Source organism: Lactuca sativa, chromosome 8 (assembly GCF_002870075.4).
Source record: "Lactuca sativa cultivar Salinas chromosome 8, Lsat_Salinas_v11, whole genome shotgun sequence".
Taxonomy (NCBI): Eukaryota; Viridiplantae; Streptophyta; class Magnoliopsida; order Asterales; family Asteraceae; genus Lactuca; species Lactuca sativa.
Window position 1 is genome coordinate 260,233,413 of NC_056630.2, and position 72,089 is coordinate 260,305,501.

Genomic DNA, 72,089 nt, shown 5'->3' on the forward strand with positions numbered 1-72,089 from the left:
TGTGTGAATCTTGTGTAAGGAATTTCATTCATATCATTAATACAATCAAGATTCATCATATTCTTCTTCTCCTTCTCTTCTATTTTATTTTGCATCATCCGTTTGATTGGGATTCCGCACCATCAAGCGGATTTGACTGATACACGGGCAGATTAGGGATTTACAATATTATTAACTTATAATATTATAAAGTATAAGGATTGAATTTTAACTGTTAAAATTCTAGGGGTTGGAACTAAAGTTTTTTTAAACAGACTTTACATGTTCCAAAACTTGAGGGCATGTTTTGTAACTTTCAAAACTTTTCATCTTTCATAACTTATGAGTTAATGAATTAATAAAATGAGAGACTTTTCATTTTATGTAACATATGTGTTTAATAATGGACTTTAAAAGTGTGACTTTTGGTAATCTATAACTTGAGGACAAACTACACATCAAGATCAAGAACTTAACTACCAAGCAAGTTACAAATAATTAATATGATCTTCTAAACTCTTAAGTTCATGAATGTGCATATCGACAATTTCAAGAATCATAAATAAACCATACAAAACTTGAAATATTGATATTGGCCATTGAAAATGGATTAGCATAACTATTACACCATATAAAACAAGTTTTATAACACCAAAACAGTTTAGGGTAATGTTTCTAGTCCATTTCCAGCAGCAAAACTCAAAAATCTACAATCAGGGGCTCCTACTCGTAGAGTGCAGAAACCTACTTGATGAGTAGGATGCATTATCACATGGACTCGTCGAGTCCCCCCATGGACTCGGCGAGTTCATTCAGCAGATAGAAAATTTTTTAGTTTTTCCAACAAGTTTGCATCAAGTATCAAGTAAACAAGGTTAGGCTTTGATACCACTGAAGGGTTTTGAGCATTCTAACACTCTTAAGGTGTACATGCAACCCTAGAAACCTCAGGTCTATGTTTTACTAAGATACATGCAAATTTAATTTCCAAGGTTATTAACCTAACTAGCATGGCATGGGGAAATTTTAAACAAAATAGCTAGTTGAGATACATACCTTTTGTTGTTAGGATTCCTTGACAACCTTGTGAGCCTAGCACCTCAAGTGTGATGCCTCAAATGTCTCACACAACACCACAATACTTGGAATAACCTTGAGAGAAGTACAATTACACTCTAAAAATCGGTTTGCCCTCTTACTTTCTTGTAGTAGCCAATTTTCCTAGACATGGGGCCTTTATATAGTTGTGACACAAGTAGGGTTACACCATGTAAACCCTAATTGTCATGGCTTTCCAAATGCCATGATCCATGGTTTTGTAACCAACATGGACTAACCATGGAGCACCTTATGGGCTTTAACCCAATCCATACAAACCATGGATCATTAGCCCAACTATATACGAATAGATGATTTACACAATCAACCCCATATATTTAATTAGTCTCTTTTTGATCGCTTAATTAATTCTAAATTAATTCTTGATCAATACTAATTAAATAATATTATTAATATATTAGAACTTATAATATATTAATAAACCTTAAGTGTTATTTCTCTCAGTCTATCCAAGTGTTGCAATGCCACGCAACCCAAATGGACCATGCTAACCGGGTCAAGTACATTCCAGGAATAGTTATGAACTTAGACACCTAATCCAACAACAATAACCCTGAACCGATCTCGACTAAAAACTATAACAACAATCGAACACTTGGAAACCTTTACGAGAGATACAACCCCTTACTAACTCACTAACAATTCATGGCATGCAAATGGCATATAGTAATTCTTGAAGATACAACCCAAACATAGCCATAGAATTAAACCAGAGATAATGCTTACCCAAACCGATCCTAGATTCCAAACAACATAAATACTGGCAAAACTGAAAAAAGAAAGCAAAAGATAACATACCCACAATGTCGCCTGCTGGAGTCCTAATCTCCCCTATCTAAAAGCGCAATGTCCATCTCCTATCTGTTGGGGCTCCTGTCCTACCCTCTCGTCCATCGATGATCCTCAAAGTAGCCGAAGCAGGCGCACTCACTGCTCCCCACCTCAACATTGGACATTCGGCCTTCTTGTGGCCCACTTACTTATAGTGAAAACATAACGGGCTTGTCCCATGAGGTCAATCCCTACTGACATGACCAACCCTGCCACACTTGTTGCAGCCTAAAGCCCTAGAACAACAAACCCCATCGTGAAGCTTCCCACACGTGTTGCACTGACCCCAACCCTGATGGCCTCTCAAATGTTGATCAGAAGTCTTGGGTCTCTTCCCGGGACCCTCCACCACCTACACCTGATTTGTCACCCTCTTCCCAGGTGCTCTAAATTGATCTACCGCTCTCAGGCTCAATAAATCATATCATTCAGGGTCTCACATCCTGATATACTTACAAAATCCCTGATGTTATCCTGCAACATATCATAACACCTTACCTTCTTCATATCCTCGTCTGATGCATACTGCAGAATCAATAAGGCCCTATCCCAGAACTTGACAGTGATCTTTGCCACAGTCTTAGTAGTCTGGTGGAGATCCAGAAACTCTCGTGCCAACCACTACATCTTAATCAATGGTGCAAACTCTGCCCGAAACCTGGTCGAAAATTCATCCCAAGGCATCACATTAATTGCATAATCACCAACCCTACGACCTACCTCATCCCAGAAATCCCGTACCCGATCCTTCAAAAGGTAGGAAACAAATACGACCTTCCATCCTATAGGGAAGAAACTTGTCCCGAACGTGTTAGCCTTATCCGCTAACCATCTCGTACTGGAAATGGGGTCCATCTCCCCAGAGAATGTGGGAAATCCACAAGCACAAAACTCACGGAAAGAAAGAGTGCAAGCTCCAACAATAGCTGAAACCTTAGCACGAAACGTGCCCAAGTGCTCATCCAAAATCCTCTCCTTGACTGAACCAAAGATCATAGGAGTCTACTCTAAAATACCACAGGTAATCTTCGACGGGATGAACTCCCACATTTGCTCGTTAATCGGCTCAGCACCTGCACCTAAATCAAAACCAGAACCTGAACCACCTTCCTAAGTGCTAATCACCACACTGGAATAAAATATGCCAAAGATCAGAACATTCCCATAAATCCTCCTCCTATAAGCTTCTTCGATTCTCCAAGACTCTACCCGATTCAAGTATGGACCATGTTCTTTCAGTAGTACGGGCCGAATACTACCTTCCACACCTATCCATACTTTCCTCAAGAATCATCCTGAATCCTCCAAGTCACCTATTCAACTGATGCACCAAAAAAACTCACTAAATCGCACCACAAAATCCACTAAAGCACATCCTAGGCTCTCCTAGGTTCCTGATCTCACCCATCCCTTTGCTGCTAAAGGACTTCTACCAATGTCAACTAGCTTCTTGATGAATAAAGTCAGAGATCAAATAATACTTCGAGTAAAAGGCTAAACCCTAGAACGATTGGACTCAAACAAGAGTTGTGCAATAGGGTCAAGTCCATCACTCTAAGATTATTTAACATGTGTTGCATGTGACTTGTCATATTCACTTAGCAGACAACTCACATCACTAAAAGTCCCACAAAGCACCGAGCAAACAAAATTCAGGCAACGAAAAATCTAACCAACATACACTACTCAAGCCATTCTATCCATTAATCTGGGATCAATACTAGCATGCTGTTGGATAAGGTGTCTAAGTCCATAACTATATTTGGTATATACTTGACCCGAGAGTAGCATGGTCTATTTAGGTTGCATGGCACCGGAACAATTTGTAAGGATTGACATTTGAGAAGAGGATATTGATGATTTATTAATATACAATAAGTTCTAATATATTAATATGAAATCATAATATATAATTAGTATTGATCAAGAATTAGTTTGGAATTAATTTTGTGATCAAAAGAGACTAATTAAATATAAGCTATTGATAATATAAGTTCTAATATATTAATATGAAATCATAATATTTAACTAGTATTGATCAAGATTTAATTTGGAATTAATTTTGTGATCAAAAGAGACTAATTAAATATAAGAGAATTATTAGGTAAATCATTCATTTTATGGTGTGGGTCAATGATCCATGATTCCTTATGTTGGGTTAAACCCATGTGACAACCCATGGATGATCTATAGAGGTTTAAACCCATGGAGCCTAAGGAATATGGAAGTTCATGCCCATTAAGGTTTACATGGTGTAACCCTATTTTTGCAACCCGTGATTTTATGTTTTAAATTGTAAATTGATTTCATTAAGCTATGAATTTCTATTTAAACTGTGAATTTATTATATTAAGCGATGAATTTTGTGTATTAAACTGTGAATTGATTATATTAAGTTGTGAAATTTGTGTATTAAACTATGAATTAACTATACTAAGAGTTTTAAGTTGATAATATGACTGTGAAATTATACTTTTGTGTATTAAACTATGAATTTATTCTATAAAGATGTAAACTTTTTGGATTCATGTCGTCACTAAAGATCACCACCGGCTATCCGTCGGAGACATGCTACTTTCAATCTGCACCCTTGGTTCGGCAAATAATCCAACGGATAGGGTTGGTTCCTGTGAATAAGAATTAGAGACGACGCTTTTAGAGGCAACACATCGCCGCTAAAGGTGTCGATCCGTTGACCAACCTTAGACCAAATACTGGCCCTACGATGCTTTCCTAATCCAACGGTTGGGAATCGCCAGAAAGCGCGCGTATGATTTCCTTCCAGCTTTTCGCCGCTAATGGCCCCTTGTCGCCGCTAATAGCCCCTTCCTTGTCGCCGTTAATGGTCCCTTCCTTTTTAGTTCTAGTTCGTCTTCCCCATACTCCATTTGCTCCCATTTGTTGAAAATACTCAAACGGTGATCGATCGTAGTTATCTCCGGTGACGACCACTTTTTTCCACCGGTGATTAGGCTCCAAACTCGACTCCCACCCCCGATTTGTCTCCAAAGCCGAGTCCCACCACCTCCTTAGCCGATTGCCGTCGATTGCTGCCAAATTTCCGACTGGAACTTCGATTTCCTATTCATATCTCCGGCGAGGTTTGTTTTCAAGACCAATTTCTCTTTCAATTCTTCTGTTAACACACATAAAAATCACCGATTAATTCTATTTCAAGTGTTTTTTTTTCTCGTTCCAGTCGAGACATCGACGATTGCAGCTTCACCACCACATTTACCTTTGTTTTTCCGGGAGGGAAGAGGTTAGTTTCATCTGTTTCAGTTCTTAATATTGATTGTATATAGATATTCATAATTCATGAAACTGTGAAATTTATTTTGACTTTGAAATTTGGAATGTGTGAAATTCATATGAAATGAAACTGTTAAATTGAATGTGTATGTAAAATTGATTGAATGTATGTGATTGAAACTTGTTAACTTTGTTAATTCATGGAAACTGTATATAAAATTGATGGAAACTGTATGACATGAAACTGTTAAATTGAATGTATATGATTTTGATTTTGACTTTGGTTATTTTGATTTTTTTCACTTGTTTGAATGTATGTCGAATGTTTAACTTGTTTGAATATATATGTAAAATTGATTGAAATTGTTAACTTTGTTTGAATGTATATGTAAAATTGATATGTTTGAATGTATGGAAACTATTGTATGCAAGAACATGGTAGTTTGATTAGTTTGATATGTTTCATTTGTTGATAATGTAAGAATTGATGAATTTATATGTAAATTGATATGTTTCACGTGTTGAGCATGTATGTTCATGTATGAGTTGATGAATTTATAAGTGAAGTTGATGTATATATATGTGAAACTATTGTATGTTTAGCGTGAGTTTATATGTAAAATTTAAGAATGTTCATATGATTATCAGAAATATATTTTATTCTACCTTAAAAAAATAAAATAAATACATCATAATAGATAATTTTTTTCTATAAGATAATAAAGAAATATTGGTCAAAAAGGTTTTTAAAAGAAAAAGAAAAATAATAAACTAATTAAATAAATAACAAATATATAATTACTAAGTTATAATTACTCAAAATAGAAAAAATTAAAATTGGTCAAAAAGGTTTTAAAAAGAAAAATAAAAAATTAAAATTGTTTAAAGTACTCAAAATAGAAAAATAAATCAAAATTGATAAATCAAAGTTATAATTACTAAGTTATAATTACTCAAAATAGAAAAAATTAAAATTGTTTAAAGTACTCAAAAAGGTTTTAAAGAAAATCTACTAAGTTATAATTACTTAAAATGGAAAAATAAAAACAAAAATAAGTTGATAAATCAAATTGGTCAAAAAGGTTTTAAAAAGAAAAAGAAGAAGAATAATAACAAACTAATTAAATAAATAACAAATATATAATATCGTTTAAAGTAAAATGTTATAATAAAAAAAATTAAAATTAAAACGCTAAATCTACTAAGTTATAATTACTCAAAATAGAAAAATAAAAATAAAAATAAGTTGATAAATCAAATTGGTCAAAAAGTTTTTAAAAAGAAAAAGAAGAAGAATAATAATAAACCATAATAAAATAATTAAATAAATAACAAATATATAATATCGTTTAAAGTAAAATGTTATAATAAAAAAATTAAAAATTAGAACGTTAAATCTACTAAGTTATAATTACTCAAAATAGAAAAATAAAAACAAAAATAACTTGATAAATCCAAATATGAAAAAAAAAAAAAGATGATATAAATAACAAATATATATACTATCGTTTAAAGTATCATGCTATAATAAAAAAAATAATTTTTTTAGTTTAAGCCTCTTCTTTTTAAATCATCAAAAGCCTAGAAATACTCGCCCGAAATTGATTTAGAAATTAATTTCGGGTTGTCCCCGTTTTGGGACTGCTTTTTAAATACCTTATCTCATTTAGGATGCATATGTGTATTACATGATTGATTGTTTAAGAAATATTCGGTTGTTATTTTCTCTTTGCTCCTCGGTATATAATTTTATATATACTTAGGAGCTAAAGGGAAATGATGCTGAATTTTTCTTCAACGATTAATCATGTAATACATGTTTGCATATGAGGTAAGATATTCAAAAAGTTGGTTTAGAAGCCTACCCTTGTGAATAATCTCCTGTTGTTTGGTTTTCTATTCCATCAGATTGAGCGGTTACTCTATCCTTATAAATATTCAATCCAAACTCTACTTCTTGTAGAGTAAACACTAAAACCTAACTTATGTTTCAGTTGCAACATGACTATTGATAAAACGTGGACTACTATTGAAAACAGTAACTCTACCTTGTTCCATCAAGGACTTGAATCTTTTCTCGAGAGGTCCAAACCACATGTCGATAACAAAGGTCAAATTAGATGCCCGTGTAACAAATGTAATGTCAATAAATTTATACTACTAGCCATAATGAAATTCCATATACTTCAACATGGTTTAGTCCACATTCTATTATATGGAAGTATCACGGCGAAAATACAACTCACCCGGTTGTCGAAGACATACCGCGTAGTAACGAGATGGCCGATGTTATTGATGATGTTATGGGGGTGTGATTGAAAATGATACCAACCGCAACAAAGTGAACCTAGATACAGACGGTAGAGGTGTTGATGATGGATTTCAAAAGCTGTTAGAGGAAGTCCAATTCAAATTATATCCAGGATGTTCGTTTTCGTCCCTTGACTATTTAGCAAAGCTGATGCATATCAAGGTGATCAACAAATGGACTAATAGTTCATTCGATCAGCTTCTTGAGTTGTTGCAAACTGCATTTCCTGAAGGAAACAGGGTCCCCCCGTCACATTACAAAGCAAAAAAGACACTTAAAAAGATCGGCTTAGGTTATGAGTCAATATACGTATGTAAAAATGACTGATTTCTTTTCTGGAAAGAACACGAGTTGTTGCAAAAATGTCCAATTTGTAATGAGAGTCGATGGGTTGATGAAAATACAAAGTGTAAGAAGGTGGCTCATAAGGTTTTATGATACTTTCTCGTGACCCCCAAACTAGAACGTTTGTATTGTTCAAGACACACAGCTAAAGATATGATTTGGCATAGTACTGGACAATCCAAAGATGGTACGATGATTCATCCCGTTGATGGTACTTCATGGAAAAAATTTTATATGAAGTATCCTGACTTCTCGAGGGAACCCCGAAACGTATGTTTAGCGCTTGCTGCTGATGGTTTTAATCCGTTTGGTAACATGTGTAATCCTCACAACACGTGGCCGGTCATACTTACCACTTACAATCTTGCACCATGGCTATGCATGAAAGAGTCATCTTTCATGTTGACCTTGTTGATTCCCGGCCCCAAAGCACCCGGGGAGGACTTGGATGTGTTCCTTAGGCCGTTGGTGGATGAATTGAAGCAGTTATGGAGTTTTGGATTATGTACTAAAGATGCAGCGACAAATACATTCTTCAATATGAAAGCGATGTTGTTATGGACAATAAACGACTTCCCGCTCATAGTAGTTTATCCGGTTGGAGCGGACAAGGGTACAAAGCTTGTCCGACTTGCAACGAAGACACTCCGTCATACCGAGTATCAAATAAAGTCGTATATGTTGGTCATCACTGGTTCTTAGATGCTGACCATCCATGGAGAAAAAATTTGGACTATAATGGCGAACATGAGACAAGAGGTCCTCCAAGACAGTTTAGTGAGGAAGAAATACAAGCACAACATGCTCGTCTATTGTCTCATCCACCGGGTAAAGTAGCTGCTCAACGAGCTGGTATTAAGAGAGATCGTGAGGATTTTGAGTTGAATTGGTCCAAAAAGATCATATTCTTTGAACTTGAGTATTGGTCTTCTTTGGAGCTGAAGCACAACTTCGATCTTATGCATGTTGAAAAAAATGTGGGTGAGAGTCTTGTGGGTACTTCTCTGATGAATCATAAGTCTAAAGACACATCAAACGCTCGGGCAGACTTGACAAAACTGAACATTAGGAAAAATCTATGGCTGAAAAAGAATGGAAACAAGTTCCATAAACCCCATCCACCTTACTCGTTCACGAAACCTGACCGCATTCGTTTTTGTAAGTTTATAAGAAATGTGAAACTGCCAGATGGGTTTGGATCTAACATCGGTAAGAAAGTGAATGAAACAATTACTAACATTATTGGGTTGAAATCTCATGATTATCACATTCTTATGCAACGTTTGTTACCCATTGGAGTTAAAGGTCTTTTGGGGAAAGGTGTTTATACACCAATAATAGAGCTTTGTATGTTTTTTAAGCAACTTTGCTCAAGAACATTGTCGGTGAAGGATATGAAAGAAGCGAAACCAACCATTATTAAAATATTGTGCAAATTAGAAGTGATCTATCCTCTTGTGTTTTTTGACATTATGGTTCATTTAGTTTTGCATTTACCTGATGAAGCTATTTCTGGAGGCCCAGTATGTATGAGATGGATGTATCCCTTTGAAAGGTATATGAAAAAACTAAAAAACTATTCCAGAAGCAAGGCGAGGCCGGGAGGTTCTATAGCTGAGGGTTATGTCGCTGAAGTGGCATTATCATTTTGTTTGATGTACCTTGAAGATGTTGAGACTCGATTCAATCGCCTTGAAAGAAACGAGGATGTTGTCATAGAAGAAACCAAGTTATGGGTGTTTCAGTCTAAGTGTCGACCGACTAGCGCAAGGAAAATAAAAAATCTCAGTCTAGAGGAGAGAAAACGTCTACATTGGTTTGTGCTTGATAATTGTGAGGAAGTCAGAAAGTATATTGCGTAAGTGTTCTTATCTTTTAACTCATTGTCTTTTTTTAATTTCTCATTTTTACTATATATATATATATATATATATATATATATATTTCATCAATGTAGTGAATTTAAATAATTACATCCTGAAAGTGATGAAAAAACCAAATTCCCTAAATGGTTCCTTCGTAAGGTCTATGATATGCAAAAACAAAAATCTCCAGAGTTTAATAGGAGTTATCAGCTCTTTCAATCGGTGTGCATGCGCATGCCTTTACTTACACCGCTTGCATAGTGAATGATGTTAGTTATATTGTACTTATGCGTGACGCCCAACGATCAACACAAAACTCGGGGGTTCTAACTGAGGGAGAGAATAAGAAGAAATATTATGGTCAGCTAGAAGAGATTATCGAGTTGCATTATTCTCATAAATATTCCACCGAACTTTTTCGTTGCAAGTGGTTCGATACTGCAGGAGTTAAATATGTTAATAATTTCACCAGTATCGACCCACAACGCGAATTAAGCAGCGAAGATCAACTCATATTTGTTATGCAAGCCAAGCAAGTATTTTACATCCAAGAACCTTCTCTAAGTGACGAAAATGACACCCAACGGTGGGTTGTTGAAAACGTTAATCATAGAAGAATTTGGGATCTACCGATGAATGATGTTGATCATGATCCCATTGAAAATGTTGACAATGATTCAACCGATGTCGTTCTTAGTAATGCTTCTTCTAATTTCACTCTCTCAAATTGACTTTAGTCAATACTTTCAAAATTCTCAATCGGTTAAAGATGTTATTGAAATTGACCCACCGACAGGTATCATCAATAATGTGTCTGATTGCGAGACTTATTATGATGAGGAAGATTATGATTATGATAGTTATGTATCGGCAGACACTGAAGTGCCTGGGGCGAGAATGAATAAAAAAATATTTTTACAATTAATTAGTAAAATAAGGTTTGTATTTGTTGTGTGTGTGTGGGTGTGTGTGTGTGTGTGTATATATATATATATATATATATATATATATATATATATATATATTCAGTTATAATTTTTCAGGATGTCATTTTTTTGGATTGCATTGCTCCATCTCATGGCTGCTGTAATGGGTCATGGAGGCGACGGTGGTGACGAGGCACCACATCCGTTCGGTGGAGGTTTTGGTGATCGCCAGAACGATGGTAATTAAGATTTATTCTAATTCATTGTATTCCACATTGTATGTATATAAAAAATTATTCTGACTAATATTTTTTTATGCAGTGGTGCCTCCGAAACGAAGAGGCATGGCGGTAAATAAAAAAATGCACAAACTCTATAAAGCTAACGGTAAACGGCCTCTTCAGATACTATTTGACGTAAATACTAACACGCCGATTGGGGAGGTGTACGAATGTTTCATTCGGGAGGTTGGGAGCTATATGTGGTGGGACATCGGTTTTGATACAGACCCATGGACAGAGGTTTCTGAAGCCGAAAGGGTTGGAATGTTGCAGTATCTTTCGGTAAATTATTTATAAAGTTATATATTTAATATTTTTTAATTTTGATTTATTTTTAATTTCTCTATTTTTTCTGTAGATATGGTTTGGTTTTGACGCGATTACAAATCATCCCATGGCTTCAACTTATTGGGCATCATTGAACAATCGGATATGTGCGCGGTATAGAGGCCGCAAAAATATTGCAAAAAACCGTTTTAATGATTTTGCAGGGAATGTGGAGGCAGCAAGGGCTCAAGCCCCTAGGGGTATGGATCAGCAGCATTGGAATGCTGCTATTGAGCATTTCTTAACAGAAAAACATCAAAAACGATCCGCTGGAAACAAAGAATGCCCGAAGAAGCAAGTAGTGAAGAATCGTGGAGGGACGTGCAGCTACGGTATTGTTTGTTTCAAGAAAGTAAGTTACAATAATGTTTATTCAGTTATAACATATTTTGTATTGTTTATTCAAATATAACATATTTTGTAATGTTAAACAGAATTTGAATAGACTTGAAGTATTTCATCGTGCGCATGTAAATAAAAGAGAGGAATTTGTTGATCCTTTGGTTGAAGAGCAATATGTAAGTTATTATGACTTAAAAATAAAGTAGATTGTTGAATTTTTTTTTGTTAGTTTTAACGTATATTAACAATCTTTGTGAAATACAAAATGCCTTAGTTGTTGAGGTTGCTCTACAGACTCATCACATAGCCGACTCTGGTGGTGATCCAGACACCATTGATTGGATCACAATATTTGAGAAGGTATTGGTTACTCGAAGGGGGCATGTGAGAGGCATTAGGCCTAAAGCTTCTTCAGCTGCAGATACAAGTGCTCCATCCTAATGGCAGTCACAGTCACAAGCATCGCAACCAACACATGTACTTGTTAAATTCTTAAAGAATTTGGTTGCTTTGTTATATTGTTAAGAACTTAATGTATTTGTAGTAATTTTTGGTAGCTCGGTAGTTTGTTAAATTGTTAAAGACTTAATTGATTTGGTGCTTTGATGGTTTGATAGTTTGTTGAATTGTTCATGACTTAATTTATTTGTGACTTAATTGTAGGATGTTGATGTGAATGCTTTTCTTCAAAACTCGACATTTGTGACGGACATTGGAGACATTATTCGCTCGTTTAAAAACCAAGTCAACGAGGAAAACAACGATGAGGAGGACGGTGGAAAGACGAAGACAACTAGTATTTCTTGTTTTATGATATGGAGTATGTTATTTTGGATTTGGAAAATAGTTTATGTATGATATATATTAGATGTTTGTTTGAGATTTATTAGATAAGGTATGTTTGATGTTTGTTTGGAAAATAGTTTATGAAATATGGTATTTTTGATGTTTTTATATAATGTGGTATGTATTTATTTATGTATTTTTATCAAAACTGCATTTTATAATATATATAAATTAATATTATAAAAAATAAGTTTTTTCTCAAAAAAAATAAAATAAAAAATAAAAACATTAGCAGCGATGCCTTTAGAGACGACTACTATCAATTGCGACCGCATGGACCTCCGACGAGTATTGCCGGAAAAACTCCTACCGGTTGCCGGAATATTAATAGAGGCGACATTATTAGAGACGACAGGGGTGTATTAGGGACGACATGTATTAGAGACGACAGTATTAGAGACGACAACGGGCTATTAGCTACTAGCCAATTGCGGCGTCGCTTTAGTGACGACATGTCGTCGCTAATACTATTAGTGACGACAGAAATGACCAATCGATTTTTGTCGCCGCTAAAGGTTAGTTTTTTTGTAATGTAAGTTGTATATTTTAAGCAAACTTTGTCTTAAAAAATGAATGAAGATATGTATGAAATATTAAACTGTGTATTAGTGAATTTATATGTTTTATTAACTGTGAATACGATATTTTAAAGTGTGCAATACTTTTGTTCGTTGATTTGTAACGACGTTGAGATGCTCATATGTAGGTAGAAGTTATTCGTATGATGACAATTTTCTTGCTTATGAACAATTTAACTAGATAACGTGAAGAAATATGGTACATGTGGCCGGTTGAAGGGAGTAGGGACAAGCATACTAGCGATACAAACAATGCGTATAATTGAAGATGCCAATTAAGTTTTATGATTAAAAACACCGAGAAGACACCAGAATGGAAACAACAAAGCTTATAAACCCAAGCTATATAGTATATATCTAATATCTATCCATTTACGTGGTAAATATAATTGCTGTTAGAAAACCTGAACCAAGTGGTGACGATGTATTCTTTTACACTTGCAATACTCATAATTCTTACTGGAATCTTGTTTTGGCAATGGTTCTCTGCTCATCCCAGCCGCAAGAAACTGCCACCAGGCCCTATGCCCTTGCCAGTCATTGGAAGCCTCCACTTACTAGGAAACCTCCCTCATCGAGCCCTTCACAAGCTCTCTCAAAAGTATGGTCCTATCATGTCCATCCGCCTCGGGTCTATCCAATTTGTAATAGTCTCTTCCCCTGAAGCCGCCAAGCTCTTCCTCGGAACCCATGATGCCATTTTTGCTTCTCGTCCTAAAATTGAAGCCGCAAAGTACCTTTCCTATGGCAGCAGGGGAATGACTTTTTCAGAGTATGGACCATACTGGCGGAGTGTAAGAAAGTTTTGTACAATTGAACTGCTGAGTACTACCAAAATTAATGGTTTTGCATGGATGAGAAGGGAAGAGATTAGACTGATGGTAGACGAAATGAGGGTTGCGTCGATAACGCATAAGGTGGTGAATTTAACTGAGATTGTAGGCACGTTGATTGAAGGCATGACGTGTACCATGATCTTTGGTAAGAAAAATGATGATAGGTTTATTTTCAAGAAGCTAGTTGATGAAAGCATGGAAGCAACAGGTGCCTTCAATTTGGCGGACTATGTGCCTATGTTAGCTCCGTTTGACCTTCAGGTAATAACATCATCTTCCCCTCAATTTTTTCCATGGGTTTAATTTTGGATACCAATATAGAAAAGTTTTATAACACATCAATATATATTATAAAGACAATTATTCGGTTGGCCTAGGTGTTTCGCCTAAACAAGATGATCCTATACAACTATCTAAACCATTATATTATGCACTTGGTCCTTGTGGTTTTTTCGTTTAGGCATCCACAATCCAATTAATTTAATAGTCCAACAAATTGGTACATCGTCATTATATATATATATATATATATATATATATATATATATATATATATATATATATATATATAACTATCAATTTTTTTCTCGAGTGTACCAACTCTACAAAGTTCAATGAAGTATATTTAAATATTTATTCAAGTATTAGAAAAAAAAGTTTTCATTAAACTCTAAATCTACTGAATACTAATGTGACATTTCACAATGATAGAATTTCATCCACTAAATACCAAATAAGTTTGTCACCTCATTAAACTCTCCATTAAATTCTTCATTGTGAATGCTCTTAGACCATCTCCAATTCACTCCCATTTTTTCTCCCAAAAATGGAGTAAAAAATAAGGTAAATAGTGTTTCATCTCCAACCCTACTTCATTTTTTACCCAATTTTTACCTCCAAAAGTATATTCCTAGTATATTCCATTTTTCCAACCTATATAGATTGTCAATTATATACCTTCTACTAATTTGGTTGTAACAAATATATAATCTATATTTTTTTTTCATTACAATACTATTAAATAAATAAGATTATATTTATAACACATAATTTTAAGCTTTTGTAAAATACATTATCGTATTTTAAAATTTCAATATGTATTTAAATTTTCATATGAATTTGATAAACAAAAAATAAACTTTATATTTATAATTAATTAATATAATTTAATACATAATACAATATTATAAGTAATAAATAATACATTTAAATTATAATTAGTAGATAAAATAAACTAATAATGTATAAATATATAAAAAGAATTAATAAAACTGACAACTCAAAGTTCATCCCCATTTTAGGGGAAATGAATAGTATAACACCATATTTGGTGTTATATTATTCATTTCCCCCAAAATGGGGGAATAAATGGGGTTGGGTTGGAGAGAAATGGGGGAAAATGGGAGAAAAGTTGGAAAATGAGAATGAGTTTGAGATGCTCTTAGACATGTAAAATAATCTTTATACCCTTTTTTAATTAATTATTTTATTTTTTTACGGTAACTGGTTTTAATTTATAAAGTAAAAGAAAACCATCAACCCCCATATCCGAATGAAACCTTATTAAATTACAATGTTCATCTTCCGTCATCGGTGGTCGGTGCCCGTCATCTTTACAGTCAACGGCACCATCGTCAGTTGTCATCTTCATCAGCATACCCACCGATGCTATTTCTTCCCATCTAAAACTATCCCTGATGCGTCCACTTTCTCACTAAAACCATCTGCAAAGTTAGTATGTGTTTCCAGCGTTGCCTTTTTCTCTCTAAAACCATCTTCAGTGCCGCCTCTTTCTCTTTAAACACATCTCTAACAGTAGATTTGTGTTTCCTAAAAGGTGGTTTAAGCTTAGGGTGGACAAAATTGTGCCCAAGATTCTTCTTTTCTTAGCTAGAGATAAAGATATATGACAATGGTTGAAGGTGATGGTGGTAATGGTTAAAAGCACCGGTTGAAAAGGTGGTGGTGACTATAGTAGCAATCATGGGGTGGTTAAAGATGGTGGTGGTGATGACTGTCGTTGAAGGTGGAGCCAGTTGTGGCTAGTTCTTTAAAGACTATAGAGAGATCAAGAAATAAGATGGTGGCTTTTTTGTACTTTCTTATAAAATAACTATTTTCAAATTAAAAAATGAAATAAAAATTTATAAAAAAGAAAATCAAATTTGTGTATAATAGTAATTTTAGAGCAATTTTAAAAAGAAATGAAATAACAAGGACTACAACGCAATAAAATGAAACCACAAGAACCAAGTGCATTGTCCTTTAGATAATTATACCGAATCAACTTGTTTTGGCAAATCACATGGACTAACCACATAATTTTGTCTATTATAAGTTAGTATTTGTGATTTTTTTTTTCATTAAGTTTTGTAGAGTTGAATGCATTATAAGAAAAAATTGATAGAGTTGTATGAAATATATAATGATTATGTGTCAATCCATTGAACTTTATGAAGTTCACTGCTTTAAGGTTACCCTGCTCAGTAATAAAGTCAAACATTGTCTTGACTGCTAGAAAAATCAAAAAAGAAAACAAACATGGCTTTAAATGTTAAAGATTCTACATCTATCAAAAAATCTACAACATTATGATCGTAGTTATCGGTTAAATGACACTAAAAAAGACTTATCTATTATAATGTTCTTTTAGATTGTAAGGAGTTGTGTCATAGTTATGACTCCATTTTATCTGTCACATAAACTCCACCTCAATGTCACCTTAATTTTACCAAACCTTCATTATATCTTGCCACACACAAGAGAGGGTTACCATGGCATGTCACGTTTATTTTTTTAACCGGGTGAATGTTGCACAATAAATAAATTACATGGTTAAAATACTAAATTTATATGTTATTCAAAATAACTTGAGTATGTTCGGTTCCTTGGATGTTTTATGTTGTAAGTAGAGACGAACTCATAATTATTTTAATATGGGTCAAAATGAAACATATCATATATGACTAATACGTTAATAAGAATTTAAATACAAAAAATAGTTAACTAAAAATACAGTGGAAATTCGACTCAAAATAATGGTTTTTCGTCTTAAATCATGTATTATTAACTATTCTATGGTTAATTAATAAAATATTAACTTATTAGGTTAACATTAAAATATAAGGAAACATAGCTACACTAACAAGCTAAAAATCTAAAATCGTAAGAGAAAATAAATATGATAATACAATACTAATTTTAGTTAGAGTAAATTACTGAAATCGTCCTTATGGTTTGGTCAAAATTGTACGTTTGGTCCCTAACTTTTTTTTTGCACTCGGATCGTCCCCGTTGTTTGATTTTGTTGTGTTTTTCGTCCTTATGGTTTGGTAAAGATTGCATGTTTAGTCTCTAACTTTATGTATGTAAGGGACGAAAAATACAACAAAATCAAACCACAAGGACGAAAAACGCAACAAAATCAAACCATATCGACGATCCGAGTGCAAAAAAAAAAGTTAGGGACCAAATGTGCAATTTTAACCAAACCACAGGGACGATTTCAGTAATTTATTCTTTTAGTTATGAAAAACATATTAAAAAGAGCTAAAATATATGAATTTCATTAGGTATCTAACATTCCTAAATTTGAAAATATTATTCATAAAGTTTAACATTAAATTTAATTTAAATCAAAATTTTAACTAATATTGAATTGAATAATAAAAACAAAGTAAAACTTCAAAGATCTAAACTAAAAGTAGAAACATAAGCAATACTAACAATGTTTCTTATATATGTCAAATATTTACAATCTACACCTACATAATTACTTTTTAGATATCATAAGGGTTAATACGATCATGTCAATTATTTACTCTTAAATTATAATAAGAATGTTAGATGCTTAAAAAAACTTGAAACATCAAACGGAAATAAAAGTAGTTAATATTAAATCCTAAATAGTCATTAACTTTTTGATCTTCAAAAATCTTTAAATATTACATAAAACATATAAACTGTATCGATCATCAATCAAATACAAATCAAACTCAAACTATAAATAACCCTCGTTAGGGAAGTTTCCTTTAAAAAAAAATTAATTTGTACAAATTTATATCTTTCAGTGTGACATATATCCCTTCCTCGTTTTCTCCTCCATTATAAAACGTGCACCATTAATGTTGATCATTATATATCTTCAGATCTTATTTCGTCATCTTGTTCTAAGAACCCTAGGAACTTACTATCACTCTTTGAACTATATATAACTCTATACCAGGTAATTAATAATCATAAGTACCATAAGTTTAAAAAAAAATTGGATGGTAATACTTAATTTGTTGAAATTTGTAGAGTTGTAATATTAAATTAATGGACAATTAATCAATTTAAAACCATTATTAGAAAGAATTTGAAAATACACGAGAGCTTCAAAATAATATGGTAAAAGCAAATTGGCCTACTTTATAATAGATATTAGGCAAATCTCTACGCCATTATATAGTAAAACAATTATAATGGTTAAAATATGTTAAAATTTACGATTTTTCTATGTTTTTTTCCAGCATGTTCCATATTGTTTATCAATAACTTTTATAAACAAGTATTTGTCAATGAAAATGAAGAAGATAAGTGATACAATATTTTGTTCCATATTGTTTATCAATAACTTTTATAAACAAGTATTTGTCAATGAAAATGAAGAAGATAAGTGATACAATATTTTATGTAACATGCCTGATTATAATTATAAATGATGATGAATGTGTTATATGAATATTTAAGTGAAGATCATAAAATTGATGTATTTTATAAAGAACATGTACAAAAAATATACTTTGTAATGAAGTAAGAAAATGATTGGACGAAAAATATTTAATATGTCGTTTGTTTATGTCATATTGCAATAGAAATTTATATTTTAAGGTTGAAAAAATAAAATGGTATCAATGATATATTTCGATATACGAAACTTTATATATTGAAAGCTACAATATAAAAACAAATTAAGTTAACTTATATTAATATATGTGATTTCAATTTTTAAAGCGACATAATTTATTAATTTACATTGAATTTTTATTTAATAAGACAACTCTTCAAACTTAACTAAATACTATTTAAACTAAACAACTACATCTAAATATGTCTTTTTATTTATATTGATACTTATAAGAATTAATTAATATGATTGATTTAAATTGTTTTTGTCGATTAAAAGAATTATGATAATCTAACTTATAGACTAAAAATTGTACTAAATAACCTTCAAATCAACTATTAAAAACTTAATTATGTGCGTCCAATATTTTATGTGTATTTTTCATGTAAGATTACTTGTATAAACTCTAAGTTATTACATAAATTTGTAATTATTTAAATTAATATTGATAAGATATATATATATATATATATATATATATATATATATATATATATATATATATATATATATATATATATATATATATATATATATATATATATATATATATATATATATATATATATATATATATATATAACCATAACTAGATGGAGAACCCCCGTGTTGCGGGATCGGGGATCGGATGCAACAAAATGTTTATAGTTTGAGTTGCTCATTCCTTCCCTCTTTAACTGATCTATAAATAAATAAATAAATAAACATGTAGAGCTTTTCCTATAAGTCAATCGGAAAAAAAAATCAATAACAAACTATCATGTTTTTTCTGCTTTATTAGTTTCAATGGTGTGTTCGTTTTCATATGCATCTGCTTCTTTACTTGTCAGCTTTGATCATGTTAATTCCCACCCACATCGGAAGATGGGGGAACCCAAAGGTAAACCCTAAAAAACGATAAAAACAAATTTACTAAATCAAGATAAATAAAAAAAAATATGGATATTTTATATAGGTTTCGACTGCAAAAAGTAAATATTATAGTTTTAAATCACGTATCCTACCTGATTCATACCCCGTTACTGAGGACCGTAGTTACAATCTTTACTATTTCGATGTTCAAACTCCAAGTATACCTGCAAAAAGAATAAAAAAACATCAGCAGAATGATACATAATCGGTTACCAAAACGACCAGGGTTGTAATTGTGTTACATAGCATACCTTAGCTGCATCAGAGCATGTTCTATGTATTTACACATCAGTCGCTGCACTATTGTAACCTTTTTGAATGAGCACCTGAAAAAGTAAAAAACTAATTATCAAGTTAATTACCTTCTCACAACATTAATTCACTGAACCAGATGTAATTTTACCATACAACATTCATCTATATCAGAACCTGAAACTAACTGCCAGGGGAACATAAGTAGGGAAAATCAAATTTGAAGAAGCAACAAAGGTTAAAGAATGAGAATATAAATTGAATTTAGGCATTCGACCAACAAAAGATGCAAGTATAAAAATGACACAATTCATCGGAACTTACTCAAGCCAATACGTATCATTAGCTTCAAAATTCATCTCATTGTTAGAGCTTCTTTGAGCATTAAAACATTCTTTCTAACCAAGTAATAAATAAATGATTAATTTGATTCGATGCATCATGCATATGCAAATATGTAATATGTTTGTTTTTCTCCTAAATAATAATTAAAAAGATGCAGCAGAGAAATAAATGCAGCAAATGATGTAAGAAAAAGTAAACATCAACTTCGTACAGTTTTAAATGCATCCAAAGAAGCTCCAAAGTGAATTAAAATTAACATTTCTCCAAGATCAGGAAAAGCCTTCATAATTGCTTAAGATATTAGAATAGCCAAACAGCTTTAATGAAATTACATTTAAAAGGAATCATCTTTGTTGTTTAATATTTTTTGAACCATAACAATAATCATCCTCGTGACAAAATTACCTTTTGATACCTCCAATAATTTCTTCCCAAAGGACCATTTTTCTCAGCAATCATTCTTCAGTACTTTCTTCTTGACATTTGTTTTAGTGAAAAAGCAATCTATAAACCAAAACACAAATCAGATGTCTAACATCTAAATATACTTACTGTTAAAAACAAAAAATGCAGAAAATGATTTCATATTACATACATAATACTAATGATGATCAGGTGTTTTCAAATCAACAGGGATCTCAATCAAATTTTAATCAAAGCATCTAGATTTATATAAAAAAGAGAACAGAGGAGCTATAAAGATTCTAGTAAAACATCGTAACTTTATAAACACATGTAAGTTAATTACCTGTGATTAATAAACCTTGTAACATTTCCATACTTTGTCGCATCCAAACATTGAGGTTCTCCATCCTTTAACAAAACATATAAAACACTGGCAGAACGACAGGGGGCGACAACGGAGAGGGCGAAAGTTTGTCAAAAAAAAATCGCCAAACCGCAGTGGTGGTGGTGCATCGAAACAATGCCATAGGGTTCGCCAAAATGAACTATAATCAAATAATTATATGTTTTTCCTCCTGAGTTGCATCCGATTCATTCCTTTTGTACACACAAAACATCAAAAATATAGAGATTATCAATTACCTTTGATAAAGGGGAAATTAGGGTTCAAAGATTTCTCCAGCGAAAATCATCAATTTCACCTACAATAACATCAGTGTTGGGTTCCTGTAAGGTAAGAACCTCATCTTTCCATCCTCACATCCAACCAGACCCGTACAGAAAAAAAAAACTGATTTTCTATTGTAATCGATATTAGGGCTTTGGTCGGCCACCACCAATGGTAACAGAAAACGAAAATAACGAAACGCAGAGAACAAAAATCCGTGTTTGTAATAGGTGTAAACGGACACGAAAGCGTATGAGAAGAAACATGGAGACGATACCATCTGGTCTACATTCGTGTACGTATTTGATCAGATAATGGATGTAACGGGTGGAAGCGGTGACTGGTAAGCATCGACCTAATCGTTTGATTGGAAGCCAGGAAAGGGAAACGAAGATGACCGGTGTGTTAAAGTAAAAAACAATGGGTAGAGATGAAGTTGAGGGTGGTAACCGATTGAAGACAGAAGGTGCAACATCAAACAACGATGGCGGTGGATGGAGAAAAAAGGAGTCGGTAACAAAAGGTTGAAGAAATACAAAAAAGGAGATCGGTAAGAAAAGGGTGAAAAAGTAAAGAAACCCAATCTCATTGGATCATAAATCGGTGAATCAAAGCAAGTGGAGATTTCTTGAGTGGAGGAAGATGGTGGTAGAAGAGGAAACAATCTGTGTATTGTAGACTATACCGGAGGAATAGAGAGAGAAAGACAGTGGGGAAGATAATGTCGCCTTAGATTGCTAACACGTATACACACGTATACATAAAGAATATACATAATGTCAAAAAATACCCTAAAAAATATAGATAACATCAAAAAAGCCACAAAATGACCCAAATTCATTTGGGGGACCATTTCTGCCAATCCCAAACAATTCAGAAGTTAAAACATTAGTGGCAAAAGTCAGAAGTTGAAAACTTTACTGTTAAAATCTTTCACAACTTTAATATATATATATATATATATATATATATATATATATATATATATATATATATATATATATATATATATCTATATTTATAATAATAATAATTAAATGAAAATTTGTTAATTGCATTAAAGTTCTATATTAATACTTCAACTTTCCAAATTCCTACTAAATGGTACTTATAAGAGTTAATTAAATATGATTAAACTATTAAAAATTTGTTTCCTGAATAATCTAATCATTTAATGTTTAAACCAAATATTATACCAAAATCCTACATACCAATTAATAAAAACTTAATTATGTATCTCTAATATTTTGTCTATTTATTTATATAAGAGTGCATGTTATTTTTTTCTATAAACAATTAATTAAATATATAATACAAAGTTATATATTTGTGACAACAGTTTCATAACTACATTCTAAACTTAAGGCTATAGAATTTTAGTTTGCAACAATCATATAAATACAGAATGTGATAGTAAAATTTTAGAAATAATAATTTTCAATGATTTGGAATTAGTATTATCGATAATCTTCAACCTCAATTTACAATTAATAAAATTGTTTTTCAAACATACTACACATTAACATTAAAAAAAAAATTCTCTCTAAATGTATAACATTCATCTAAAAATACTGGGTTGTTTATATATATATTTTTGCAAAGATACTTTAAACACATCAAATTCATAATTATCTTTGTGTTTTGGCCTTGTACTTTTTTTTATAGGTAAAGCCATGAAAAGAACATCCATTTTTTGCAAACATACTTCTTGTTCATCTGCAAAAGCCATAAAAATACAACTTTTGTTCTAATTTAAATACCAAAAGCTTTTAGGTTGAATCCTCTATGCAATAAACTTGTTATGTAATTTAAAGAAAATATAAGGAAAATAGATGTGGAATAAATCAACAAACTTATTTGAAACTTATCTATTCGCATGCATGTTAGATAAAGAAAATGAAAAGAAAAAAGAGGCAAGTGTTTCTTATATAACAAAAATATCTTGATTAAATAATCATTTACATAACATAAGTTGAAAATCTGAAAGTTGCAAATGAATATGATTAAAGATAGATAACATATCTTGAACCACAATCATTTTATTGACCTACACTATAAGAGATGGTTAGATATATATTTATTTAAACAATTTAATTTAAATAAAAAGTTAAAATTTCATTAATTGTAATAAAAAGGTACATAGCAAGAAATAGAAACTTAAAAACTTAACATACAAAAAATACAAAAATACAAAAATACAAAAAAAAAACACCAATAATTAAAACATGCTAAAAGAAGTCTTCGTCCAAAATGCTAAATCATCTAAGGGATCCATGTTGAGATCAGTGTTTTAAAGTCTGTAAATATGTTTCACCAAGTCGATTGCGAAAATTGTGATGTGTTTCACTGTCGCCTCTTCTTTACATGTATACCCTTCCCCACTAATGTCTACTAGTTGCGTCTCTAGAATAGTTTCATTTTCGTCATTCTTACATATCACTCTTCTATAATCAAATTACGTAATATGATACATACATATATCACCTCTTCAAGGTTTTCCTCCTAGAAAAGTGTTGGGTTTTTTTTCGTATATGTCGATGTTTCTTAGGATCTCCAAAGGCCCATTTTACATCCTTCATATATCTCTTTTGAGCTTTTTTATTTTTTCCGTTTAGTGTCACTTAGACAAGAAAATGATTTAACAAATATATCATAGTAAGGATAGATCTCATTAACAAGATAATAAATGCACTTGTATGACGCTCCATGCATTTAAAAGGAAGAATATGGTGTAGATTTGTCGTAGATGTCGTAGAGTAGTGATAACCTATTAAGAATGTTGATGTCATTAAGCGGACCTGGAGAACCAAAGAAAGCATGCTGGATCTAGTGATCATGTGAGGCTACTGCTTCAAGTATGGTCATCGGGTGACCATGATCACCATATGTATGTATTGATCCTGGTATATGGTAGGGTGATTACCCATGGCTAATGCAAAAATTATGATGTGCTTCACTATCTGTTGTTCTTTACATTTACTCTTCCCCATAAATGTCTATTGGTTGTGTCACTATATGTATGCATTGATCATGGTACACGGTAAGGTGATTTTCCCATGGCTAATGCGAAAATTATGATGTGTTTTACTGTCTATTGTTCTTTACATTTACTCTTCCCCAAATAAAAATAATTGATATTGGTCATGATAATGACAAGGAATTTCGAGGAGCTGGTTTTGATGAAAATAATCAAGTTTCAGGCTATCCCTAGGGTGCCATAATATGTCGAAGAGAATGGATGGCATAACAAAGAAATGAAAATGATTCTAAATTGCACTACAAATCGAGAAAACCCATATTTTCGTTAAAAACCATAGGTTCATTTTTTATTTTAGAATAATTTTTTTTCACTTTGATTTTAGAAAAAAAAAAAAAAAACAGCATTCTATAAGGCACATCAAATCGAGGCTACACCGACTTGAAAACCTTCATGGCAGTGAAGTTGGACATGGAGATGGCCAATGCATGCTTTGTTTTTTCAGATTGGACATGAAACATATTGAGTTATTTGTTATCTTTTTGTTATTAGGTATTGATATAACTCTCCAAAAACTTATTATATTTAATATAACCATATAAATATGTGATTTTTATGTATAATTATGTGATTCCTTTTTTTATGCATGCAAAATTGTTCACTCGAGTCATTTTACATTTCAAGCCTCTTTACTAGTATTAATAAAAGAATAAACAAAAAGCATGTATTTCATAATTATATATAGACATGATTTGCTTTGAGTTCTTTGTCTAGAGAAATCTAACATAAAGTCTCCCTTTCTCGTGTTTTGAATTTACAGGGCTTGACTAAACGCTTTAGGGCATTAAATAAGGACATTGATGAATTGTTCGAGAAACTAATTTGTGAGCATGAAGAACGTAGTCTTATCGGTTCTCAAAAGCCTGATGAAATGGATTTCATTGATGTATTATTGTCACTAAAGGGCCAATATTCAAACACCCATGACGAGTTGTCTTATACAATTGATAGGTCTAGCATGAAGGCCATTTTACTAGATATGGTAGCAGGCGCCATTGACACTGCAAAAACATCCATTGAATGGATTTTAGCTACACTTATCAAACACCCTAGAGTGATGAAGGAGCTCCAAAAAGAGTTGACGGTTGTGATCGGAGATGCACGAGTGGTTGAAGAAACGGATTTGACAAAGTTAAGCTACTTACACATGGTAATTAAAGAGACATTTCGACTTTATCCCGTTGCTCCATTTATGATTCCTCATGAATCAATGGAGGACATTGTTATCAATGGCTACAATATTCCTAAGAAGACACGAGTTCTTATAAATTACTGGGCATTTGGACGTGACCCAAAAGTTTGGTCTGAAAACTGGGAGGAATTTCTTCCAGAAAGGTTTCTTGATAGAGATATTGATTTTCGTGGACCTGATTGTCAGCTAATACAATTTGGCATAGGAAGAAGAGGATGTCCAGGAATGAATTTGGGGTTGTTGAACATTGGCTTGGTGATTTCCAACATGATACATTGTTTTGATTGGGAGCTACCAGACGGCATGTCACCAAGTGACATGGATATGAAAGAAAAGTTTGGATTAACCATCCCTAGGGCAGAGCCTTTATTAGCCATTCCAACATACCGCACCTGAGGAGGAGCATCTCAGCTTTTGTTAAAGACGTTTGACAAATATATTAAATGAAACACACAAAGCTTGAGCCTGTTTAAATATGAATAAATCATCTTTGTGATTTTTGTGATGTTGCATGTGTGTATATATGGAGTTTGGTATTTGATATTACCTATGAAAAAATCACATTTTAATGAATGTTTGACTTCATGAGAGTACATGACAATTTTAGTATGTTTCTAAGTGACACCCTTGTCTGATTAATCACATGATTATGTAGTTTTCAAGAAAAAAATTGCATTGTCTTATGGGTGTATTGAAAATGTGGCATGGCATCACAACCGTTTAGGTCGCATTTGGTTCGGATGAGTGAACACATTTCACAAAACAAAGAAAAGGATAGGATGCAAATAATCAATTACTCTTATAGCCACAAAAAACGACCGATTTGACTTAGGTTTCAATCTTGTGCATTTAATTACTAAAATCGTACCAATCAATTTATGTTGAAGAAGACAAAGATGTATTGCTGATAAATACATTTCTAATTTTAAAATGCATTGTTAAGATACACATAAGATTATAATAAAATCGATAAACTATGAACAAGATAGATATCAAAAGGCTTGGAAGAAAGTGTATTTAAGGAAAAGGAAATTGATTTACTAATCATTTTTGTTCAAATTTGGTATTTTTGTAGGACATATAGAGAGAGTTTTTTTTTTGTAAAAATGGGGTTCTTTTCCAAACTATTTCTAAAAATGGGGCTGATTCAAAATGGTTTGTAAAAATAGGGTTGTGGCCCCACTTGAAATTATACGTAAGAGTTTCTATTTACATAAATGACCCTTATTTAATATTAAAATTTTTAGTTTTATATTATACAACTTTTCAACTATATATTTACCTTTTACATTCTATTTTTATTTTCTATATTTACCAACTTTATACATAATATTTTGTTTTATTATAAATGTATTATTAATATAATATTTTTTAATTATAAATATATTATTAAATTATATATATAGACCTTATTAATTTATACAACTAAAAATATATCATTAACATCTTCCATCAATAACAAAATTACATATTACTAAAATTATATAAATAAAATATATATTTCACATCATATTTATAACATTAAGAAATTACATACCAATTCAACATTAAATTACAAAATCAAATAAACATAAACTTACAAGATCAATAAACTTGAAATTACTAGATCAATAAAATATATTGCTTATATCGTATTAAACCTTGGTTGAGAATTTGGACAATTTTTTCGATTATGACCTGGTTGGTGGCATAATCCGCATCTACGAGGTTCACCGGGATGATGCGTGTCCATCTCGTTACGTATTCAGTTGCATGCCTCCTACCTCGAGCAACATAAAATTTTGAGTAATCTGCTTCAATCGCCCAATTCGAATCCAACCAATAACCAACATGGGGAAGTGGTGCAAAACCTGCATTATATTGTAGTTTATAGGTAGCGCTAGTGTACATGTCATTTACAATTGAAATAGGATTATCCCCTCTATTTCGACAAACTGCAAGAGCATGCGAACATGGAAACCTTTCCATTTGCCACTTACCACATGTGCATATGTGATGGAAATAATGGCCAGTATGCGTAATTCCACCTGTTCCATTTATTTGTGGCCTGGTAATGATTATGTATACACCTTCATTGTAGTAAAGCTGAGATAAAGTATGACTTTGTGCGTGAGTGTCACAATTAACAAAGAGATGCCACATACACGATGGTAGAGGTGTATTGCATTTCAATGCAACATCACTATGCTTTATGAAAAGTTGCACAACTCTATTGAATGTAAGATCAATACCTGCCCTAATCGGTAATTGTTTTGCTCCTCGCAACGCATTGTTTATACTCTCAGAGATATTTGTCGTTAAGGAACCCTACCGGTGATCTTTATCATATAAAAGACACCACTAAATTTTTTCGATTTGACTTAGATACTCCCAAGCTTCAACATTGATTTCTTTTATCGCTTTCATATACTTGATGAATTTTCTTTTTGTGTGGTGCTACCAATAGACCAACATAATCATTTAAGGTGCACGTTCTTGTACCTTTTCATAAGATTACTTCTGATGTGCCGAAGAAAAAAGAAATGGTATGCTAATGGCTCTTTCCATTCTGGTAAATTCGCCAATGCATGAATTATTCCTTGATGCCTGTCTGAAATAACACATCATTGTCTATTTTGAGCAACAAATTGTCTAAACTGAGCAAAAAACCAACACCAACTATGCACAGTCTCCTCATCAATAATAGCATTAGTATTTGGTAATATATGATTATTAGCATCTTTTGCAACAAAAACAAGCATTTTTCCTTTGTATGAACCCTTCAAATGAGTACCATCAACATAAATAACAGGTTGACACAAATGAAATGCTATAATGGTCGGTCCAAAAGCCCAAAAAATATATTTGAATGTTGCTACATGTGATGTTACATTTGGTTTATGAAGCCACGTGACAACTGTATTAGGGTTTGAATAATGCAAAGTTGCAATATACTTGGGCAACTCAGCAAGTTACTCTCCCAAGTTCCATAAATCTTCTCTATGGCTTTTCTCCTACCATGCCATGCATTATCATAAGAAACATCAACATGCATAATAGTTTTAATATCTGTTTGTATATGTTTGACTGGATTAGCAACATCTTTTTCAATTGAGTGGAGGATGTATGAAGCAATCGTTGCAGAGTTCAAATTTTCGTTATCATTGCCAATACAAGATCCAAAACAATTATGTGCATCCACCCAACGTGTAATCTGCCACATTTTATGACTTTTCTTCTTAATTTCACGAATATATCATTGACAAGGTGGTGCATGGTGCATAGAACTACTGCTTTCTCCTTCATCTCCTATAGTCTTAAATTTTGCTACCCATTTGGTACTTTTACTTTCGTACACTTTAAACTCTCTATTTTGGTTGATAGACCAAAGTGGTACTGCCTTTTTCACTTGCAACTTACTTTCAAATTGCATTCCTAGCCTAATTTTGTTTTTGGATTCCTTCCAAATAACTATATGAATGTTGTCCTTTAAGTCTTCTATATCACCAACCCCTATATTTCCAACATTATTCATAAAGTTCAAAATGAGAGTGTCACTTGCATCATCAGAATCGACCCAAATATTGCTTAATGATTCACTACTACACTGAGTTGGTCTCATCAAATCCAAAGACGTTATTTGTCTCACATATATTATCATTTGGCAAAGAAAATGGTGTTTGACAATTACGAAGGAGATCTACAAAACTAGTGTTTGTTGGTGGTGTTATTTGTTCTATGTCAACACAAATATGGCCACAATAACTTTCATCATTCTCATCTAAATAATACATCATGTCTAAGGATGAATCATTTAAGAGGGGTTCCATGTTAGATCTCCCACAATATTGGTAACATAGTGACAAATTCAACTTATAGGTAGACTTTTCAACTCCAACATGTGTATAAATCAAATCTTTAAATTGTTCATACCGTATTTTGTGCCTAAGAATATTTGAAGCTGAAAAAGTTGATTGGTCACCCTTGATCAATCCATTCTCACATTCAATATTACCACCCCAATATAAAATGATCATAAAGGGACGACTTAGAGCCATAACAACGAATATAAGAGAATTTAACTGCAAATAATAGGATAAATGACATAAATTATTATCTTAAATTTAATGGTGACATCATTTATATATGCAATATATATATATATATATATATATATATATATATATATATATATATATATATATATAATACATACCCTATGTTTGAGATAGAAATAGAACTGATGATACAAAGATGAGAAATGTATGGAAACTGAGGATGCAACTATGAGAAGAGAAAATTTTGTAGGATTGATGAGAAAAACTCAATTCAGTAATTGGAGTTTATAGCATCAAAAAGTAAACTATATCCTATTACAAAGAATTGAAATGACAATTCATCCACAATAAAGTACCAAATGTACAATGACAATTTTGGATTATTCAATTATTTTGAAATTGCTTTTACAGGCATTGTTAGTGATTATAAAATTCATATATAAAATTTGTATATTTATTTATTTTATCTCTACTTCTAATAATATCAAATTAATTATTCAACAAATATAATTTTAATAATATTTAATATTAATATTGATTAAAAGTTAAAGAAAATTATAAATCTTATAAAGGTCTATATATAAAATTTAATAACATATCATAATAAAAAATATTATTTATAAATCAAGGTGTAAAATTAAAATATAAAATATAAAAAAAAACAAATGTATAACTGAAAATGATAATTAGATGATACTTAAAGGACCGTATATGTAACTTAAATATAAATCTTGTGGAAAGAAGTGGGGCCATAACCCCATTTTTACAAAAGAGTTTGAAAGAGCCCCTTTCTTACAAACAGATTTGAAAAGTGCCTATTTTTTACAAAAAACTCGACATATAGACTTACCTAAAGTGCTTTAAAAGTAACCAGATGGAATTAGTTGCACCATTGACGTTGAGTTTCTTTTTTTTTGGTTATATGAGGGTGTAGTAAATGAGAGTTATAATGTGGCTGCAAAAAGAGTAGAACCCACAACAAATAATTAGAAAAAAAAGTAATTTTAATAAGTAGCAGAATATATAGAAACTCACCAACATAAATGCTTCAGAAAATACGTGATTTACTGAATCTGGATAATCCAGGATCTAGTTCCATCTATAGATTTTGGTCATTAATCCTTGTGCAACTTGGGTACAGCCTGTGTCCTTGGCAACCATGTAAATGTGGCCAAATTACCAATTTACCCTTGCATTTCATAAACCAAATGTCATAATACACGTCAACTTTAATGTGAGTTGAGTTGGGAGAAAAAAACAGGACAAATAGGTAAACGCATAGTATCTTAATACATTAACATGGAATTTTTATGTATTAACAAACTTATTACTTGTAATTTAGTTTGTTCGATCTCTTCCATCAATGTCATATCCTGAGGCATAACTAAAGAGAATTATGTAATAACATAGGTGTAATTAAGTATATTCATGTTAATTTTATGTTACTTGTGATTATGAAAGATCATTTGAAAACACATATTATTATTATTATTATTATTATTATTATTATTATTATTTGTAACAACGTAAAATTTCCAATTAAATTTTTACTTTTTAAAACCACAAAATGTATATCATATCATAATTTCAAATCCGAAACAACAGTGTTTTCAAAACAAATTCCCAAGATCTCTCAAAAGTGAACTCCATCGGTGTGAGTGTGTACGAGTCAAGCCGTCGCCTTCCCATGGTCCTCGCTGGTACTTGAGACATCAAACACAACAACTGTAAGCATAATGGTTAGTGAGTTCCCCAAAATACCACATACCACAAATACGCCACTCGAGGCTAACCCGACCCTCTGGTCAAGATGTCTCAGCGGGACCCTCCAGTCCCGTAGCTCGTCGGACCCTCCGGTCCAGTCATAGCTCATTGGGCCCTCTGACCCGGTCTGAATCGTTGGACCCTCCGGTCCGGTCTATATAGTCATACAGCATACAAATAACACATAGCATGTAATCTCAAATATAACACATAATCTCATACATAGCACATAAGACCCTCTGGTCAACTCAAAATACCACTCAAGGTAACGTATAGTGAGAAGACTCACCTCTTGGAAAGTCTAAGATCTCGCGTACTCGCTATCTCCCAAAATCCAACGACGACTCTACCTCGCGTAATCATAAAAATATCATTTTAATAATCAAAGACTTTCACAACAAAACTTTACCCCTTATCATCATTCCTTAGAGGGTAAAAGACCATTTTACCCTTCCTTGACCCAAAGTCTTCATGTTGACCAAAACCCTAAAAGTCAACAAAAGTCAACCTTATGAGTACGCGGGGCGTACAGCTTGATGTACACGGGGCGTACATCGCCAACCATGGATCGGGGTCTCCACCCAGTACGCTGCGCGTACTGGAAGTTACGCCCAGCGTAATCATCAGATTCTAACATACACCATTTCTGGTCTTAATCGGTTAAGCCATTACTCCAACTTCTAGATCCGGCTCTGCTTATGCGTCTATACCCATAAAGTCGAGACCTTTAAGCCTTGGTATGGCTGTAAAGGCTCCAACACTTCATAACATCACTCTAATCCAACTCAAGGACCTAGATCTCATGCATGGTGCAATATTCACGACCAAGATTACATTTTTATGAGTCTACAACTCAAATAGACCAGAAATACAAAGGATCTAAGCTTATGGAGACCATTTGCTCAAAAGTCTCCACCTTTGGGACTAAAACCCTAGAAAATGGTACATGAAGCATATTACAAGAACTATAGGACAAGATCCGAGCTTTTTACCTTATAATGAAGCCTCAACCTTTGCAAAGCTCAGATCTACACTTGAGTACCACTTCTAGCCTTCCCAATGAGCTCCTCTTCTCCTTTGCTACCTTGAAATGGCACCACCAAGCTTAGAATACTCACAAATGGCCTAAGAATGGATGCACACTCTCTTTAGGGTTTCTTTCTGAGGGATGGTGGCTGAGAAGTCGAGCCACACATTCCTTTTATAGCCCTCCAAATGAATTAGGGTTTTTAGGTCTGGACCGGTTACGCCCCGTGTAACCTTGGGTACGCCTAGCGTACCTGAGGGTGAACGCGTCCAAATGAAGCGCACGAGTACGCGCAGCGTACTCGCCTAACATGCAACCCTAAAATGATAACATAACAAAGATGAAGGAGCTAAATAGAAGGGTACCTAGTTTTCTGGCTGTTACATTATTAAGTTTGAAAATAGAAAGAAACACTTATTTGACTTGATGATAAAAATGATGTAAAAGTTAACACCTTTCGATTTTTGACAGCTAACATGTCATCATGAAGTTGATGCTCTAAGTGTTCAAGCTCTTTATAGGTTAATCCTTCTAGCTCCTTTCTCATCATCAACCTTCAAATATTGCAATTAAGTAATTTTATTCAGAATCTCGATGATTACCTAATATTTTAAATGTAATGATAAGCTTTACACACAATTAACCTTCTCACTTTCGTTTTTGTCTACTTTGGATTTTGTTTTCTTATCTGGACATCATATTATGATTTAACATGCTTTATGCAATGAAGTAGTTAAAGTACATAACTATTAGAGTTTACCTATCAGGTTCCTCCAGTCCTCTAATTTTTTGTATCACATTTTGAATTGTTCTTATCACTTGTTTTCCCTGCAACACCAAGGACCAAAAACGTTAGCAACGAAAGCACAAAGACCCTATAAAAAACAACACAAAAAGAGTAATTTAATCTTTTAAGTGAGGTCTATAATCCCTCAACCCCGTGAAATCCTATAAACCAGAGCATCTTTGTCACCATGTAATTCCTCATCAGCCACCACTCCAACTATACAACCCAAAATGTCCTTCCCATCAGCTCCCAATACATGCAAAAAACTAATCAACAGAACATGTTCTCCTTTTTCCATGTCATCATTACGCAACCTGTCGCAACCGTTGGCCACCTTGGCGGCGCACATGTGAAGTTGTAAGAGACCACTTGTTTAAAAACTTCAACCATCACGGTTCGACCAGACTGTGCAGCCGGAACGATTAAACCGGCTCCAACCGAGGTCGCACTTTCACTCAATGGGCTGCAACCACAATGTAGTTCATAAATTAAAAAAAAGATATACTTTATGAAGACAAGCTCATATACAGTAATATCTACATCTGTCCCAACTCCTTTGACTCTCAAATTCACCAAGTATACCTAAATAAAATATATATATATATATATATATATATATATATATATATTATTTAAAAAACAATTTAATGGAGGATTGGATAATGAAATTATAAAAGATATCATCACTAGATTTTGTGCTTCTCTTTATTGTCTTGCTTTAGAGATGGCCTACAACAATAAAGGAATCAGAATTTGTCAAAGGAATTACAATATGTTTGGTTCACGTGTGTGTGTGAGTGTGTATATATATATATATATATATATATATATATATGTATATATTATTTTTTGTAAATACACAATATTGAATTTTTTTTATTTAATGCAATTGACCAAAAAGAAGAAATATTATATTTCGACCACTTTTGCAATTTGACCAGTAATACTTTCTTTTTTTCAATCAAACCAGAAAAGTTTCATATATTTTACCAAAATAACTGGTTTGACTTGTTATATCAGCTTTTAAAGTAAATAGTAAGGGTATTTTGGTCTTTCAATGAAAAGGCAGGAAGGAATTGAATTCTTTCTATCCTCCCATGGAAATAATGAAATCCAAACACAAAAACTGAATAATTTTATATCTATTATTAGTTATGAATATATGGGTTTATTAAGAGAAAAATAAAAAAAATATTTATTTTTTATACCATTAGGGTAATTGCAGTTGTTATTACAGCTGATAAGTTTCTAAATTGGAGTTCAAGAGCCTCAAACACTGTTGACTGCTCAGTCACTTGGATCAGATAAATAAAAACAAAAGATTTATTTTTCTTTTTAACATAAATAATAGGTATTTAAGATATTTGATCAATACTGGGGGGAAGGAAATTACAATATTGCCCTCAGCGCCTTGTTCTCTAGCAAGGTCATGTAAAAACGAAGTACCACTTCCATCAGGCTTTCGTCACGTGCAGGATCCACAAACACCTCCTGAACAAATAAATATCCAATAACAAATACAAAATAATAATTAGATTCACAATTTATCTATCAATTTGGGATTAAACTTAAGTTGGATACAATTGTGTAATTGTAATAGCATGGAAGAAAAAAACAAAGCTAATGATCAAGAAGTTCACGACTATTGCTTACATCCTACAATTGAAAATTTTGAACTTTCTTATAGAGTGAAGAATGTATATTAAACAAATAGAGACCTAAAAGGTAAATTACAAAACTAACTTCCAACGTAAGTGAGAAAATAGTGGAAACTGCTCCACCAAACAATGTTCTTTCTGGGAATTGTTCCATTGTTATGAGAAGCTGTAAAAAAATGATAAATTTGAGGCATAGAGCTCAAGTTTTGACTATTAATTTAAGATATTAGAATAGCCAAACAGGTTTAATGAAACTATGTTGAAAAGGAATCATCATGTGTTGATTAATATTTTTTGAAATGTCACTGTAGTCATCCTCATCACTACTAGAAAACAGCCCTTTAATGACACACAAACAATGACACGCAGTGATTTACGATACGCAAAAGTGTGTGCCCTAAAAATTATGTCATCTCTTCTACAATTTGAAGGATAGAGGACAAGCATTTATGTGTGCCCTGAAATTAGTGTCATACAAGAAAAAAAACATGGAGGGCACCTATCATAAAAAGCATGTCGTATAAAGGTGTCACTTTATATTTTTTAAGAAGGCGTGTTCTCCGTATTTTTTTGGGAAATGAAATCCCAAAAAAATTAAACACCTCGCCTGATACTCCTTCTTCTGCTTCTAAAATCCTCTACTAAGAACCCTAAATCATTCATAACCATTTTCCATTCCCAAAAAAATTAAACATCCCACCTACTACAAATCCCCAAATCACCCTAAATCATAAATCCCTAAATATTAAGAACCCTAATTTGTTCTTGAGAAACGGTGCCTTAGATCAAAAACTGTTAATTCAACTTCGAATTAGTTTAGGTTCTCACAATCAAGAGCCTCCCCATTCTAAAACTCAGAAAAAGCATCAGTGCACGCATATTGCACCTACGTCGGAGTCAGCCGTTTGTTATCTCATATGGTCATTGTCACAGCCTCGGGCTTTATCAACTCCTTCTACAAGATCTTTCTCGCAAGTTCTATCAATCCTAACCTTTCTCTCAATCAAGAAACCCTAAGCTTTCTCTCTATTCACGAGCTAGTAATCCCGATAAAGAAAATCAACAACAAAGACCAACTGGTTTGATTTCTCCATAAAATTGATACAACTTCTCCTAAATCTGACTTCACTCCACTCTCTGAGTTTGTTTTCTCCCTATCGATGCATCCACCTTCTCGTCTCTCCCCCTCCACTGGGTTTTCTCTCATCTCTCTCCTCCATAGATGAAGATTGTCGGAGATGTGAAGGGAGTAACCGAAGGAAACCCTAAAACTACTCTGATTGCACAAACACTTCTTCTCATGCGACTTTAGGTAAGTCTCTCCTCGATAGAGTATAATTTCTTCTTTCATGTTTTTGCATCTTTATCATTTCAAACCCCTTTCTTGTTCTTCTTTCAGTGTTAGTCTACCGTCTTCATCTTCATGGAAACCCTAACGCCCTCAATCCGACCGACAGTATCATCTCAGTTGGCTCCCCAAGATCTAAAAATGGTGCATTTCTGTTTTATCTTTCCCTTTTAAACCATGTTTTAATCCTGGCAAAGGAAGAACTATGCTAGGTATTGTTGCAATTTTTATTATCAAAATACTAATATTAATAACAAAAAGGACTTCGAATTCCACTTCCACTCATGGAGAAAGGGAATGGAACTCATGAAGTGGCAAGTAGCCCAGGTTGGTGCAGACAGCTGAAGATGCTTTTGGAACTACTGTTACTCCTGCTTCTCCTTCACCAATACCTTTAGTGGTATTCTCATCAAAAGAGGATACAAGTCCTCTTCAAAAGCTTCAGAATCAAGTTTTCAGAGCACTGAAAGGTTTATCTCCTCCTTTTTAAGATAAAAGCACAACTTACAATCCAAAAGTATTAACTAGCCAAAAACGTCAATGGGCAAGCTTTCAGATGCCCTAGTATGTAAATATGTAATATCTTTATTTTTTTTCTTTTTCTTTACTCCTATCTTTCATTCCTGAAACTTGAATTCTTGATGATTGTTTATCATTTCCAAATCTTATATCATCAAAGGATATTGAAAGAACCTTCTAGGCTATTTGAGAGCATGGTAGTGGTTGGATTGCATCCAAATTATGACATTTAGGCACTTCAGAGGCAGTATTTTGGAAGAAGATCTGAAGGTCTAGGAAGGCATCAGTTTCGTGTAGAACCAAATCTTGAGCCTCAGCTACAGGTCAAAACTCAAAATTTTGACTTTCTTCCATTGTTATGAAATATGATATGATGATTTCTTATCATTTTGCATTACTTTCAGGTTCTTTTTGTCTACCCTCCAGATAAACAACTTCCATTAAGGTCTAAAGATCTCCTTTCATTCTGCTTTCATGGTGGATTGGAGGTTAGACACTTCATAATTATATAATCAAATCCATTTGCTTTGTTATAATTTCTGTAGTTTTTAACCTTGATTGTTACTTTTGTAATTTCTGTAGTTTTTAACCTTGTTTGTTACTTTTCTTATATGATACTCACCAACTATTTATATCCAACTAGATCTTCAACTACTTAATTGATGCAAGTAACAAGTAACACATGTGACACGTAGGTATGGTAACTGTGAGGATATAATATATAAGCTATTATAAATTTGAAAAAAAAGTATGGTAACTGTGAGGATATAATATAAAAGCTATTATATAAGTTTTAACAAATTGGTGGTGTACTATCATTACCTGGTTTATCTAATTATCTTGGTATTTTTTATAAACACAGGTGGGCTGTGAGCACTAGAGTCCGAAAGGCATACGGATTTTAGTGTGTATATAATATAAGTGATAAAAAAACCATGTAATGTTACTAGAAACATACACGAATACCAAGCAATGACATGAACTGAGAAACGAACTGAGGGTGAGCTGGCCAGGCGGCTCCGGTTACAAGATTTCCATCCGTAAAGCAACGATCAATTGGGTCCGGTTCTAACCATGTTCCACCACCCAACACCACATTCAATTTCACAGCAGGATATGCAATACATTTCTTCCCCTTTTAAATCCAATAGTAAAAAGTCAAAACAACTCATCATTGGTTGGTTACTCAAAGTAAAAAACCTATTATTTATAGTAAAAGGAAAAGATGTTTCTTTTGTACAGATGAGAGATTGAAATTTATATATAAATATTTCCATTACATTGAGAACACTAGTAGTTGATAGAATCTGTTTACCATGGCAGATGGAATATATGGGCTTTCCAGCATCCATGAAATGTTTGACCAACTTTAATAACATCTTGGTCTAGTGCCAAGTATTTTGGAGCTAGGCCTCCATGGATGACAAGACCATCATAACTTGAAGCATCTGTGTCTTTGAATTTTTTTGTTAGTTTGAAATCATGCCCCGTTTTTGCACTGTATGTTTGGTCCCCTCAAAATCATGGACATCTGTAGGACACGGGTCACTTGCTGATTTGTTGCGGCAAATGGCGTCTACGTGGAATTCAAGATCTTGTAAGGACTGAGATGGAACAAATACTTCATAGTCTTCCATGTAATCCTGTATAACAACAAAAATAGTCACAATTACTAATCATGAGACTAAAAGGACCTCTTACCCTTCTGTCTTCTAAATCTGAATAAAGTGTTCTATGAACAAAGGTTGTTTCTTTTACTGATGAGAGTAAATGACTGCTTTAACCTTCTCTCTGTTTGAAAAAAATTGTTGTATTAAGAAAGACTTTATTTTTAGCCATGTGTCTGTCTGAAACAAGTGTCGTATGAACCAAGGTTTTTTCTTCTTTTTACTGATGAGAACAAATGAGCATTTCACCCTCATATTTGATTGAGAAAAGTGTTGTGTGAACATATATTGTTTCTCTTTATAAAGGAAAGAGATTAAATGACTGATTTAGCTTTTTGTCTTAAAAGAAATGTTGTATAAACAAAGGTTGTTTCTTATCTATCAAAACAAAAAAACCCATATATAGATTACAAGATTAAATCCTGTAATCATTAAGTAAAAATGAAACAACACCTAAATCTTAAACCTAGACTTTGGGATTTGCCCATGTCCCTCCCACAAATTGAAAAGAATATAAAATATTGTAGCATTGCCAAATCAGTTATTAAACAACTAAGTGAACCCAATGTCAACAGGTCAAAAGTCATCTACCTTGTTGATGTTAAAAATCATAATCAATAACCAATTATTTCTTTTCTTTACATTTTTTCAGGGCTTACCTGTTGGATTAGATGTCTAAGCCCATAACTATTATTGGTATTGCACTTCACTGGAACAATTTATATGGATAGTCTTTTGAGAATAGTGTGTTTATGATTTATATTAATATATTATAAGTTCTAATATATTAATATGGAATCATATTATTTAACTAGTATTGATCAAGAATTAATTTAGAATTAATTTAGTGATAAAAAAGGAACTAACTAAATATGGACTCTTATATATAGGATGGGCCAAGTTCATTTAGGTTGGGCTAAGCTTGCATGGATAGTCCATGGAGTTTTTAACCCATGGATCCTATGGAAATGAAAGGTCATGGGTATTAGGGTTTACATGAATGTAACCCTAATCCTCGATACTATATAAAGAGGTCTTTGGCACATGAATTGAGACTAGTGTGTGAGTAAACAAGAGTGAGCCAATTTCTAGTGTGCTTACTATTCTCTCAAGCTTTCCAAGGTGTTTTTGGTGATTTATGATTCCACTTGAGGCTTCCACACTATTGGGGCTATGCTCTTAAAGTTTAAGACTTCAAGCTACATCAAAAGGTATGTTATCTAACTAGGCTTTTGTAGTATAGTTGCTTCATATTATGCTAGTTAGGATGAAATCTTGGAATACTAAGTATTTGCATGTATAATAGAGAAAACATAGATCCAACGTTTATAGGGTTGCATGTACACCATATGTAATACCCATAATCAGAAAGACCAAGAAAGAAAAGGAAAAACCCTAAGTCAAAGGTTCAACTCGTTGAGTCCAGGGAGGAACTCGTCGAGTCGGTGCGGGATCCGGGGGATCGATTAAGTAGCCGACTCGGCGAGTCGGCAAAGAGGACTCGGCGAGTCCGGTCTGAAGAGGCAAACCCTAAATCCGGGACTTCGGGCACTATTTAATTGTCTTATTCTCTCCATTAGGGTTCCTTGGAGCCTCTCTCATCCAGAAACTAAAACCCTCAGCCTCTATTGTTGCATATTCAAGTCTCTTGCCATTTTTGGGTGATTTGAAGGAAAAAGGAAGGAAGGAATCTTTGGGGCTCCAAGGATTGGATTTAGATCCAGAGTTTGGGTCATCTTTCAGAGTTATTGAAGGTATTAAGTCGTTATTTTCACCCTTCTTCATCTAGTTTTCCCTTTGTTATGAGATTTGGGGCTTTCATGCCATGTCCTTGAACCATTTCGAGTTAGAGCCCAAATCTGAAGTTGCTACTTCAGATCTAAGTGTATTCTGGCCTAGAGGGTCATAAAGTATCAGTCTTGGGGGTGTAGGTGAAGCATGGTTGTCCTAAACCCAAGTTTGGAGTGTTTTGGGCCTAGATCTCCTTAGCTACACGTAAAGTTTGCACCTTTACGTGAGGGATAGAATTTGGAAGTAAGGATCTATGATTTGGAGCCCCTGCATGGCTTGAAAAGCCACTGAATGGATTAAGAATTGGAGCGACTCGGCAAGTCACATGGGTGGACTCGGCGAGTTGGATGAAGTTGGGCAGGAAATCGGCGATTTGGAAGAACAACTCGGCGAGTCTGTTGAAGATTGCCTGGGACTCGGCGAGTCTTTTCTTGGACTCGGCGAGTCAAGTCGCGAAACCCCAAACCCTTCAAGTTAGGACTCGGATTAGTGAGTTGAGTGGGGACTCAGTGAGTTGGACAGGTCAGGACTAGGGGTGTTGGTTTGGATGGATCGGTTTGATCCGATCCAATCAAGTGAATCCAAATTGATTTCGGTTTTCAAAACATGAATCCGCATAGTCCAAACTAAATTTAAATCCGATCCGATCCGAACCAATTACAATTCAGTTGGATCGGTTTTTATAATTTTGTTTACAAAAACCGAAACATTTTAAAAACGACATATAATTATAATATTAACCAACTTTATACAAGAAGCAAAAACAAATTATTTAGTTGTGATTTGAAATTTATAAACAACAAATAAGAAGATATATTAAACTTAAATATCTTATAGATAGAAAACTTTTGAGAGAAAATGCATATTAATGGTTTATTTTATCAGGTGAAACGTTTTGAACCTGTTTTGAAAAACAAATTACAAAATTAATAAATAACTATAGATATATATTATAAATGGATAAATTATAAATGTTTATTCGGTTTTTTTGGACTATTCGGTTTTGATTTTATAAACTAAAACCAATCCGAAATCCAAAATAATAATTCGATTTTGTTGAAAACACATCCAAAAATCCGAATATCCGAACCAAATAGTCCAATCCAAATTGTCCAATTGGATAATTTGGTTTTATCCGAATAGTGAACAGCCCTAGTCAGGACTCAGAAATCGGTAGACTCGGCGAGTCAGGGGCTGACTCGGCGAGTCGAGTCGCGAATGAAAGGATTATGAGCTAATGAACTCGGCGAGTCAGTAGGCAGACTCGACGAGTAGGGTTGACCTGGAAGGTTGACTTTGACCAGAGTTGACTTAGTTGATTTTTGGAGAACAGTTAAGCTAAGTGATATATGTTTTGGTATTGGTAGCTCGGGGAGCTAATGGAGCAGCGGTTCAGGGAATTGTCAGTCAGCATCTAAAGGGGTTACTAGCAAGTTCAGCAGTACCAAGTGAGTTTCCCTTTGTGTGAATGGGTCTACAGCCACAATGCCGGCCCATGTAGTTATGAGTAGGAAGACCCGGGGGTTAGCCCTAGGCGCAGTATGCTAGAATGATATTCAGGACCAAGGTCCAATGATAGCGGGCGGGTGCCCAAGGAATGGTTTATATTATAGTTTATACTTGTTGTCTGTGTGGTACATGCATGTGCCTGGTAGGGAGGTGAGTGTGGGCGAGGTCCCGTATCTCACCAATAGCAGAGTGTGGACGGTGTTCCACATCTCATTAGCAGCAAAACAGGGGTGAGGCCCAAGTTAGGGAAAGAGTGAGTGTAGGCTAGGCCCGTATCTCATTATCAGTAGGAGCGTGGACGGGGTTCCATGACTCATCAGTAGCAGGACAAGGGCGAGGCCCAAGATAGGCGAGGCCTCAGGACAGGATTTATTAGTATATGTTAGCTTATGTGTTGTGACATGACTATGTGTTAGTATATGTTAGCGGGCGAGGCCCAGTGACAGGCGAGGCCTATGTGAAACAGATTTGTATCCGAGCGGGGCTCGAAGCCAAGTGGGGCCTGGAGCGACGGGGTCGTTGTAGCGGGTGAGGCCCGAAGTAGTGGGTGTGTGTCACACCCCAAACCCATGAACGGTGGAAACGTTCTGGGGTGGAGGACGTCATGTACAGTATCACAACAATGAATAGTAGTAAACAAGCAACAACATTATCCATTGCATTAATAATATAATTTTAATACAAGTGTGTTCTGTCAAATTATGATAAACACTAAAGTATAAATCAAAATGAAAGATGAGTCTTGAAAGAGCACCATCTTCTCTAAACCTTGCATCGGTACCTGTCTACTGTTGACCTGAAGATACAAGTTATTTTGAAAGCGAGTATCAGCTTTAAAGCTGGTGAGATCATAAGTATTTTAGTGTCTTAATTTGTATGTAAGTATTTGTATGTGCATGAACTGTAAGTATTTTTATGTATATGAACTGTAAGTATTTGTATGTACATGAACTGTAAGTATGAAAACGTTTTGAACATCCTAGAAAGCCCTATGCTTCCTACTGAGAGTAGCCTTCTACCAAGGCATCTATTATCTGTGTGTGTATCCTGTAAGAGTGTGTATTTTCCTAAATCCGACTATCATTAACCAAAAATATAGCTTCTACATTACCGTGCATCGTGTGAATGTTCACAAAGTGAATGTAATGGGAAAATGAAATAGTACTATGGTGTAGTATCAAATAACTACAACCGTACTAATTACCTTTAACTTATTGTAATCTCGTAAGTACTGTAGTATTTGTAATAAGTGACTACTTATGTACTATTTTGCCTTATTGAGGGATAAGGCATAATGTGATGGCTAGATCCTAGGCTAGATGCTTCCCTGTCAAAGAGATTTTGGGACCCATACACGACCCCTGCGTGTTTGCAAGCCGTGAACATCCACATTACTGTGATCATGTATACTCAATATAACTATCAAAATACGTTGTGATTCATTGGTATAGTTAGATCCTGAAATCGTTCCATGCTATAGCACCTAGTGATGTATGTCCTATTATCGTATATGTAAACGCACTCATGTAAACGTATCTATGTAAACGTACTCATGTAAGCGTAATCATCTAAACGTAATCATGTAAACGTAATCGTGTAAACGTAATCATCTAAACGTAATCATGTAAACGTAATCATGTAATAGTACAGTAGTGTATTGTAATGTTCTACGTGTGCTAGTTGTAACGTGTGTTCTCTCTCTATCTAGCATGTACAGTAATGTACTGTGTGTACTAGCTGTAATGTGTGTTCTCTTTATATCTAGCATGTATAGTAATGTACTGTGTGTACTAGCTGTAATGTGTGTTCTCTCTCTATCTAGCATGTATAGACTCATGAATGAACTAACTTGTGGTATGATGCCGCATTCTAGTAAACGTATTAGTATCTTCCTAAACTACCTATATGGTAGCTTACTAGTAATATAAATGGTACGTATGAACATGGGAGTATACCCTTGCAACCCAAGGGTATTGAACTGACTGATAGAACCTTTATGACTATATATGTACACATAATACATAACTAATATTTAAACGACCTTCGGACGAATACCCGGTACGTCACCAGACCACATCCCAACAGCGAAAAGGAAATAGATCGGCTAGCCTTCCTAAGTCCTTTAAAAATTTCTTATATAAATATACATACATAGGCATGCAATTGACAATATAAAAGCATAAAATAAGTTTTGTAACACATTTGAACATGATTACTATCTAAGTAAAGGTCGACTTGATGTCAGCCTATAAAACGGGTCGAAAGTATTGGTTTGATAAAACACCTTAAGTATAAAGAAACATTTGTTTGAAACACAATTGTAAATGAGTTTGAAATGAAACATACAATGTATAATGAACAGTTTAATAAGGAGTCTTAAACATATAAAACGTTTATGAAAATCTGTTTGGTAATACAACTAGTGAGTAATAAATCATTTGAATGCTGCTTATTAATCACATGTGATTGATATAATAACTAGCATGATTCTACTTGTATCTGCCCCCCCCCCCCCATAAAAACATCTAAAAACATTTACAACATTGATTAAGGGGTATGAACTCACCTGTAATGAGTGGTACGGATGAATTGAAGATGTAGGATTGCTAGGTGTCAAGTGAAGTCTTGAACACACTCTATGATCCTAGTTAACATATAATATCACATATATGTATCAAATTAGTCTTTAAACAACTAATAAACAAGATCTAGACACCCTAGGACATGCTAAACACCTTTAACAAGTGTTATAAGCCTCAAGGATTGCATCTAAGTGTTGTAGGGAAAAGCTAGTGTGTGTAGGGTTCAAGGAAAAATCCTTAATGGAGTTTACGGCCCTAAGGTCATCAACAAATGAGTTTACGGTCATAAACTCATGGGTTTACGGCCGTAAGCTCATACTAACTTGACCATTTGATGTGTTGAGGCTTTACAAGACCCTAAGAAGCATTTCTACTTAATGGCAAAGTCTTTGGAATAGATTAGGGCACCTTTCAACTCCTTTGGGGAGTTCACGGCCCCGGAACCAATTCCCTTAGATATTACAACCGTAATCTCTCATGTAAAGGGTGTTTTTGGTGTTTTTAATCCCCTAACTTAACTAGGAATGAATCTAGGCTAGTGTCCAAGGCTTATGAAGAGCTAAAGCACACTTTGGCAATCTTGATTGGGGTTCACGGTCCAAGAACTTCTTGGGCCGTGAACACCTTACTCCATGTGTTCTTGGGGTGTTTTCTAGTCCTTCATACATTAGGATACAAGTCTAGGCTAGTTTCATTGCAAAAGGAAGGGACTAGGGCACTCTTTGCCCCTTAAAGAAGGGTTTACGGTCCAAGATGTTCTTGGGCCGTTAACTCTTTGATCTTGTGGGCTTCTTATGATTTCTTGGTTACTAGACACATATCAAGCCCTATAATACACTTAGATAGAAATACTCACGATTTGGGACGAAAGGCCGAAGATCCGTGAGAGAGAATTTGGCTTTTCTCTGGTTGGAAATGTAACAAATGAATAAATATGGCTAAGAACCATATATATACCCCTGGGTTTTTTGGCAGAAAATATTTTATTCAGGCATTGAACTCTAATATCATAGAGTTTTGGAATAACAGAGTTGCACAATACCCTAGTGCATCCTCTTTCGTGATATCTCTCTAAGTGTAAATCTTGAAATACTCAAACTTATACCAAAAGTCTAAAAATTTACTGCAACTGTTCTAACTTCTATTAACTTGATATTGTTTGTATAGAATTGAAATTTCGGGTTGTCACATCATCCCCCTGTTAGAGGAAATTTCGTCCTGAAATTAGAATTTAGGTAAGGAAGTAGGTACGAATGATCGAGTCATGAGGTGGGAATTTCCTAATCGATTGGTTCTCGTGCTCATAAGTGAATTCGGGTCCTTGGTTGGTATCCCAACGAACCTTCACTAAAGGGAGGCGGCGCTGCTTCGTCCGCTTAACCTCTCGGTCGAGGGTCACTACGGTTCTTCTATGAAGGCGAGGATCTCGTTAATCTCGATCTCATCGAGTGGACTTACAAGAGTCCTGATGGAAAGGTATGTTTTCAAGATCGAGACGCAAAGGGTAAAATGTACATTACTACGCTCGCGGAGTAGGTCTAGTTTGTGAGATACACAACCGATTCTAGTAAGAATCTCGGAGGTCCTAACTATCTTGGATTTAGCTTTCCACGCTTTACGAAGCGTATTAAGCCATTCCCAGAGTGAGTCATCCTAAAGAATTTGGTCTCTCACTTGGAATTCGAAGGTTTCTTTCTCTTGCTTAACTTCCCAGTCAAGGGCCACCCCCTGCTGGGTCAAATCCGTAAGGGTTTCTATAATTTGCGAGGAGTTCTGAATGGACTACGACAGTAGGTCTGCAAGACCTAGAATTTGGCGAATTTCTGTCGGCGTCTTCGGTGTCGACAAATTCTCAACGGTCATGATAAATTGAAAGAGTACTCAAGAATTCCCAAATCACTAATAGTGTGTCTTAGGAATCTGACTCTTCAATTCCAAAACTCGTGTTTAGAGAACTTTGCGAAAGTTTCTCTGAGGGTAATGTTTCCATGGATTCCTTCTTACTACGAGGGTAGATAAGTGAGTCATTACAAGGAGAATGACGAATTGATCCAAGTAAGAATGGAGTACCCTACTCATTAAGCTCATGAATATTATGGGCGTATTGGTCATATCCGAGGGGTATCACTACGGACTCGAAGTGTCCGCATCAAGTTCGGAGGGTAGTCTTCAGGACATCCTTCCCTAACACTCGAAACTGCTGATATTTGGATCTTGGTCCATTTCTGAAAGGTAACTCGTTCCTTGCGTTTGCTCAACCGATTAGTCTATGCGAGGCAGAGGTAACAATTTCTAATGGAAATCTTGACGGAGTCCTCGATAGCCGAGGAACAAAAGATGCAATCCGTCGACTTCTGGAAGAATAAGACCGGAGCTCTCCGGGGTGAGAAGCATAGTCTTCCAATTCTATTGCTGAGTAGTTCGCTAAGTTGTCCGGATTGTTCTTGTATTTCTGTGGGTGTTTAGACTGTAGGGCGATCTGGTTGCAGAAGTCGTATTGGGCTCTAGGCTTGTTTACATGATGATGCGATTACTCGTAGTCTTGGGCAGTCTCCGTCCTGACGTTCATATTAGACGTTATACATGGTTCATCAATTGCAGTCTCGTGTATACGATTTGTATATAACTAAGATTGAAAAGGTAGTCGAATAACTGATTCTTCTTTAAGCTCACATCCCATCGAGGAAAAAGAAGTTAAAGTGGAATCATCAATTCTAAACTTGTAGAACCTTGTTTATATATCACCCCTATGTATACATTCTTCAGCGACAGATGAACCGTATGGATCTTTGGACTGAACTTGACGTACTGTACGAGTGGTACTTCGGGGAGGTTTGTGGAGATTTCTTTGGAAGGGCTAAGAAATATGAGGTACTCCATGCATGAGTACTTCGGTGACCTGGTATAACGGCTTCGCTGGAAAGGCGATTTCGAAGAAAGAGGTGTACGTATGAAGCTGTTTTTGTGCGGATCAAATTGAATCTAGTGTATGATAATGTCGGAATAATATGGGAACTAAAGACATTAGATTTGAGCATAAGGCGTTACAGACAAAACACAACTGTGTAACCATCAACCGAGTTACAGTACCGTAGACTTACTATAAGACTATTGCTGTGAACAAGGTATACTACAAAAGACAAGTATACGTAGCACGAGCATCCCTATACCGACGGGATCTCGCAAAAGATAAGATTCTAGTTGCACTAGTTTTGGATGGTTTATAAGTCTGTTACAACGAAATGCCTTAATTACATTAACGTGGGTCCGGAGTAGGTTCTCCTGCAGCTGTGATCCTAAGAATCTTCCCATTTGTGCCTGATTTCATTGTTATTGGATAGCCCTTCTTGAGATGTCCCATATCTCCACATAAATGACATATCTGGCTAGTGCCAGCATCGGTAGTGGAAGTGAAGTGTTGAGTAGGAGTTAAGGGGACGCGGGTTCTTTCCTTGATCTCTATCTTCGGGTAATTTATTTTATAGTGCCCAAACTCACTACAATAATAGCAAACTAGGCTAGCTGCCGTGGTTGAGGTAGTTCTACAGAAACGAGCAATGTGCCCATCTTGTTGCAATTATTGCATTGCCATACTCGGCAAATTCCTTTGTGGTGATAGTTGCACCGGTTGCACTTCGGGAGTGTTCCTTCATATGGTCTGCTCGGTACTGGGATGGCAGAGGTTTCCACTTGTTGTTGTTGCATGACAATTCTCTGAAATCGCTTGCTTTCCACTTGGGCTTGACGTTTTCGTTTCTTGAACTCCGAGTTGTTGTTTTGGGCGGTGGCGACTGTTACTATTTGTTGATTTCTCAGATCGTTACCACGATCGAGATTGTCAACTCCTTTATTAGTCTTGTTTGCGTTGATAGTGTTGCGGTTTGCAACGAAAGCTATCACGGCAGCCATCACGGCAGCTGTAACTGCGGCTTGGAAAGTAGAGGTGTCCATAGGAAAAACAGGGGTTTCGTTGTTCGGCTGACTGTTTCCGGATGACGACATGATTATGTAATACGAAAGATAAGGATTTTGTCAGCGATTCTGGTTGACCCTAGATGTACTTCGATTGTTCAAGTAAAGAGTAAGAGTATGTTCTCGAAAGTTTGACCTACATCCCTATGATGCAGTCCTAGTACGGATTGGAAGTATGTTCGCGAAGGTTTGACCTACGTCCCCATGATGCAGTCCTAGTACTGAGTGGAAGTGTGTTCATGAAGGGTTGACCTACATCCCTATGATGCATTCCTAGTAATGAGTGGAAGTAAGTTCGTAGAATGGTCTCAAGACGCTTGTCGTTCAAGCCGAGGTATCGTTGGTTGGTGAATAACATGATCCAACCACTAAAAGAGACTTGGAAATGTCTCCGAAGCTAAATTGCTATAGTCCAATGCCTTGACTAAAGCATGTTTCAGATATACTCCAATGAAAGTATGATGAGAGTATTTGAATAAAGAATGACACAGAAGTTAGCCGACTTTCAATATCTTTGATATTTAAGATGTAAAATTTCAGGAAAATGACCTTGTAAAAGGTCTTACATCATATCCAGAGTAGATAGTCCTTTAGATCATAAAGGCCTAACTAAAGTACTTATAGTACAAGATAGTTTCATAGAAAATGCCACATCGGGCATAGACAGAAAACGACTCCTTTTAACAAGGAAAAATAAAGTAAGGCATCTACTATTGGCGACGTTCATCCCTCTGGTGAACTCTCAGTTCAGCCAGTTGGCGTTCCACATCAAGTAGGTGTCTTTCGTACACCCTCTGGCATACTCGAAGTTCTATAACTTCGGCTCGTGATTCAGCTAGTGCTTGAAGTCGGGCTTCATGGTCGCTCTCAGATCTCTCACGAGCATTTTCTTGACGAATGGTGCGGAGGGTATGCATTCTCGCATTGGTGACAACTTTTGTGATCTGATATAGGGCTGTCCTGCCTTGAATCTCATTTCGAGCCACTCTACGGACTAGGATTGGCAAGATTCTGTCTGTTTAGCCCCCATTGCTCAGGTCATAAAAGCTTCGGTCACCATTAAATGGCATGGGCTGATCTTGTCCTTGGCTCCATGTTTCCAAGCATTCCACCCACGGAGGGGTCGGGCCATGAAAAGTCGGACGAGGGTTAGGATTTGGAAAGGGAGCTGCCTGGGGTAGGTTCTCAACCTTGGGTTCGGAGTTAGCATCATCCGAAAGGTCTTCACCATGGTGATCATTCAAAGGGATAGGATGATCATTCTCTAGTTCTTCTCCAAACCATCCAGCAATGACTTCGTTCGGAAGGTACTGGTTGCCGTGGGGATGGAGTCCAGCCATGTTATCTATGCGAGAATTGAGGTAATAAAATAATTATTAGATGAACTATCTGGATAATTATTTAGAAAATATTCATTAGTTACATCACTATTTGTGAAGTGCAGACCAGTTATATATAATCGAAACAGGATAGGCCTTCGAATAAGTGACCTTAACTCCAAATTCACAAAGAATAGGGGTAAAGCAAAATTTTCATAGATTCTAAGTCTATAACATCCTTGTTACATGTAACTTTAGTGTATCCACTTAGCAACTATCAACTTAGTAATGAAGATCCTTTTTAGTTCTCAAGTATAAAGTACCTATAGTAACCCCAAATACCCCTATAGTATTTTAGGTTTATGTTCTGTTGTTCTCATTCTGGTATTGTTGGTAAGATTTTAGACTTGTTGCAACCTCACAACTACACTTAGGCACATGCTAGTCAACCCTCGGATAATATAGTTGATCAGGCTATTTCTTTCCAGTTTTGACTATATGTTTCTAAGTCCACCTGTGTTGCCCAACAATCATAATTCTTTTGTACTGTCCTAGTGACACTAATTTTAGTATGAATGCAGGCACGTATACTTAATTAAATATTTTATTATTTAAAGTATACACTCTTGGTCAGAGTATTTTAATCCCATTGTATTTATAGTATGTATATCTTTTATGGGTTGATATACTTAATTCACTATAAACAATGCTCTGATACCAATCTGACACACCCCAAAACCATGAACGGCGGAAACGTTCTCAGAGGACGTCATGTACAGTATCACAACAATGAAAAGTAGTAAAGAAGCAACAACATCATCCATTCCATTAATAATATAATTTTAATACAAGTGTGTTCTGTCAAATTAAGATAAACACTAAAGTATAAATCAAAATGAAAGATGAGTCTTGAACGAGCACCATCTTTTCTAAACTTTGCATCAGTACCTATCTACTGTTGACCTGAGGATACAAGTTATTTTGAAAGCGAGTATCAGCTTAAAAGTTGGTGAGATCACATAAGTATTTTAGTGTCTTAATTTGTATGTAAGTATTTGTATGCATATGAACCGTCAGTATTTGTATGTATATGAACTGTAAGTATTTGTATGTATATGAACTATAAGTATTTGTATGTATATGAACTGTAAGTAAATGTATGTATATGAACTGTAAGTATGAAAATGTTTTGAACATCCTAGAAAGCCCTATGCTTCCTACTGAGAGTAGCCTTCTACTAAGGCATCTAGTATCTGTGTGTGTCTCCTGTAAGAGTGTGTATTTTCCCAAATCCGTCTATCATTAACCAAAAATATAGCTTCTACATTACCGTGCATCGTGTGAATGTTCACGAAGTGAATGTAATGGGAAAATGAAATAGTACTATGGTGTAGTATCAAATAACTACAACCGTACTAATTACCTTTAACTTATTGTAATCTCGTAAGTACTTTAGTATTTGTAATAAGTGACTACTTTTGTATTTTTTTCCTTATTTGAGGGATAAGGCATAATGTGATGGCTAGATCCCACGCTAGACGCTCCGCTGTCAAAGAGATTTTGGGACCCATACACGACCCATGCATGTTTGCAAGCCGTGAACATCCACATTACTATGATCACGTATACCCAATATAACTATCACAATACGTTGTGATTCATTGGTAAAGTTAGATCCTGAAATCGTTCCATGCTATAGCACCTAGTGATGTCTGTCCTATTATCGTATATGTAAACGCACTCATGTAAACGTATCTATGTAAACGTACTCATGTAAGCGTAATTATCTAAACGTAATCATGTAAACGTAATCATCTAAACGTAACCATGTAAATGTAATCATATTAACGTAATCATGTAAACATAATCATATAATAGTATAGTAGTGTAATGTAATGCTCTGTGTGTGCTAGCTTTAACGTGTGTTCTCTCTCTATCTAGCATGTACAGTAATGTACTGTATGTACTAGCTGTAATGTGTGTTCTCTCTATATCTAGCATGTATAGTAATGTACTGTGTGTACTAGCTGTAATGTGTGTTCTCTCTCTATCTAGCATGTATAGACTCATGAATGAACTGACTCGAGGTATGATTCCGTATTCTAGTAAACGTATTAGTATCTTCGTAAACAACCCATATGGTAGCTTACTAGTAATATAAATGGTACGTATGAACATGGGAGTATACCCTTGCTACCCAAGGGTATTGAACTGACTGGTAGAACCTTTATGACTATATATGTACACATGATACATAACTAATATTTAAACGACCTTCGGACGGATACCCGGTACCTCACCAGACCACATCCCAACAGGGAAAAGGAAATAGAGCGGCTAGCCTTCCTAAGTCCTTTAAAAATTTCTTATATAACTATACATACATAGGCATGCAATTGACAATATAAAAGTATAAAATAAGTTTTGTAACACCTTTGAACATGATTACTATCTAAGAAAAGGTCGACTTGATGTAAGCATATAAAACGTGTCGAAAGTATTTTTTTTTTTTGATAAAACAGCTTAAGTATAAAGAAACATTTGTTTGAAACATAATTCTAAATGAGTTTGAAATGAAACATACAGTGTATAATGAACAGTTTAATAAGGAGTTTTAAACATATAAAACGTTTATGAAAATCTGTTTGGTAAAACAGCTAATGATTAATAAATCATTTGAATGTTGCTTATTAATCACATGTGATTGATATAATAACTAGCATGATTCTACTTGTATCTGCCCCCCCCCCCCCATAAAAACATCTAAAAACATTTACAACATTGATTAAGGGGTATGAACTCACCTGTAGTGAGTGGTACGGATGAATTGAAGATGTAGGATTGCTAGGTGTCAAGTGAAGTCTTGAACACACTCTATGATCCTAGTTAACATATAATATCACATATATGTATCAAATTAGTCTTTAAACAACTAATAAACAAGATCTAGACACCCTAGGACATGCTAAACACCTTTAACAAGTGTTATAAGCCTCAAGGATTGCATCTAAGTGTTGTAGGGAAAAGCTAGTGTGTGTAGGGTTCAAGGAAAAATCCTTAATGGAGTTTACGGCCCTAAGGTCATCAACAAATGAGTTTACGGTCATAAACTCATGGGTTTACGGCCGTAAGCTCATACTAACTTGACCATTTGATGTGTTGAGGCTTTACAAGACCCTAAGAAGCATTTCTACTTAATGGCAAAGTCTTTGGAAGAGATTAGGGCACCCTTCAACTCCTTTGGGGAGTTCACGGCCCCGGAACCAATTCCCTTAGATATTACAACCGTAATCTCTCATGTAAAGGGTGTTTTTGGTGTTTTTAATCCCCTAACTTAACTAGGAATGAATCTAGGCTAGTGTCCAAGGCTTATGAAGAGCTAAAGCACACTTTGGCAATCTTGATTGGGGTTCACGGTCCAAGAACTTCTTGGGCCGTGAACACCTTACTCTTGGTGTTCATGGGGTGTTTTCTAGTCCTACATACATTAGGATACGAGTCTAGGCTAGTTTCATTGCAAAAGGAAGGGACTAGGGCACTCTTTGCCCTTTAAAGAAGGGTATACGGTCCAAGATGTTCTTGGGCCGTAAACTCTTTGATCTTGTGGGTTTCTTATGATTTCTTGGTTACTAGACACATATCAAGCCCTATAATACACTTAGATAGAAGTACTCATGATTTGGGATGAAAGGCCGAAGATTCGTGAGAGAGAATTTGGCTTTTCTCTAGCTGGAAATGTAACAAATGAATAAATATGGCTAAGAACCATATATATACCCCTGCGGTCTTTGGCATAAAATATTTTATTCAGGCATTGAACTCTAATATCATAGAGTTTTGGAATAACAGAGTTGCACAATACCCTAGTGCATCCTCTCTCCTGATATCTCTCTAAGTGTAAATCCTGAAATACTCAAACTTATACCAAAAGTCTGAAAATTTACTGCAACTGTTCTAACTTCTATTGACTTGATATTGTTTGTACAGAATAGAAATTTCGAGTTGTCACAGTGTGGCCCAGTATATCTTGTATGTGTTTATGCAGGTTATGTGGTAGGTTGGGGAACTCACTAAGCTTCGTGCTTACGGTTTTCAGTTTTGGTTTAAGGTACTTCCGGTGGTGGAGGGAAGAGCTCGGGTTGATCGCATGGCACACACCATAGTTTAGACAGGCTGGGATGTTTTACTCTGATAATGAAAATATGTCTTGGAAATGATACTCCGAGTTCATGTTATGACTTATGATATGTTTTTATGAACATGGTTTTGGTAATGATTTAAAGAAAATTTTTGGTACAAATTTTGGGACGTTACACCATAGGAGTGTTAGAATGCTCAAAACCCATAAGTGGTATCAGAGTAAAGTTTGTTTTCAATTATACTTGATGCTATTTTCAAGAAAAATCATTTTTTTGGAATTTGCCAGTTCACCACGAGGTGGTGACTGTTCACTGAAAAAAATTAGTTTTTTGGCCTATTTTCATTAGAATCATTACCACAAAGTGTTTTTCTTCATAAAACTTGATTTTGATGTTATGGTAATGTTCATTCTCATCCAAATAAATGATAATTGTCAAATTTTCAAGACTTGTTTTAGTTTATGTCATTAGCTAAGTTATTATTGAAAATTGTTGATATGAATTATCTTCACTTATGAGTTTGATCTTGTTCATAGAAAAATTACTTGATTATTGTGTTAATGGGTAATTTGATCTTAATGTTTTTATGAACTCCATAACTTGTCCTCAAGTTATGGAAAATGAAGAGTTTTTCTTTTAAAGTGTCATTAAAAGTCATAGGTTATGAAAATGGAAGAGTCTCTAATTTGAATGTCATCATAAACTGTTTTTTTATGTCTTCCATAACTTGTCCTCAAGTTATGGAATTTGAAAAGTTTTTCATAAAAAACCATATTAAACTCATATGTTATGGAAACCAAAAGTTTTTGAATTGTTCAAAACTTGCACTCAAGTTTTGGAATTTCTAAAGTCTCACTCACAGTTTAATTCAAAACCCCTAGAATTTTAAAAGTTAAAATTCAACCCTTATACTTTATAGCATTATAAGTTAATAATATATATATATATATATATATATATATATATATATATATATATATATATATATATATATGTATAAGATAAAGTCGTTTTACCGTTAGTAGGTCTCGTTCACAAAGTCAGTCTATAAGGGGGGTATAAGGTTGTTGCCTATAAAATGGCAACTTAATGGGTGTCCACTCTCACCCAATGCTTCCTTGACTGGTGGAGGGTCGTTAGCCGAACAGGTAAGACAATGACATTAATTCTCATTAAAAGTATAATGATTATTATAAAGTAACTAAATGTTTTATAAATTCCCAATATTAGTTACTTAAGGAAAATGTGAATTTGGTGCTAACCCATGAAATTAAACTTTGCACCTTGCTTAAGTCGTTAGTGGAGCGCGTGTGGTTAACCAGCATGCTAACTGGCATTTAACAAGGTTGTCAAAGGGTGGCTTAAGGTTTATCATAGATCGGTGGAGCGCGTGTGGTTCACCGGCACATCGATTAGGTGATAAAAATCAAGAGTACCAAGTATATTTGCATGGTTATTCACACCTTGTTTGTGATCCTCGACATCCCAATCACAAACTTGAGAGGGCACAATCAAGATTTAAACATGCCATTGAAAAGTTCAATGAATCTTAAAAGATCTAGGAGTTTGAAACCAATTAAAACCTAATTCCTATTTCATTTTTCATGGTGGAAATTGGTGAATCGTCATTCACCTACCTTCAAATATTTTATAGCTTGGATTACGGCATCCCTCTTCCAAGTTATAAAATATTGTGTTGGGTCCTAGACTTAATATTTCATATTGGGTGTTCTATTAAGGACTTAAATCAACTAACTTGAATTTCTTCCACTGTAGATGTCTGGTTCAGACAACTATGATCTTCCCAAATCTCTTGGAACAAGCTTCCCTAATGAAGATGATGTCCCGTGATTGGATCATGGAAATCATTCTTCTCTTCCTCCACCTCCTCCATTTATTCTCCCTGACCTACAAGCTCGAAGACTTGAAAGTTCAAGATCACTCAATCCCTACACGCAATGAAACATAAAGACGGAAGACCTGTGTGTACTCATATCTTAGAGATAAAGTCACACATTGACAGATTGAGAATGTTGGGTGTCGTTGTTCCAAGTAAGTTGGCTATTGATTAGGTTCTTCAGTGACTTCCTGAGTCATATAGTGAGTTCATTAAGAACTACTACGTGATAGATCACAACATGACCCTTATTGATCTTAACTATTTGCTTGTTGCTGCTGAATCAGAAATGTTTGGCGCATTAGTAAAGTAAATTTGGGTGGAAGGTCTGTTTCTCAAACTTCCATGGACATTGAAAATGGTAACATTAGAAGTCCAGAAATGCATTCTCTTCCCAATGGAAAGGGATCAACCTTGGTCAACCCGGTTGACCAAAAGGTTAAGTGAAAGGCTAAGTCTGTGATAGTCCCATGTACCATTCCCAAAGAGTCTATATGTTTTCATTGTCGAGAGAAGGGGAACTGGTTACGAAGCTACCCTGGCTACCTGAAAGATTTGAGAGAATGAAGAATCAAAAAGTTTGACTCTGTTTCAGGTAAAGTCCACTATCTAACTCAATTAAGTTCCTAATTTTTTATTCTTAATACAAGATGTGACTAGGTTGCATTTTGATGTTTGGCAGGATCAAGCAAAGGGAGGGAAACTTAAAGGAAGAGTATGTTGAATTTAATCGCGAAGATGGATTTCAATCGCATGGTTCGAAGATTGGATTTTTGAGTTGCTGCTTAGGAGCTATGATAGATCGCAGGAAATATGTAATAGCATAGTTTTCATTTAAAGTTGCATTGTAAGGAAAAATTTTCCGCATTTTATAAATAAATAATTTTTTTTACTTTATTTTATATCTCCTTGAAATGGCACTTATGAAAAATTTATGTTTGGATGTATCTAGCAATATTAGAAATATTAATTTGATTCTTTCATTTGTGGAAGTGTCTAAATTTACCAAATAAGGAAAGATTCTAATCAACCAATTTTCAATTGGACCAAAACGTGGAATCACGCAAGTTATATTGTATGATGAATGAGAATTTTCATCTTTGGAAAATTAAGACTAATTCTGTGTTCACATGTATATGTGAGTCATGTGAAGGACTAAGGGATCGAGTACATTTTTTAGTGCACTGGTCAAATTCCACCACAAAAGATCGTTAAGATTATTCGTCATGATTTACTAAAGTTCAGTAAATATGGTTATACTTACAAGCTGAATTTTAAATGTGAAACATTGGAAAAGTTTCAATGTATGACAGAACGAATGAGAAGAATTAAATTAGGCAGAAAGATACAAGTTTCTCAAATCTGAAAAGATGGGAGAGTACTTTAGTATCATGTTTTATGATCTTCTTAATGATTATGAGACCATATCACAATTTATCCTCTAAGGACATCTTAATGCAAAATTATGGCTAAGAAGAGGAGTCATGAATTGTTAAAGTGGTTAAATCAAGAAGACGAGTCATACTTCATCATGAATCTTGAACTATGGTTTTATATCTATTTATTTATTTTGGGTGTATTTACATTTTACAGTGGATTGGATGTGTCTAAAAAGCTGAAAACTATTACATGCTTCTTGTATTAATATTTCACATCTTGATATTTGAACTGAATTGGCCAAGCTGCATGTAAAGCTACCAACTCTTACTGATCATGTGTGATTTGCAGAGGAAAGGAAGGAGACTGATCTAGCTCTAATATGAGGAAGTATGAATATAATGTGGCGAATTTAATGGTTTTTGAGGTTTATCTTATATGAGGATGTAACACCCAAAATTTTCAAATAATTTTTCACAATTTTAAAACATACTTTCATTCATAAAATAATAATAAACATAATGTATCCACTGTCGTCATAGAAAAACATATCCTAGAATTCATATAAACAAAAGCTCCATGAGTGTGTACACATCATGCCGGCGCCTTCCCGCGATCATCACTAGTACCTGAAACACATACACAAAACTCTGTAAGCGTAAATGCTTAGTGAGTTCCCCAAAATACCACATAAACACATATTAGCCACTCAAGGTTGTAACTCTGATGACCCTCTGGTCGAATATCTCTGTGGGTCCCTCTTGGTCCCATAACTCTGTGGACCCACTGGTCCTAACTCTATAAACTCTGAAATCATGCATATCACATATCAGATAGTATCACAACATATAGATAGCATACAAGATACACTGTCACATAGCTCTGATTACCACTCTAGGTAAAGTATAGTGAGAAGACTCGCCTCGGGAATCTCGGTAAAATCTCGATATCAGAATACTGCCCTAGCCTCCGCCTAGTCACAATAATAAATTTCACTAAATAAATGTCTCTGACAATTTGGATATTCTCTCATGCAAAACCCTAGAAGGGTAAAAGACCATTCTACCCCTCTACAGGCCCAAGGCCCATTTTGTTGACAAACCCTAAACGTCAACCCAATAGTCAACTGTCCATTTCGACTAGACTCGTCGAATGCATACGACGACTCGGCGAGTCCCATCGTCCCTATAGACTCTTCCCCTTCTAAGCCTCACTCGACTCACTGAGTCACCCCTGAACTCACTGGGTCACCACTAGAGTCAGACCTCGGGGCAACCCGGTCCGACTTGTTGAGTCTACATATGGACTCGGCGAGTTTCCTCCATTGACTTGCTCATACAACCTCCTGAGGTCAAATCTGCTTAGCCCAATCATAGATCTAACCCTTAAACACTCGAAAGTCATGTAAAGTTGCAACCTTTACGTGCATGCAACCCATTTCAAGCCTCAAATGGATAAATAACACTAGAAAGGGCAACCTAGTCTCCAATTGCTTATTTTCTTTCAAAAAGCTAGAATGTAGTGACTCTAGGGACCTCTCATGGTCCAAATCTGATGTCATAATCCCAAAGAGGACCTCATACTCACTAGATCTTTCATAAAATGAGGGTAAAAATCCTAAAATCAAGAAGTCCATCAATATAACACGAAATGGAAAGGATTATACCTCCAAAGATGATATCATGAGATGATTAGCTCAGATCCAACCCCCTTCACACTCTATATTTGTGCTCCTATCTTCCTTCAAGCAAAACCACACAAAAAGATGAAGAAATAACCTCCTCTTGCCCTCAAACTCACTATCTCAGCTCTCTAGGGTTTCTCTTGAAAAAGGTGGCCGCAAATGAAGGCCATAAATGTCTTTAAATAGGCTCCCAAACCCGGGGATTAGGGTTTTCCTAATCAGCACCGACTCGGCGAGTCAGGTCCCCGACTCGGCGAGTCCGTTCGTGAAAATGCGCCTATAGATCAGGCTCTACTCGACGAGTTGAGGCATCAACTCTTCGAGTTTCTCAATAAAACAATAAATAAATAATTAAATTAACATACCCGAACTCAGGATGTTACAATTCTCCCCCACTAGAATCAGACTTTGCCCTCGAAGTATCGCTCTGCAAATAACTCTAGATACTGCTCACGCATCTTAATCTCTGGTTCCCATGTCAACTCGGACCCCTTCCGATGTTGCCACTGAACCTGCACCAAGGACACCTCCTTGTTTCAGAAAACCTTGATTCTCCGATCCCGAATCGTAATTGGCCTTTCAATATAATTCAGGCTCGCATCCACCTGAATATCCTCTAACGGTACCACCGTCGATTCATCGGAAATACACTTCCTCAACTGAGACACGTGGAAGGTATCATGAATCTGACTCAACTCCACAGGTAACTCCAAACGATATGCTACCCTGCCTACCCTCGCGATAACCCTGAATGGACCAATATACTGAGGCCCCGACTTGCCTCTCTTCCTGAACCGGATCACACCTTTCCAAGGTGACACCTTCAAGAGAACGAAATCACCAACCTGGAACTCGAGCTTTAAGCAACGCCTATCCGCGTAGCTCTTCTGACGACTCTGAGCTGTCAGTAACCTCTGCCTGACCTGTTGTATCTGCTCAGTCGTCCGAAGCACTATCTCCGTGCTACCCATCACTCGCTGTCCTACCTCTCCCCAATAGATGGGAGTTCGACACTTCCTCCCATACAACAACTCGAAGGGAGGCATACCAATGCTCGAATGGTGGCTGCTGTTATAGGAGAACTTAGCCAAAGGCAGATACGTGTCTCAACTCCCCCCGAAGTCCAACACACATGCCCAAAGCATGTCCTCGAGCGTTAGAATCGTCCGCTCACTTTGTCCGTCCATCTGTGGTTGGTAAGCGGTACTGAAATGCAGCCTAGTACCTAACTCCTCATGGAACTTCTTCCAGAATCTGGAAGTGAAACGCACATCACGATCTGACACAATCGAGATCGGTACACCATGCCGCGATACCACCTCCCTCACATACACCTCTGCCAGTCTTTCCACGGAAGAGCTCTCGCTGATAGCAAGAAAATGAGCGCTCATTGTCAGCCGGTCGACGATCACCCAAATTCCATCGACGCCTCTTGCAGTCCTCGGCAATTTGGTGATAAAATCCATGGAAATATGTTCCCACTTCCATTGGGGAACCTCAAGTGGCTGCAACTTGCCATGTGGACACTGGTGCTCGGCCTTAACTGTAACGACCCGTCTCTGGTATGTTGCTTCCATAGCATTTAATTAGAAGTTTTCAAGAGGGACTCGGCGAGTCTATAGCCCGACTCGCAGAGTAGGGACGGGATTTTGTGCACGTGTTAGTCGGCGACTCGACGAGTTCATATTCGGGACTCGGCGAGTCTGCCTGCCAGGAAAAAACCCTAAATCCCCAGTTTGCTCCCTATTTAAGCAATGTTATGTGCCCCAAACTCGCCTCCTTTACCCTCAGAGAGCTGTGAGAAAACCCTAATCCATCCCTTATTGTTTTAAGTGCTTTTGTGTGTGGATTTTGAAGGCTTGAAGAAGAAGAAGAAGAAAGGAGCAAAGAGAATAGGTGTAGAGCAAAGATCCAAGGGCATAATCAGAGTTCATTGAGGTATTTCCCGGATTCCTTCTGTTTTATGCTTTAGACCTCCATTAGAACTCTTCTAGGGCTAGTTTGATGCTTTTTCCAAGCCTTGTGGTTGTATGGATGCCTTAATAGGTCGAGATATCCCTAGATCTGTTCATTTAAGAGTTGTAGAGCCCGGATCTATTGCCTTTTTGAGGATGCTTTGCATAAGAACCCTAGATCTAGCCTTTATGATGCTTTTTGAGCCTTATTATCTTCTTGGTCGCTTATGGGCACGTAAAGATAGAATCTTTACGTGCTAATAGAGTTAAGGAAGCACAGATCTATAAGTTTCAGATGATGGATTCAAGCAGAATCGAGCTTAGAGTAGTTGCATGGATGTGACTCGGTGAGTTGGAAGAACGACTCGACGAGTCGAGTCGCGAGTCCCCGATTTTCCCTTTTTGAGTGATGCCGAGTGGGGACCAGTGAGTAGTAGAGTGGAATCAGCGAGTTGGAGGCCAGACTCAGTAATGGAGGGAATCGGCGAGTTGTTCATACAACTCGGCGAGTCCAAGACAATCTTCTTAGCTCGAAGAACAACTCGTCGAGTTGTTCATACGACTCGGCGAGTCGGATGCAGATTGCCTGAGTTTAGATTCGAAAGGGAACTCGTCAAGTTGATGCCATACTCGACGAGTAGCAGTGAGTAGGGTTGAGAAGTGAGAATAGGGACTCGACGAGTTGGCGGCCCAACTCGGCGAGTCAGGTCAACTGTAGGTTGACTTTGACCAGGAGAGTTGACTTTGACCAAGGGTAAAAGAGTCATTTTACCCCAGTGCAATGATTAGCATTTGATTGAGTGTGTTATGGATTTGTAGCTGGGGAGATACCGGAGCAGCAACAGTTGGCTTCCAGAGCCATACACACAGCAGCCAGTTCACGAGGTGAGTTTCCTTCCAGTAGGAACGGGTCTAAGGCCACAATGCCGGCCCGTTCAGTTAGTAGTAGTTTTTGGGCTTCGGTCCAATGTAGTAGTTAGTATGTTTGACGCCTTCGTGGCTCAGACAGGAGTTATGTGCTTATGCTAATTGATATGTGATGCTATGATCAGTCAGCTTCGGATTTCGGTCCGATGTAGGGGACAAGGTCCCAGTCAGTTAGCTTCGGAATTCGGTCCGATGTAGGGGACAAGGTCCCAGTCAGTTAGCTTCGGACTTCGGTCCGATGTAGGGGACAAGGTCCCAGTCAGTTAGCTTCAAACTTCGGTCCGATGTAGGGGACAAGGTCCCAGTCAGTTAGCTTCAGACTTCGGTCCGATGTAGGGGACAAGGTCCCAGTCAATTAGCTTCGGACTTCGGTCCGATGTAGGGGACAAGGTCTCAATCAGTTAGCTTCGGACTTTGGTCCGATGTAGGGGACAAGGTCCCAGTCAGTCAGCTTCGGACTTCGGTCCGATGGAGGGGGCAAGGCCCCAGTATGTGCTTTATATGTTATTGCATGGTATGTGGTAGTTTGGGGGAGCTCACTAAGCTTCGTGCTTACAGTTTCAGTTTTGGTTTCAGGTACTTCCCCAAGCAAAGGGAAGAGCTCGGGATGATGGCATCGCACACACCAGAACTTTAGTTTTGTGCTGGGAGTTGATTCAGTTTTTGATATGTTTGGATACAGATGTGATACATCTTTCTCATAATATTTTATTATGGATTTTGAACACGCAGCATATGGCTTTTATTATGTGATACTCAGTTACATGGTTTTGTTATAATAAAAATTGAAATTTTTGGGTAGTATTTTAGGGTCGTTGCAAGGTGGTATCAGAGCCTTGGTTTGAGGGATTCGGATATACTTTCGGGTGTATCTGAATTCAAACTAAGGAAAAGATAAAAAGATTTTCAAAAAGGAAAATGTTTTCAAATGGAATTTTGAAAGGCACTTAAAAAGAAAAGAATTTTAAAAACAAGATAAGGGTGTGGTGCATGCGATCAACCGAGCTCAAGTAAGTACTCCCAAATTACCCATACAAGTTTTATTATTATGATTAATTGTTCCAGTTCCAGTAGAACAGCATGCTAGTATAGGACTAAGGATCTAGGAGGATGCCTTATGTGCCTGCTATATGTGTTTCAGCTTTATGAGAATTGCATGCTAGTATCGAGTAGACAGCAGCAGGATAGCCTGTTTAGGTTATGCCTAGTAGCGCAAGCTTAGCATTGTATGCTAGTTCAGTTTCTCGTTATGAGAGTAGATTTGCTTGAGTAGTTTCTGGTGTCCGAGTGCTGCTTGCTTCGTGCTTTGTAGAACTCTTGGTGATGAGAGTTAGCCGTTAGATGAATACGCCACGTCACATGTGATCAGGGTTGAATAATCTCAGAGTATTGGAGTTGGCCCTATTGCGCAACTCTTGTTTGAGTCTAACCGTTGTAGGGACGAGCCTTTTACTCGAAGGATTATCCGGGCCTCATCACATGTGATGGTATTAAGGTAATGGCTAATTAGCATTACAAGGAGGTCTTCAGCAGCTGAGGACTGGTTTGAGTGGAGGCAGAGATTTCCCTAGGGCAAGCCTAGGATGAGAGTAGCAGAGATCAGCAGTACTAGAAGTGAATTGGTAGAGTCAAGGCAGTTCTTGAGGAAAGTACGGATAGATGTGGAAGGTAGTATGGGCCCGTACTACTGAAAGCAGAGGATCCATACTCGAATCAAGGAAGGCCGAGACAAGACCAGGAAGCTAGTAGTAGTATCAATGATCCCTTGAGATATTCAGTTTTCTGATGTCGTTATGATGTGTTTCAGAATGGTGGTTTTGCGTTCGAGACCAGCAGCCGACAGTGGAGGTGCCGGGGAGGGATCAGGATCAGGCTCGGGGGACGAGCGCATGGATGAGCAGACCAGAGAGTTTCTTTCTTCAGAGATTACTCGTATCATTTTAGAGCAGACTCCTGTGATCTTCGTTTCGATCAAGGAGCGTATCCTAGAGCTGATGGATGAAAGGTTGGGCACCTTCCGTGCCGAGGTGGCGGCCATGATGGGGTCGCGCACACTTACGTTCAGGGAGTTCAGGGCATGTGGAGCTCCTGACTATCATGGGGCGCGGGACCCCATAGCGAGTACTAGATGGTTGGCGGATGTGGCCAACGCGTTCCGCACGAGCAGGTGTCCCGAGGGGGACAAGGTTAGATTGACGTCCTGTCTTCAGAAGGACAGGGCACGGGATTGGTGCGAGGAGGTCGGACATTCCATTGGAGATGATGCAGCATTGGATGCCTTGACCTAGGCTGATTTCTCTACCAGGTTCAGGGCGGAGTTTGTACCAGTTATTGAGGTGCAACAGTTAGCCAGAGAGTTTCAGGACCTCACCCAGACTACAGAGACCGTGGCGGAGATCACCGCGAAGTTCAGGGAGAGGGCTCTTCTTGTTCCTCAGTATGCGGCCGATGAGGAGATGAAGAAGGCCCGTTATCATGAGATATTGCGGAGCGATATCCGCCAGTTTGTGAGCCGGTCCAGCTGTAAAACGCTGGATGACATGATTGCTAGATCTCGAGAGAGGGATATTGATCTTGAGATGGAGAAGAAGAGGAAACCGGAGGCGGTTTCGGGTTCAGGAGGTTCGGGAAAAAAGCCCAAGGTTTCAGATCACAGATCCAGGATTCAGCCGAGCCACGGTCGATGTGGCAGGTGTGGGAAGATGCACGATGGGGTGTGCAAGGCAGGGAGTTCCGGCTGCTTCAAGTGCGGTCGGACTGGGCATATGAGCAGGGATTATACGGCTCCTGTTTCTATCGTTGCAGCATCAGATCTGATTTGCTTTCAGTGCAATCCGAGGGGACATAAAAAGTCCCAGTGTTCGAGTTTAGCTGCAGCAGGGAAGGTGGATGCACCTGCCCCTGCTACTTTGAGGATTACAGATGGCCGGCAGGGCCGAGCCAAGGCGTCAGTGGCGAAGAGTAGGGCGTTTCAGATGACAGCAGAGGAGGCGCGAGCGACTCCTGATGTGGTGATGGGTATGTAACTTCCCTTCATCTCTATTTTTACTGATTGATTGTTTCTTATGATTATATGTTTTGTATAGGGTCGTTCTCTGTGAACGACATTTCTGCTATTGTATTATTCAATTCGGGGGCTACCCGATCATTCGTATCACTTGCGCTTAGCAAGAGATTTAGTAGAGCTCCAGGGGAGTTGGATTGTCCACTAGAGGTTGAGATAGCAGATGACAGGACCGTGAGGGTCTCCAGGGTATATAGAGGGTGTTCGCTTCAGTTGTTTGACGAGCAGTTTCCAGTGGACCTGGTTCCTATTCCCCTACGAGGGAATAAGGTTATAGTAGGCATGGATTGGCTGAGCCCCAATGGGGCGGTGATTGATTGTGAGTAGTAGTTAGTGAGGGTTCGTGCTCCCAGTGGGGGAGAGTTAGTGATTCAGGGCGAGAGGCCACAGCACGGACCAACCTTTTGTTCCGCCGTGAGAGCGAGACGTTATTTCCTGCAAGGTTGCGCGGGTTATGTAGCTTATGTCTTGGATGCCCGGGAGAAGGGCAAGACGGCAGTTGATGATGTTCCGATAGTGCGAGACTTCCCGGATGTATTTCCCGAGGATTTACCGAGAATACCTCCTGAGAGACAGGTTGAGTTTAGGATCGACCTGATTCCTGGTGCGGCTCCGATAGCCAAGGCACCGTATCGTCTAGCTCCCCTTGAGATGCAGGAGTTGTCTACACAGCTGCAGGAGCTACTAGACAAGGGTTTCATTCGGCCGAGTAGTTCGCCTTGGGGAGCGCCGATCCTGTTTGTGAGGAAGAAGGATGGGTCGCATCGTATGTACATAGATTACCGGGAGTTCAATAAGGTAACGGTGAAGAATCGTTACCCACTTCCGAGGATAGATGATTTGTTTGATCAGCTTCAGGGAGCGTCTTGGTTCTCCAAGATCGATCTACGCTCCGGGTATCATCAGATGCGGGTTAGGGATGAGGATGTGCAGAAGACTTCTTTCAGGACCAGGTATGGTCATTATGAGTTTGTGGTGATGCCATTTGGGCTCACCAATGCTCCAGCCGCATTCATAGATCTAATGAATCGCGTGTGCAGGCCGATGCTGGATCGGTCAGTGATAGTATTCATAGATGATATCTTGGTGTATTCCAAGATGCAGGAGCAGCACGAGGAGCACCTGAGGGAGGTGCTAGAAGCTTTGAGGAGGGAGAGACTTTTCGCAAAGTTCTCCAAGTGTGAGTTCTGGTTGCGCGAGGTGCAGTTCCTTGGTCACCTCGTCAACCAGAAGGGTATTTTGGTAGATCCGGCCAAGATAGAGGCCTTGATGCAGTAGGAGGTCCCGAAGTCTCCATTCGAGATTCGGAGCTTCCTTAGGTTGGCAGGGTATTACCGGAGATTCATTCAGGATTTCTCCAAGATAGCAGTGCCGCTCACCCGACTGACCAAGAAGTCGGTGGTATTTCGTTGGGGGCCTGAGCAGCAGGCAGCGTTTGAGATCCTCAGACAGAGATTGTGCGAGGCTCCGATCCTTACCTTGTCAGAGGGAGTAGAGGACTTCGTAGTCTACTGTGATGCCTCGATCACAGGTATAGGACCAGTGTTGATGCAGCGAGGCCATGTGATAGCTTACGCCTCGAGACAGTTGAAGCCTCACGAGGCTAATTATCCGACCCATGATTTAGAGCTGGGGGTGGTTGTGTTTGCCCTCAAGATTTGGAGACATTATCTTTATGGCGTCCATTGTACTATCTACACGGATCACAAGAGTTTGAGGTGCCTTATGGATCAGTCGAGTCTGAACATGAGGCAGAGGAGATGGTTGGATGTGCTGAAGGATTATGATTGTGAGATCCTTTACCACCCAGGGAAGGCCAACGTGGTGGCCGACGCCCTAAGCCGCAAAGTGTCGGCAGCCCCTATCAGGGATTTGTATTTGAGGATGACAGTGATCACTCCATTGTTGGAGCGGATCAAGGAGGCTCAGGTTGAGGGCCTCAAGGAGGAGAGGCAAAAGTGTGAGAGAATAGTGGGCCAAGTAGCTTCATTTGATTATGACAGTCGGGGATTGCTGACGCTTCACGGGAGGGTGTGGGTACCGTACTGGGGTGGAGTACGGCAGGTGTTGACGGACGAGGCTCATAAGTCTCGATTTTCTATCCACCCAGGGGTGATGAAGATGTACAGAGATCTTCGACCCGATTATTGGTGGCCCTGCATGAAGCGGGACGTCGCTTGGTATGTTGAGAGATGCCTGACCTGCAGGAAGGTCAAGGCAGAGCACCAGAGGCCTCACGGCAAGATGCAACCATTAGACATTCCCGTGTGGAAATGGGAGGACATCACCATGGATTTTATCACCAAGCATCCTAGGACCGCACGAGGAGTAGATTCGATATGGGTAGTAGTGGATCGGTTGACGAAGAGTGCTCATTTTATCCCGATCCAGGAGAGTATATCGGCAGAAAAGTTAGCCGATATCTATGTGCGTGAGATCGTGGCACGTCATGGAGTGCCAGTATCGGTGGTGTCAGATCGAGATGTCCGTTTTACATCCAGATTCTGGAAGTGGTTCCACGAAAAGATGGGTACTCGTCTCCATTTCAGCACCGCTTTCCACCCTCAGACGGACGGGAAGAGCGAGAGGACGATTCAGACTCTCGAGGACATGCTCAGGGCATGTGTTCTCGATTTCGGTGGCAGTTGGGATACGTATCTTCCGTTAGCGGAATTTTCGTATAACAACAGTTATCATGCGAGTATTGATCGACCTCCCTTTGAGATGCTTTATGGGAGGAAGTGTAGGACCCCGATTTGTTGGGGTGAGGTCGGTCAGCGAGTCATTAGGAGCACAGAGGTGGTGCTCAAGACGTCCGAGTTGATCCAACAGGTCCGTAGTAGACTGCAGACTGCGCAGAGTCGGCAGAAGAGTTACGCCGATAGGAGGCGTTCAGACTTGGAGTTCTGGGTGGGTGATATGGTCCTTCTGAAGGTCTCACCTTGGAAGGGTGTCATCAGGTTCCGGAAGAGGGGCAAGTTGGGTCCCAGGTTTATTGGTCCTTTCAGGGTTTTGGCCCGGGTGGGTCGGGTTGCTTATCGGTTGGATCTTCCTGTAGAGCTTAGCCAGATCCATAACACTTTCCATGTGTCTCAGTTGAGGAAGTGTTTGGTGGATGAGTCAGCAGTTGTTCCCTTAGAGGATATTCAGGTTGATAGCAGCCTGAATTATATTGAGAGGCCGGTCGTGATTCTGGACCGGAAGACAAAGACCTTGAGGAACAAGGAGATTCGGTTAGTGAAGGTGCAGTGGCAGCACCGAAAGTGGTCTGAGTGGACGTGGGAGGCTGAGGAGGAGATGAGAGAGCACTACCCGGAGTTATTTGTAGATTCAGCCGTAACAGACTTCGAGGACGAAGTCTGAGACATGTGGGGGAGAATTGTAACGACCCGTCTCTGGTATGTTGCTTCCATGGCATTTAATTAGAAGTTTTCAAGAGGGACTCGGCGAGTCTATAGCCCGAATCGTCGAGTAGGGACGGGATTTTGTGCACGTGTTAGTCGGTGACTCGGCGAGTCCATATTCGGGACTCGGCGAGTCTGCCTGCCAGGAAGAAACCCTAAATCCCCGGTTTGCTCCCTATTTAAGCAATGTTATGTGCCCCAAACTCACCTCATTCACCCTCAGAGAGCTGTGAGAAAACCCTAATCCATCCCTTACTATTTTAAGTGCTTTTGTGTGTGGATTTTGAAGGCTTGAAGAAGAAGAAGAAGAAAGGAGCAAAGAGAAGAGGTGTAGAGCAAAGATCCAAGGGCATAATCAGAGTTCATTGAGGTATTTCCCGGATTCCTTCTGTTTTATGCTTTAGACCTCCATTAGAACTCTTCTAGGGCTAGTTTGATGCTTTTTCCAAGCCTTGTGGTTGTATGGATGCCTTAATAGGTCGAGATATCCCTAGATCTGTTCATTTAAGAGTTGTAGAGCCCGGATCTATTGCCTTTTTGAGGATGCTTTGCATAAGAACCCTAGATCTAGCCTTCATGATGCTTTTTGAGCCTTATTATCTTCTTGATCGCTTATGGGCACGTAAAGATAGAATCTTTACGTGCTAATCGAGTTAAGGAAGCCCAGATCTATAAGTTTCAGACGATGGATTCAAGCAAAATCGAGTTTAGAGTAGCTGCATGGATGTGACTCGGCAAGTCGAGTCGCGAGTCCCCAATTTTCCCTTCTTGAGTGATGCCGAGTGGGGACCAGTGAGTAGTAGAGTGGACTCAGCGAGTTGGAGGCCAGACTCAGTAATGGAGGGACTCGGCGAGTTGTTCATACAACTCGGCGAGTCCAAGACAATCTTCTTAGCTCGAAGAACAACTCGTCGAGTTGTTCATACGACTCGGTGAGTCGGATGCAGATTGCCTGAGTTTATATTCGAAAAGGAACTCGTCGAGTTGATGCCATACTCGACGAGTAGCATCGAGTAGGGTTGAGAAGTGAGAATAGGGACTCGACGAGTTGGCGGCCCAACTCGGCGAGTCAGGTCAACTGTAGGTTGACTTTGACCAGGAGAGTTGACTTTGACCAAGGGTAAAAGAGTCATTTTACCCCAGTGCAATGATTAGCATTTGATTGAGTGTGTTATGGATTTGTAGCTGGGGAGATACCGAAGCAGCAACAGTTAGCTTCCAGAGCCATACACACAGCAGCCAGTTCACGAGGTGAGTTTCCTTCCAGTAGGAACGGGTCTAAGGCCACAATGCCGGCCCGGTCAGTTAGCAGTAGTTTTTGGGCTTCGGTCTAATGTCATAGTTAGTATGTTTGATGCCTCCGTGGCTCAGACAGGAGTTATGTGCTTATGCTAATTGATATGTGATGCTATGATCAGTCAGCTTCGGATTTCGGTCCGATGTAGGGGACAAGGTCCCAGTCAGTTAGCTTCGGACTTCGGTCCGATGTAGGGGACAAGGTCCCAGTCAGTTAGCTTCGGACTTCGGTCTGATGTAGGGGACAAGGTCCCAGTCAGTTAGCTTCGGACTTCGGTCTGATGTAGGGGAGAAGGTCCCAGTCAGTTAGCTTCGGACTTCGGTCCGATGTAGGGGACAAGGTCCCAGTCAGTTAGCTTCGGACTTCGGTCCGATGTAGGGGACAAGGTCTCAGTCAGTCAGCTTCGGACTTCGGTCCGATGTAGGGGACAAGGTCCCAGTCAGTCAGCTTCGGACTTCGGTCCGATGGAGGGGGCAAGGCCCCAGTATGTGCTTTATATGTTATTGCATGGTATGTGGTAGTTTGGGGGAGCTCACTAAGCTTCGTGCTTACAGTTTCAGTTTTGGTTTCAGGTACTTCCGCAAGCAAAGGGAAGAGATCGGGATGATGGCATCGCACACACCACAACTTTAGTTTTGTCCTAGGAGTTGATTCAGTTTTTGATATGTTTGGATACAGATGTGATACATCTTTCTCACAGTATTTTATTATGGATTTTGAACACGCAGCATATGGCTTTTATTATGTGATACTCAGTTACATGGTTTTGTTATAATAAAAATTGAAATTTTTGGGTAGTATTTTAGGGTCGTTGCATTAACCCTGCGACAGGTTAAGCACCTCTCTACAAACCACGCCACATACCTCTTCATACAGTGCCACCAATAGTCTTTTTTCAGGTCCAAATACATCTTAGTGGCCCCAGGATGGATCGAAAACCTCGACCTGTGCGCCTCCTTTATCAAAATGGCACGTGCTCCGCCCTCAAATGGCACCCAAATCCGGCCGTGGAAGGTCATAATCCCCTAGCTATCGGCAATGAACTCAGATATCTGTCAAATCACCCGCTCTCGCTTGCGGTTCTCCGGTCTCATGGGCTCTACTTGGGCCTCCCGAATGGTGTCGAACACCGGAGTCATCACTGTCAACCTCATACACACACCTCGCAAAGGGGCACTCTCTGCCCTGCGACTCAAGGCATCAGCTACTATGTTAGCCTTGCCCGGGTGGTACAGGATCTCACACTCATAATCCTTTACCACGTCCAACCATCTCCTATGACACATGTTCAGGTTGGGCTAATCCATCAGATACTTCAAGCTCTTGTGGTCCGTGTATATGGTACACTGAACCCCATACAAATAGTGACGCCAGATCTTGAGGGAGAACACCATAGTCCCCAACTCCAAATCGTGAGTAGGATACCTCGTCTCATGAGGATTCAGCTGCCTCGATGCGTATGTTATCACATGCCCTCTCTGCATTAGCACCGCACCCAGTCTCGATATTGACGTGTCACAATATACCACAAGGTCCTCCATTCCCTCCGGAAGGGCCAACACTGGGGCTTCGCACAATCTCATGCGAGGTATCTCGAATGAGGCCTGCTACTCCGGGCCCCAACTGAAAGTCACGCCCTTCCAGGTTAGTCTGGTGAGAGGAACAACAATCCTGGAGAAATCCTGGATGAATCTCCGATAATAACCAGCCAACCCCAGGAAACTCCTGATCTCCGAAGGGGATCTCAGCACCTCCCAACTCATCACCGCCTCAATCTTGGCCGGATCGACCAATATTCCATTCTGTTTAACGAGGTATCCTAGAAACTAGACCTCTCGTAACAAGAAATCGCACTTGGAGAATTTGGCGTAAAGCCTCTCCGATCTCAGAACTCCGAGGATCTCCCTCAAATGCTCCTCATGCTGCTCTCTGGATCTCAAATACACTAATATATCATCAATGAACACAATCACTGAATGATCCAACATCGGCCTACACACCCTGTTCATGAGATCCATGAACGCCGCTGGTGCATTGGTGAGCCCGAAAGGCATCACCACGAACTCGTAATGCCCATAACGAGTCCTGAACGCTGTCTCCTGGATATCCTCATCACACACCCTCATCCGATGATATCCAGACCTCAAATCAATCTTCGAGAACCAAGATGCTCCTTGCAACTGATCGAACAAATCGTCAATCCTCGGTAAAGGGTAATGGTTCTTGACCGTCATTTTGTTCAAATCCCGGTAATCAATGCACATCCGGTGTGAACCATCCTTTTTCTTGACAAAAAGGATCGGTGCGCCCCACGGCGAGCTACTCGGCCGTATAAACCCCTTTCCCAGCAGCTCCTGAAGCTACGAGGATAACTCCTGCATCTCTGGAGGTGCAAGGCGGTAGGGCGCCTTGGCGATAGGCGCTGCCCCCGGAACCAAATTGATACAGAACTCCACCTGCCTCTCAGGAGGCACACCCGGCAACTCCTCGGGGAAAACATCCGGGAACTCACGCACTATCGGGACCTCATCGACCAAACTCGGTCTCTCTGCACCTACCCTCGTATCCACCATATAAGCCACATACCCACTACAGCCCTGCTGTAAACTCTGCCTCTCTCTCGCGGCTGAAAAAAATGCCGACCCAGAACGGGTACCCTCACCATAAACCATAAGAACTCCCCCACTAGGGTCTCGTATGGTCACTAGCTGTCACTCGCAGTCGATAACCGCTCCAAATCTACTCAACAGTCCATGCCCACGATGACACAGACATCTCCCATAGCAATCAGGACCAAATCAATCAGAAACTCAACGCCGAAGATCTCGA

General features: G+C 37.2%; 1 protein-coding gene, 1 long non-coding RNA gene and 2 pseudogenes across 3 annotated transcripts; 1 reads left to right on the forward strand and 3 right to left on the reverse strand.

Annotated features, from left to right (window-relative positions):
* Positions 1-13,424: 13,424 nt before the first annotated feature.
* Positions 13,425-25,932, forward strand: LOC111903590 (cytochrome P450 CYP736A12). The gene is made up of 2 exons (XM_023899362.1): positions 13,425-14,099; positions 25,105-25,932. The coding sequence occupies exons 1-2, from the start codon at positions 13,425-13,427 to the stop codon at positions 25,930-25,932; spliced, it is 1,503 nt and encodes a 500-aa protein (XP_023755130.1).
* On the reverse strand, positions 19,356-22,029 carry LOC111903591 (uncharacterized). Of its 2 annotated transcripts, none has more exons than XR_002854227.2 (5): positions 20,984-22,029; positions 20,641-20,739; positions 19,890-19,964; positions 19,731-19,802; positions 19,356-19,613 (listed from the first exon to the last, which is right to left on the reverse strand). It is a non-coding gene; the product is annotated as an uncharacterized LOC111903591 (long non-coding RNA). The 2 variants fall into 2 exon arrangements; XR_008225749.1 differs by having other exon boundaries at positions 19,890-19,980.
* A 7,417-nt stretch (positions 25,933-33,349) lies between the features above and the next one.
* Positions 33,350-34,963, reverse strand: LOC111903619 (uncharacterized; annotated as a pseudogene).
* A 2,625-nt stretch (positions 34,964-37,588) lies between these two features.
* LOC111903620 (protein DJ-1 homolog D-like) lies at positions 37,589-48,176 on the reverse strand (annotated as a pseudogene).
* Between the last annotated feature and the right edge of the window lie 23,913 nt (positions 48,177-72,089).

Excerpts from the sequence above, each read along its gene's own strand:
- LOC111903590 (XM_023899362.1), top strand. The coding sequence starts at position 13,425 with ATGTATTCTTTTACACTTGCAATACTCATAATTCTTACTGGAATCTTG. Across the intron at positions 14,100-25,104 it reads TAGCTCCGTTTGACCTTCAG|GGCTTGACTAAACGCTTTAG; the intron begins GTAATAACATCA and ends TTGAATTTACAG.